This window comes from Schistocerca cancellata, chromosome 6 (genome assembly GCF_023864275.1).
Source record: "Schistocerca cancellata isolate TAMUIC-IGC-003103 chromosome 6, iqSchCanc2.1, whole genome shotgun sequence".
NCBI classification, from domain to species: Eukaryota; Metazoa; Arthropoda; class Insecta; order Orthoptera; family Acrididae; genus Schistocerca; species Schistocerca cancellata.
Window position 1 is genome coordinate 568,753,852 of NC_064631.1, and position 72,089 is coordinate 568,825,940.

At 43.8% G+C, this 72,089-nt stretch overlaps 1 non-coding gene across 1 annotated transcript; it reads left to right on the plus strand.

The window, feature by feature from the left end:
* The first annotated feature begins 46,733 nt into the window (after positions 1 to 46,733).
* Trnat-ugu (transfer RNA threonine (anticodon UGU)) lies at positions 46,734 to 46,807 on the plus strand. Its single transcript has one exon. It is a non-coding gene; the product is annotated as a tRNA-Thr (tRNA).
* The last annotated feature ends 25,282 nt before the right edge of the window (positions 46,808 to 72,089 follow it).

A 72,089-nucleotide genomic window follows, 5' to 3' on the forward strand; every position in this document is an offset into this window, starting at 1 on the left:
TGCAAGAATATGCCAAGAGCGCTGTGATATAGAGGCGACGAAGGGAGCAGATGAAACAGACAGGCAGCGCCAGGATGTGACGCCTGGACGCTCCAGCGCGCCGAGAGTTCCCCCCCCCCCCCCCCCAACCATCCACGGCTCTCCCAACCACCATCCCATCCGCAGGCGCGCGGTTGGCACAGCCGTTGCAGATGAGGCAAAATAGCCTGTGATCCAGCGGCTATAAATACATAAAGTGGGCCCGACACTTCGCCTGAAGATGATGAATATTTATTCCTTTCATTGGTGGTCAGTTCCTATGGGACCCAACTGCTGAGGTCATCAGTCCCTAGGCTTTAACACTACTTAATCTAAGTGAGCCGTGGCTCGCTCATGTTATGCGTTTGATTAAGCCTTGGTTGCTATTCTGTGTTTAGTCTCCCGCGGTTATCGCGATTATGCTGTTATCCTCTCTCTCCGCGATGGCAGCAGCAGTGTGTATTGATATTCGCACCTTGTACTATCTTTGGCCTGGCGCTTTAGTTTCTGGCTGTGCTGTGTGCGGGCAGTTGGTCGGTTGGCGTGCGGCAGTGAGGAAATCTCCGCGGCGCGTAGTTTTAGCCGAGGCCGCTGGCTGCGTCCACGCGCGGTCGCAGTGTGTGGCGCTGTTCCCATTGCTACGAGGTCCGTGGCTCACCGATCCTGGACACGAAAGTTCAGTTTTGACTTAATCTACCAGCAAGTCACGACTGTTCACATTGTGTCGTTTGGATTTCGTTGTCGGCTGTTGGGACATTCCCACTAGCAACAACGTGTGTTTTCAAGTTGGCAAATTTTAGCCACTCTACGGTGGAGTTTAACTGTACTTGGTAATTTTGAATTGAAGTGCACCAGCGAAATCTTCTGCTTAGTGACCGTTAACGTTCCGGTTATCAGCCCTGACCCTTGACATACATTCAGGCAGTGTATTTCCTCACCGTGTTGTAGCTGTCCAGCACCCGGTGTGAAGTTTGACAGCTCAATGTATTATTGGTTGTGGGCACCAATACTTTCAACGTTGTTTCATTGAACTCCCCGCTGTGTGCTGGTCGGGTGGAGTGGAAGTTATATTGGATCCGTTGACTGTCTGTTGGTTGGATTGTCGTCGGATCGAGAATGGTTGGGCCGACTGCCTGTCTCACCTAAGCGACCGTTAGTGTTTGAATTCCAGGCCGACCTTCGGAAACTTCTGAGCGCCTTTGCGTGTACTGCCTTTTCTTATTTGTCCTTGTTGTTTGTATTTGTATGGCTTTTAGACGATTTTTAAATTAAGGTTGTTTTGCCCTGAAGGCCTAAGATTGTTTGGGCCTTCAGCCTAATTTAAAGAACTGTTTTAAGTGAGGCCTTTGGCCTTTTCAAAAATTTAAGTTTGTTGAGTCTTAAGTGACGGGGCTTCAGCCGATTTTGAGGTAGAGTTGTTTTGCTCTTAAGGTGTCAGATTGTTTGGGCCTTAAGCCTAATTAAAGAGCTGATTTAAGATAAGGTCTTCTGCCTTTTAAATTTCTGATTTTGGTTCGAGTTTTAAGTTATTGGCTTTCAGCCAATTTTTAATTAAAGTGTTCTTGCCCTTAAGGCTTGAGATTGTAGGGCGTATTCATCCGGTTATTGAGTTCTAAAAATTAATGCTGTGTGTTTTTTTTTTAATTTCTTCTCTCTTGTAATGATTGATCAAATAAATAAAGTTGTATGTTCGAATGTAACTGACAGTCGCTTATTTTCACCCCTTTCCACAATTTAAACTACCTGTCCTGTCCTGCGGGTTTAGCAGGGCGTCTCACTAAGTTAAACTAACTTACACACCCATGACCGAGGGAGGACGCGAATCTGCGACGGGACGGGGGGGGGGGGGGGGTGGAAACGACGTCTTTGGATCGGCTGATAATACGAGAAAACTTCATCATCACTGATCTCCACCTTCAAGTTGGAACACATTTCCGGTCATAAGTCCATATGACCCTTTTGGCTTCTTATCCCCACAAGAATCGTTCCCTGCAGCTTGCCTTCATTTTGTAAAATCACTTTGTGTAAGAGCGTTCCAGAATTCTTATTACAGGCGATACGCACACGGCGGAGACAATGAGCTCTCACCTGTGTGCTCTGCAGGAACTGCCCCACGTGGCGACTCTGCTGTTTATTGCACGAGGTGCACCTGCTATGGATGCATTCATAAATACTGTTGATAAACCCTGGTGTGCGTCCCTAAAGCACCACAGCCAACCCTCCTACTTTCTCGCAGCTAGTTTCGAGTCGGACGAAAATCGTATGTGTTGGTCCTAGGCGATCCGGAAAAGTTATTGATAAATGCGTTGTGCATCGCTACCATTACCTACCATGCCGCGAAGCAGGAGATTTGAAAGTAATTCGATCTTCAAACTTATTTTATATCCAAAGGGTATAGTTGTGGACACGAGATCCATATCGACGCTTGATCTACTAAGTCTCCTCTACAACCTATCGAAGCGTGTAGTAGAAGCTGTGAAACAACTGGTATAACTCACCACCCACTGCAATCGATGGTTGATTCCGATCACCTTGACTGTAGTGACTTGTCGCCAACGACCGTCCACATTGTACCATTTGGCGGCTTGTATGGCGCAACTTCCCAGTACCCCCGGGTGTTGTAACAATAGCTGAACAGAGTCAATCTTAATTGCCCCGCAGCTGTTGGCCGACCGCGGGTCCCGAGAGAGCGGCGCACAAACACCGCAGAGCAAGCTGCTGCCGTTAATTTCTCACAGCCCTGCGCAACACGGACTCCACTAGTTTCACCACAGTACGGGACAGCGCCACATTCGTTGTCACGGACTCTTCCCAACCTTATCGCCGATCGTACATCTGGGTTTCCACTAATTAACGTCCATTCACGCGCCCAGTCCATATCTACAAGTGGCATCCCAATCATATAAACAAATTCAACATCGCAGCACGTCCAATACGGCCTATATAAAAACAATATTGGCTCCAGACCTTATATGCTGGAGATTTATTTTATTTTGTTCATTTATTTGCTATAATTAGCACACTGTCTATATAACAGTTTGTGGGCAGTATTACTACTAACACAATTACTACTGTGACAGTGTATTAACAATTGGAATTTCTTTTTAGTTCTTTGTTAATATAAATACAGGTTACAAAATAAAATAGAAAGAGTGGAAAACATAAATAAATGATGATTAAAGAGAATGCAAATAGTATGAAAATGTGTGAGGCAAGTTAGTGAAAGAGAAACTTTGCCCCTGAAATTGTAGCTGTTTCAGTGACGAGAGTTCGGGAAAACTTCGAGCCTATCGTCACTGAAAAAAATGAAATGATCGTATGGCATTGTTGGTCGGGAGGCCCCATGCGGGGAAGTTCGGCCCCCGTATTGCAAGTCCTTTTTAGTTGACGCCACTTCGGTGACTTGCGGGTCAATGATGATGAAATGACGATGAAGAACACACAACACCCAGTCATCACGAGGCAGAGAAAATCCCTGACCCCGCGCGCAGGAAGCGAGAACGCTACCACGGGCTGTGGACATCGTTGCTGAAACATCTTTACAAGTATATAGATAGTTTTACAACTGATATCTTTTGTTTTACATGATAGTTTTGCTTCATTAATTGCCTTGTGAGTTAGTCCTAATCTAATGTTAACTACACAGTTTTTATACTATTTTATTCGTTAGGTTCTGTTATATCAAAAAAATGGTTCAAATGGCTCTGAGCACTATGCGACTTAACATCTGAGGTCATCAGTCCCCTAGAACTTAGAACTACTTAAACCTAACTAACCTAAGGACATCACACACATCCATGCCCGAGGCAGGATTCGAACCTGCGACCGTAGCAGTCTCGCGGTTCCGGACTGAAGCGTCTAGAACCGCACGGCCACCGCGGCCGGCTTCTGTTATATCACATTGGTCTTTTGACCTTGTATGAATAATTACATTAATATTTGAATGTCACGTTCACTTTCTGTACCTGTTGTCTCATCCGATTCAGTGTCAGTCTCTGTGTCTGCTTCGTGCCACGTGTTCTGTTGCCGTGCTTGTGTTGCGTTTTGTAGTGTTCTTAAATGTGATCTATTTTGTCTGTAAGCTTCATAAAAGGTTTGAGATACGTCATCTGCTAGTCGGTTCAGTGCGTGCCAGTTGTTCTGATCTCTTATTGTGTTTCCTAGGTCTTTTAATTCTACATTCGTCTTAGGTGTGTTGATGTATTGTAGTGGAGAACTACATGTTCAGCGATGCCGTGTTCACCACAGTCACAAGTGTCAAAAAGTGGCTATGAGGACTATGGGACTTAACATCTGAGGTCAACAGTCCCCTAGACTTAGAACTACTTAAACCTAACTAACCTAAGGACATCACACACATCCATGCCCGAGGCAGGATTCGAACCTGCGACTGTAGCAGCAGCGCGGTTCCGAACTGAAACGCCTAGAAAGGCTCGGCTACAGCGGCCGGCTTCACAAGTGTCAGTTTTTTTAGACCTACATGAGGGAGATGGGCAGCGCACGGACCATGTCCCATCAGGAAATGGTTAATTCCTCATGTGGGGTCGATGTACACTCCTGGAAATTGAAATAAGAACACCGTGAATTCATTGTCCCAGGAAGGGGAAACTTTATTGACACATTCCTGGGGTCAGATACATCACATGATCACACTGACAGAACCACAGGCACATAGACACAGGCAACAGAGCATGCACAATGTCGGCACTAGTACAGTGTATATCCACCTTTCGCAGCAATGCAGGCTGCTATTCTCCCATGGAGACGATCGTAGAGATGCTGGATGTAGTCCTGTGGAACGGCTTGCCATGCCATTTCCACCTGGCGCCTCAGTTGGACCAGCGTTCGTGCTGGACGTGCAGACCGCGTGAGACGACGCTTCATCCCATCACGGGATACATGCGGACGTGCATTGTCCTGTTGGAACAGCAAGTTCCCTTGCCGGTCTAGGAATGGTAGAACGATGGGTTCGATGACGGTTTGGATGTACCGTGCACTATTCAGTGTCCCCTCGACGATCACCAGTGGTGTACGGCCAGTGTAGGAGATCGCTCCCCGCACCATGATGCCGGGTGTTGGCCCTGTGTGCCTCGGTCGTATGCAGTCCTGATTGTGGCGCTCACCTGCACGGCGCCAAACACGCATACGACCATCATTGGCACCAAGGCAGAAGCGACTCTCATCGCTGAAGACGACACGTCTCCATTCGTCCCTCCATTCACGCCTGTCGCGACACCACTGGAGTCGGGCTGCACGATGTTGGGGCGTGAGCGGAAGACGGCCTAACGGTGTGCGGGACCGTAGCCCAGCTTCATGGAGACGGTTGCGAATGGTCCTCGCCGATACCCCAGGAGCAACAGTGTCCCTAATTTGCTGGGAAGTGGCGGTGCGGTCCCCTACGGCACTGCGTAGGATCCTACGATCTTGGCCTGCAACCGTGCGTCGCTGCGGTCCGGTCCCAGGTCGACGGGCACGTGCACCTTCCGCCGACCACTGGCGACAACATCGATGTACTGTGGAGACCTCACGCCCCACGTGTTGAGCAATTCGGCGGTACGTCCACCCGGCCTCCCGCATGCCCACTATACGCCCTCGCTCCGTCAACTGCACATACGGTTCACGTCCACGCTGTCGCGGCATGCTACCAGTGTTAAAGACTGCGATGGAGCTCCGTATGCCACGGCGAACTGGCTGACACTGACGGCGGCGGTGCACAAATGCTGCGCAGCTAGCGCCATTCGACGGCCAACACCGCGGTTCCTGGTGTGTCCGCTGTGCCGTGCGTGTGATCATTGCTTGTACAGCCCTCTCGCAGTGTCCGGAGCAAGTATGGTGGGTCTGACACACCGGTGTCAATGTGTTCTTTTTTCCATTTCCAGGAGTGTATTTCAGTCTTACACGTTCTCGTATACTAGTGGAAAATAGAGTAGACACGTCGTCCCTTGTCTGTCAAGTCCCATTCCTGCTGCCGTGTCTCATTCCGCCATATGTTAAGCTGTCATCGGTCTATTATGATGTGTCCAGTTACGTCTTGTGTTTTGTCTGGCCCACCTTTCTTTAACCAGTCCCTCGCTGCTCGGGGACGAATAGTGATACCAGTGGGGCACACACTCATTACTACACACAGTGCCTTTGTGGACGTTGTTCTAAAAGCTCCGGATATTCGGATACTGGAGGTGCTTGAAGTGGGTATGAAACTCTTTGATGGTGACCCACAGAATCTGCAGGATCATCAACACACACAGTAAAAAGAAATATGGACGCTACACAATACTCTTCTAAACTGTGGTACACGTAAACGGCCCAAATGGTGTCCAGTCAACAGAGGTAAACCATGTAATTGGGAAGGAAGTGCGCTCGCAGTTGGCGAAATATGTTACAGTACAATGCGGTTAATATCCAGAGTGACGTATTATGTATGTACACAACGTGATACAGATACTGACCGCCAAGGCCGCTCTTGAAGAATTGTTAAATTGCGATCTAAACAGAGAACAATTTTTTTTTGTCAAGTGAAGATTTGAATTCAAAGGAAAAACAACGATTGGACGGAACGCATTTGTTGTCATTAAAACATGCACGTGATACCAAGTGTGAGCTATATTTATTGATATCGGTATTTTCTGTTATCTACGGCGAACAATTCACAGCACAGATGCTTTCCGCGAGCTCCGACAGTGTTATTAATGTTTGTATTATTTTTAGATAGTGAGGCTAGAACCAGGAGGACATGATTTACTTCCTTAAAAATTGTACTTTCATGAGCTTGTGACTGGCGTTAACAAAAGCAGCAATACTACTACTACTGTTACTACTACTTCTACTACCACTACTACTAATAATAATGTGAATATAGGGAACAACGGCGCATAGGCGATTTGAGGAAACACTCAAATTTCCGTTGAGGTTTAGAATGATACGAAAATAAAATAGTTGCAGTGAGTAATAACTAACAAATAACGTAGCACACCTAATTCCGTTAAAATACTGTAAATGTACTTTCCTTTCAAAAACGAATGGTCAGATTCGCTGCTGGTAAAAGCTTCTTTTCAAATTAAGCTGTCTGTTAGCTGAATATAATGATATTTAAAAATTTCAAGATATCGTTGAAACTAAATGCCGAAGCTGTGGAACTATACATGTTCAGTACAACGAGAAGGAACAGGAATGCAAACAATAGATAAGAGGAAAGACAGGAGCTGAGGATGTGTTAGTGACTGATAAAAAGAAAGCTGCCATCGATCCTAAGAATGTTTTGAACCTGAATGTGAAATGAAGACGGTGTGGCCGAACCGTTCCAGGCGCTTCAGTCTGGAACCGCGCGACCGGTACGGTCGCAGGTTCGAATGCTGCCTCGGGCATGGATGTGTGTGATGTCCTTAGGTTAGTTAGGTTTAATCAGTTCTAAGTTCTAGGCGACTGATGACCTCAGAAGTTAAGTCGCATAATGCTCAGAGCCATTTGAACTTAGAACTGACATCTGATAACATTTTCACGCAATTTGGGTGCATAGATCCTGAGGAATCAGTACCCAGAACAACCACCTCTTGTCGTAATAAAGGCCTTGATACGCCTGGGCAGTGAGTCAAGTAGAGCTTGGATGGCGTGTGCAGGTACAGCTCCCCTGCAGCTTCAACACGATACCACAGTTCGTCAAGAGTATTGACTGGCGTATTGTGACGAGCCAGTTGCTCGGCCATCATTGACCAGACGTTTTCAGTTTGTGAGAGATCTGGAGAATGTGCTGGCCAGAGCAGCAGTCGAACATTTTCTGTATCCAGAAATGCCCGTACAGGACCCACAACATGCGGTCGTGCATTATCCTGCTGAAATGTAGGTTTTCGCAGGGATCGAATGAAGGGTAGAGCCACGGGTCGTAACACATCTGAATTGTAACGACCACTGTTCAAAGTGCCGTCAATGCGAACAAGAGGTGACAGAGACGTGTAACCAATGGCACCCCATACCATCACGCCGGGTGATACGCCAATATGGCGATGACGAATACACGCTTCCAATGTGCGTTCACCTCGATGTCGCCAAACACGGATGCGACCATCACGATTCTGTAAACAGAACCTGGATTCCTCCGACAAAATGACGTTTTGCCATTCGTGCACCCAGGTTCTTCGTTGAGTACACCATCGCAGGCGCTCCTGTCTGTGATGCAGCGTCAAGGGTAACCGCAGCCATGGTCTCCGAGCTGATAGTCCATGCTGCTGCAAACATCGTCGAACTGTTCGTGCAGATGGTTGTTGTCTTGCAAACGTCCCCATCTGTTGACTCATGGATCGAGATGTGGCTGCACGATCCGTTACAGTCATGCGGATAAGATGCCTGTCATCTCGACTGTTAGTGATACGAGGCCATTGGGATCCAGCATGGCGTTCCGTATTACCCTTCTAAAACCACCGACTCCATATTCTGCTAACAGTCATTGGATCTCGACCAACGCGAGCAGCAATGTCGAAACCAGAATCGCGATAGGCCACTCTCCGACCTTTATCAAAGTCGGAAGCGTGATGGTACGCATTTCACCTCCTTACACGAGCCATCACAACAACGTTTCACCAGGCAACGCCGGTCAACTGAAAAGCTAATCATTTGCATATCACAGCATCTTCTTCCTGTCAAATTTCGCGTCTGTAGCACGTCATATTCGTGGTGTAGCAATTTTAATGGCCAGCAGTGTATGAATGATTATTGAATATTCTGTCACGCAATTAATTCCAGTTCGTCCTTTAAAATATATTACAGATCCTCACTGTCCAAATTATTGTTTTTATCCCTCAGATTGGTAATACGCGGCCAGACGGTAGCACCAAGCTAAAGTTTGCAGAGGCAAGAGCTGTAGACTCGTATGCTGTTTCAACTAAACATGCCGTGTTCCTCAAAGTATGCCACGAGAACACGTAGTAACTGATATTTACTTCCAGAACAAAATTCACCTGAAATCACCAAAATAACTATACCTTTTCATTGAGGTGACCACCTTTTCCCGGGCGTAGCGCAGCAACTTGACATGGCATGGACGCAACGAGTAGTTGGAAGTCCCCTTCAGAAATATTGAGCCTTGCTGCCTCTATAGCCGTCCATAATGCAAAAGTATTGCTGATAAATGATTTTGTGCACGAACTGACTTCTCTGTTATGTCCCATATATATTCGATGGGATTCATGTCGGGCGATAAAGCTGACCATATTCGCCCGAAACGTCCAGAATATTCTTCAAACCAATCTCAAACAGTCGTGGCCCCGCGACATAGTGCATCGTTGTTTGGGAACATGAACTTCTTGATAAGTTGCAAATGGCCTCCAAAGAGCCGAACGTAACTATTACAGCCAATGACAGTTTCATTTGGACCAGAGGACCCTGTCAATACCATGTAGACACAAATCACACCATTATGCAGCCACCACTAGCTTACAAAGTGCCTTATTGGCAACTTGGATCCATGGTTTCGTGTGATCTGCAGCACACTCGAACCCTACCATAAGCTCTTACCAACTGATGTCGGGACTCATCTGACCAGATCACGTTTCCCCAGTCCTCTGGGATCCAACCGACATGGGCACGAACCCAGTAAAGCCGCTGGAGGCGATGTCGTGCTATTAGCAAAGGCACTCGCTTCGTTCGTCTGCTGCCACAGCCCAGTAACGTCAAATTTTGTCGCACCGTCCTAACAGATACGTCCGTCCTACGTCCCTCATTGATTTCTCCGACTATTCCACGCAGTGTTGCTTGTCTGTCAGCACTAAAAGCTCTATGCAAACGCAGCTGGCCTCGGTCGTTAAGTGAAGGCCGTCGGTCACTGCGTTGTCCGTGGTGAGAGGTAACGCCTGAAATCTAGTATTCTGGGAATATTCTCGATACTTCGGTTAGGGGAATATTGAATTCCCTAACGACTTCCGAAATGGAATGTCCCATGCGTCTAGCTCCAACTACCATTCCGCGTTCCAAGTTTGTTAATTCCCGTCGTGCGGTCACAATCATGTCATAAACCTCTTCACATGAAACACCTGAGTACAAATGACAACTCCGCCAAAGCACTTCCCTTTCATACACTGTATATGCGGTGCGCCATCTGTATATGTGCATATCGCTTTCCTACGACTTTTGTTAGTTCAGTGTATATCGGAACAATCGCATGAGGAATTGTGCCTGTAGTATTCTGATAAGAAATAGTAAGATAGTGGCTATCTCAGTACTGATCTGCATCACTGTGTAAGAATACGAGGGGCGTTTGAAAAGTCCGTGCAAAAGTAAAAACTACTTACGTGTTTGGGGTAAACCTTTTTTATTTTTCGACATAGTCTTCTTTTAGACTTACACACTTTGTCCCTTCCGAATAATAGGAATTGTCCAAGTTTGCAAAATAGCTGTTAGTTGCTGCAGTCACCTCCTCATTTGAATGAAATATTTGTCCCACCAGGCATTTCTTCAAATTGGGGAACAAATAGTAGTCCGAGGGAGCCAAGTCTGGAGAATAGGGGGGATGTGAAACGAGTTTGAATCCTATTTCCATTAATTTTGCGGCCACATCTGCTGAAGTGTGTGCTGGTGCATTGTCGTGATGGAAAAGGACTTTTTTAGGGTCCAATCGCCGGCGTTTTTCTTGCTTCCAGATAGTCGATGAGGATTATCCCTTGTGAATGCCAAAAGACAGTCGCCATAACCTTTCCAGCCAGGAATGGTCTTCGCCTTTTTTTGGTGCAGGTTCTCCCTAGGTAATAACCCATTGTTTAGATTGCTGTTTGGTCTCAGGAGTATAGTAATGTATCCATGTTTCATCCACAATGACGAAATGACCGTTACAGTACTGCAGATTCTTCCTGATCAGGTGCAAACCATCCTTGCAGCACTTCACACGATTCCGTTTTTGGTCAAGCGTGAGCAATCGCGGAACCCAGCTTGCGGATAGCTTTCTCATGTCCAAACGTTTATGCAAAATATTATGTTCCCGTTCATTCGAGATGCCCACAGCACTAGCAATCTCACTCTCCTTAACTCTTCTCTCATCTATCACCATATCATGGTGACCAGAACGTTCAGCATCACTTGTGCCCATATGGCCACTCCGAAAATTTTGAAACCACTTATAAACTGTTCTAATCGAAGGTGCAGGGTCACCGTCATGTTTATCAAGCTTCTCTTCAGTCTCCTGAGGCCTTTTGCCTTTCACAAAGTAATGTTTAATCACGACACGAAATTCTTTTTCGTCCATTTTTTGACAATCACTCGAATTCCTTGATTCACACGAATGCCAAACACAAAGAAATAGACCAATACGGCTGAAACTTGGTGTGCGTTCTTTCCAGAGATGCTACTAACTAAACATGACCTCGATACGCGCCGGTGGTGCCATCTCTCGGACTTTGCACGGACTTTTCAAACGCTCCTCGTAAAACACGAAGAAGTACACGGCACCCTGGCTGAAGCAGAACAGCCCCGTGACTGCTTAAAATGGCTGGTCACTCGTCGGCAGCTGTAAACTAGGCTATTCGCGAATTACAGTGCACGAAAATGTGGGCCAGTGCTCGCGTCATACGCAAACAGCGCTAATTCTGACAAATACATGCACGCGATTAAACTCAAACGCCGCTGTCGTCACGCACATAATCATTTGTCGACGTCGCAATTAAGTACGTTTTAACAAATCGCGCCGCAGAGGTAACACCCAAATTACGGCTCTGAATATGGTGCCAACTACCGCATAAATTAACGACAGCGTTTTCTACGAGTTATAAATGCATAACATCTGCAGTTTAACCACTCATACAATTCCCACGACTTCACACGCTTGTCTCTGTGGGTACTGACATAGAAACAGAATCGTGGGATTCTGGATTTAACGCCGCGGATTGAGAAGCAGCAACAAAGACGTAACAAATTAAATTTACCGTAAGCGAAATTGCATAATATTTGTAATTCTGTAATTCGTTTCCACTCGATTCTTGCTCATTTGATGCTAGTCGGTCGTACAGATGATGGTACAAGTTATTTCTACGATGGATTTCTCCGAGAGTCGTCAAGCCAACCATAAACCGTTACACTGTTGTAAACACTTTGTGATACTTAATGGACTGTAAGTGTATGCACTATCTTCTCCAAGATAAAGTTACGTCCCACAGAATTTGTTTTAGCGCTATTTTTAGGAATACCTCTAATGTATCTGCTGCCCTCAAGAAGATACTAAAATACAGCATGGATGGCAATTACGTGTAAACACGAGCAAATATTGATATTCACCTGTACAAGGAGAATATATTTCTTAACATGTTGTGTATTAGTTGCAACAACAAATACTGCACAAGTGAAGTTAACATGAAAAAAGCTTTACTCAGTGCATGTGCCAGTTTGGCTACAACCTTTGACTTAGACCCATTAGTGCTCGCTGCTTCGCTCGCGTGGATTTTAAGGTGTACTCAGATTTCGTTTCTTGCTTTCTTTAACCGAATTTTTATGTTGTTCACAAATCGCATCTTCTAAATTTTCACGGTAATTAAGGCCATAGAAGTACGTCTTTTCCGAATGCACGTCTGACCAAAAAGCTATTCTGGTAGCTGTAGTCAGAATTATTTGTTAATCCGGCTTTTTCAGTTCTTGTGATGAGCTTTCCATAACAACTTTTATCCTCTAACAGATATTTGTGCAGAAGTCAAATACAAGTTTACATAGGTTTAGCTGTATTTATGTTTTAATATAACGAAATACTTTCTTAAAAAACTTCGTCGCGTATCATACTCCCCTAGGGGCTGAATTTCCAAAAACTCTGAGATACGTACTTTTTTTAAATTTCCAACGGAGAAGTCAAATACGAGTTTTCATAGACGTAGTTTTAAAAATGCTTTAGTAGTACTTTAATAATGATTTATTTTCAAAATAAACTTTCGCCCACTGTTTTACCCCCTTAGTGGTTGAATTTTAAAAAAATGGCGAAGCAAAATTTTTTTCTTTCTGACTGAGAAGTCAAATGCCAATTTTCGTAGTTCTAGTTTCAAAATTGCCTTAAGCGTCATATTTTCAAAAAACTTCCTTCCCTTAGTTCAACTCCTTGACGATGGAGTTTCGAACAGTCACTTACGAAACGACGCTTACCGAAAAACGCCCTCTCCAAAATTGCAAGTTTGTATCCTTAGCGGTTTGGGCTGGGCGATGGTGAGTCAACCCATCAGAGGCTGAACTTCCAAACACACTGAACCACGTAATTTTTTACTTCTAATTGAGACGCAGAATTCAAATTTTCGTAGATTTAGCTTTACAAACACTTTCATACTGAAATATTTCCTCTTAGGGATTGAATTTCGAAAACTGCTGAAGCAAGTATTTTTTTTTAATTTGTGAAAGAGAAAACAAGTACCAATATTCATAGTTCTAGCTTCAAAACTGCCTTCAAAGCGATTCGCCTGATGTGACTTACACAACATCAGAACCGGGCACCAGGACGAGGACACAGCACTAGAAAGCATGGTCAGATGTGGTGCGTCCAATATAAACAGCAGATCGTTACTATTCTCAAGGCACAGTCGTCATCAACTCAAATTTAGGATCTCTGTATTTCACCAGGTATGCTGTGACAAGGGTTGTATTGTTTGGAGGTCATCATGTGTCCAAAAAAATTTTTGTTTACTACACACACATGTTGTATTTTAAATTTATCAGTTAGGTGAAGGGCGATTCATAAAAAATAGTAGGCAAAGTTGGTAGTTTTCTAAATTTCATTCATTAATTACATTAGAGCGTAGGAACGCAACTTCTTGAACGTCATTATCCTAATAAGCGCTTTTTCTTTAGTACATACTGCTAAGTGAAATTTGTCAGCTATGATGATGATTCATAAAAATAGTAGCAGGATTTGATGGTTTTCTCGACTACGTTCATTAAATACATCAGAACTTTGAGAGTGTAACAGCAAAAAATGCTAGCCGAAGCAGTGGCACGTAAAGCGCCCTCCGCCACACACCGTTGGGTGGCTTGCGGAGTATAAATGTAGATGTAGATGTAGCTATCTACGATGGAGCGAGGGAACACACGTAATTATCAGCTACAGCTTACACATTATTAAATCAACCCTCAGAGAGAAGTGGAACACAGAACGGCAAGAGAGTTCCAAATACAAAGGAGAAGATTCAGATTCTGCCAAGTGAACCCGGTGCTGATTCCTAGCTTCTGGGACGAGAAAAGTCGATACTCTGGAATATTTAGTGATGTGTTATAACAAATGTGGGCAAAAAACGCCGGAAATCGGCCAGCTGGAGCGTGAGGAGAGAATAAACACATCTAAAGGACCACACATACGGTCTAACAACACTGGATATCGTAACTAACTCCAAACGATAATTTAACATCACGAAATCTGTGCTATAAAAGTTGTTTCTAATCTGAAAAACAAGAGAAAAACATGACAAAATGTAACATAGTAACATATTGTAACTACTACATAATATATTTATTACATGTAGGCTATAAAAGAAAACATGTATTACAGGACACTGAAGCTGCATCACAACTAAAAGAAGCGAAACGCCTATGGCAACTGCATTTCATTTAGTTGCACAGACGGAACATACCTCTGTGAATTTTGAGCCAACTACGAAAGTACGGAAAACGAAAAAATGACGATTCATGGACACTCTAAGGCGTGTAACAATCAAACATGGTATCGTACTGGTCTTGTCGCATTCCTATTGTGCGAATGTGGTGAAGAACAGGATGGCAGTCACATTTTTTTTCGCTGCACGAACAGATAAAACGCCACAAGCCATCTCTGGTCACCATCGTCTTCTATTTGCTGGCATATATCACCGTACTCTTCTGCTCGAAAGACTTGAGAATAAATCGTCTTTTATATACCATTTTACTGGAAGAGCAGGTTATCTTCAAAATATCATTTTCTGTATTTTTATGTTTATGATGATGCGTTGAACTTTACATTTGTGATGATGGGTTATGAGCTATATGAGTCCTACGCATGTGAGACAAAGAAAAACAGAAGGAAAGAAAAACCCTTTGGAAGACAATTTCTTCAGTGTCAGTGGCGAGTGTAAATACATAGCATGGCATCCGTAACATGGACATACCCATTATTCTGTTTTTGATTACAGGTATCGAAAAAATGTTGTTGGAGGTGACAGTACCCAAGTACACATAGGAGTCTCTTTAATTTTTTATTATCTGCGGGGATATAAAAGGCAGCTACAGACAGCCACACTATGCCCTCTCCCAGTCGCCGTCTTCAGACATGTCGACAGTGCCGAAACCAATTCTCGTTCTGAAAGTTAGCCCAAAACGCCTTCTGCCACTCACTGTCATTATCTTCCGCCACGCGCGAACTGTCGGTTTATTCATTTATTTTTCAATTTGTTCATGCGATACAAAAACTGCCTCGAAACCTACTGCATTTATTGTTTTTCGTTTTACGTATTACTGTTTCTGTGTAATTTTAATCCCAGGCAACACACCAACTGCCACGAATCTCTGATAAAACTACACAAAATAGTTGTTCACAATGAAACCGCGACTTAAAGTTGTAATGGTTGCTGTGCTTCGTCCAGTGTCGTTATTCCCCTACACGGCGCAGATGTTCCTGGCTGCTTCCGCTGCTGTCACCCCTCTGCTGAACCCAAACAGAAGAACACGTCGTAAATGTTCCGGTTTCTCCACTTGGCATTCCTCTTTCTAGCGTCCAACAGCTCCACTAACTACCTCCAAATGACAAAATGTCAATACGTAAACTCAAATAACAACAGTGAACTACAAATGAAAAGTAACAGTCGATAGATAAATCCGTAGCTACCGGAATACCGAAATGGAAATGAAACCCTACGAACTTAAGCATCAACCTAATGCAAGAAGAATTCGGAGCATTTCCAGTGGTCTTCTTAATGAACAAGGCAAACGAAGTAAATCGCAGGTAAGTGGCGAATACGGCAAAAGGAGACGGTGTAGCGGAATACCGCGCGGAGTTAGATTACAGTGCGCGACCCAGTTCGCACTTGAGTGTGCAATTAGGGGCGGTATTTATGTACGGTGGCCGCTGCGCGTGCACCGGCCTGGCCACGTGTCTGACGATGCGCCGATTAGGCGAGCGGAATTCTCGCCCCAGGGCGGCAGCAGCAGCAGCCAGCTAGCAGCCGGGCGTGCGCGCTCTGATACCTGAGCACGCCGAGCCGAGCGCAACTTGGCCCGAGTTCGGCGCGGCCTATCTGGACACTTATTAAGCCCGCGTAACACGAACGAACGGCCGCGCGCCACAGATATCGGATGCCGCAGGCGAGTGGGAGGGCGTAGTCCCGCGCCGGTACCCGACAGGCTGCCCGATTAGGGGAGAGTAACCGAGGGCGTGGATTCACTACGGGCTAGTGCTAACCGTATGACGCGGCCGTGCAAGCGCTCCGTACATTAGGGAGGGTAGCCTTCGGTCCCTTGATTGCGCTTTGTGAATAGTGGTACCCGTTAATGGAGATGTGAGATCGTACACAGCCGCGTGGAAGGAAGCCCTTGGACGGTAATTCAGGTCACGGTTTAGACAAAAATGCTCTGGAGAATAAACTCTTGGTGCACTGTCAATAGGCGGATATTTAATTGCTATTTATCTGCATGCGACAGCATGCGTACCTAATATGTTCCAAAACGCTGCGCACAAACACGGGATTTTCGGGTGTCCATACCTCGGGTTTTATAGGTTCGAAATGGTTCAAATGGCTCTGAGCACCATGGTCATCAGTCCCCTATAACTTAGGACTACTTAAACCTAACTAACCTAAGGACATCACACAACACCCAGTCATCACGAGGCAGAGAAAATCCCTGACCCCGCCGGTTTTATCGGTGATAGAAAGGTAGTGTCAAGTGTTATGGATAGCCCTTTTGCTAGGTATCATTTGTGTACCCAAAAGAAGGATCGTCTTAGTGTGTCTATCGTACAATACAGTAAGCAAATGGATTTTTGAACTTGGTGTGATCTACGATGTGCTTGAGACTTGATGGGATATATAGAGGCACCATTAGTTCATGGCTGTTCCTCGGAAAACCTCACAAAAGGATTTTTTTACTATATTTTTTCCGTCACCCGTGGGTCAAAACCCAGCCGAGGATTCCAAGACGGATAGGGAAACCAAATAGCTGAAATTTTATACGATACATTCTAAAGATCCTGATCTCGAAAAACTCTGAATATTTTCTTGATATCTTTATCCGTTTCCAAGATACCCTACTTCTGCATGTGAAATCCGGTATCAGGCGAAATCTAATTAATGAATAACCGCAGAAAATCACTCAAAATTTAGCTTCACCAGGCATTCATCTGCAAAAGCCATCTTACCTGTTTTCAAAAATATTCAGCTGTTATCTAGAAACGCACCAAAAACTTTTTTTTTTGGGTACCAAAATAAAGCCGCAGATTCCGAGACTGCTATACACAGAAAATGGCTGTAGTTTTTACGATGTATTCCTAAGATCCCGATCTCTATCAACCTTAAAAATTTTCGTCATATCATGATCTGTTTCCGAGATACAGAAGTTCGAAGTTAATCCACACATTCACCTAAAGCACGAACTTAAAATCCGATGAGAGGCGAAAATGTCACTAATAAAGTGACGGAGCACTGAGAAATATGCCGAAAAGCGTCTCCGTTATCGTCTGGGGAACCCACGTTGTAATATTGAAGCACATGTAAAATTTTTTTGCACGTAAAATCCGGTTTGAGGTGTAAAATTAGTTTTGGGATATTTCAGTTTCACAGAAGTAAGCTATCTAAATTTCACTGACCAATACATTTCTATTCATATGAGTTACATGCCCTGCTGCAGCAGGGCACGGAAGAGAACCAGTGGAAAGTATTCCTGTTGGAGCACAAAAAACATGAATGTGTTCCTGTTTATTTAAAATACTCTGACTGGAAAGTGGGGTATCAGCTGCCTCGTTCTACCTTCCTCAGCACCTTTAAAAAGTTTCCCAAAAATTTTGGCATGCCAGCATATTCTCGCTTTTTTGTGTGAGAGACTGTGGCAGTGGCGAAGAGACTGAAAAGTAATAAATAATGGGCCATAGTAGATAGTGGTTATGTTTTAGAAACAGCGAAAGAGACAATGGTAGTGTGAGAGAGACAGGGACACAGTGGCAGTGGAATATAGTTGATAGTGACAGACAGTGCTAGGAAAAGAGTGAAGGAGACGGTGCCAGTGGGAGACGAATAAAGAGAAGGAGAATGTGGAGGAGGGTGAAAGCCAACGATACCTCACTTTTCGGTCAGAGTCTTTTAAATAAACAGGAACATATTCATATTTATGCGCTCCGACAGGAGCATTTTTCCGCTGTTCAGATGTAATACCTACTATGTCTTAAAATTGCTCCTGTGCTGGCATTAGACTCTCTAACATCGTCTCTACTGACCTTGCTAGTGACGCAATTTTGAAGTTCATTCTTTCTGTCTAACTCTCTTATTATGCACCGGGATCGGAAGACATCAGATTTCAGGCTGTTAGGACAGATGACAAGGTCTCGTGCACGGTTCATATTCGCGACCTCAAACAGAAGCTAACTGCAGGAACCTGTACAAGTAGAATATTGTTCACCGTCAGCACCAGTGAATCAGATTTGTTTCATTAGCATACTTTCATTCCTTGTCGCTGAACGGTTTCTTTTTGCGGTCACCGATTTTAAGTAGAAACAATATATATTTTTTACTCACAAAAGTGAACCATCCAGACCATACAAGACGTTCATCTACAAGGACTGGGTTACATGTATTCTACAAGCTGTACATTCTTACAGAGGCACATCAATTGCCTTATGAAGTTCTTGGTTGATAACACGAAGTAGTTTATGATTATCAGCGTCATCCATTCAGCGAACAAAAAACGGAGAAAAAATCTTAAATATGAACATTTAATTTTCTGAGCACATCCGTAAATATTTGTCAGCAAATTATACAGCACTCTGTCACAAAATTTTGCAATTTTGCGTAATTACTTAACTTGGAATGTGCACCAGCACTTATGCTGTCGAGTGAACGAAGTAAAGAATATTATATATAGCTTATTTGGCTTTATAGTCAATTAAATTTTATGTTTAGTGAAATACATAATCATAGAACATTTTAAACGCAGACGACTGCCAAGAGATCAAAACATAAACACGTGGTTGGGGTATGAACTACGTTTCTGCGCTACCTACTTGAAATGGCGCTCGATGGTGGCACACACGTTTTCACATTCTTTAAACAACATGTCTGCTCCAATGCAGTCTCAGCGCAGTGCTTTTATAAACTGGCCTATGCTAGACCGCAGAGTGCCTTACTATTACATATATTTTTATATATATATTTCTTAAGATTTTAAGTAATATTATAATATGCTGTAAACCTCTGGGGCATTTTTGCTCGCTATACACATTTGAAAATCACGTCGTTTGTAGGATAATGATTAGTAGATCCTGATGTCAAAATCGTGAGAAATTAATTTATAATAATATAATCTGAAAATCATAAATATGAATGATGATGCCAAACTGCACAAGAAAAGTAGGGTACTAATTAGCTGTACTATTTATAGCTCAAAAGAGACAAAATAAAACCACAGTAAAATAACCAACTACAATTTTTCATACATATTAATGAAATAATTAAAAATTCTCAGTTGTTTCATTGTGACCTTAAAGTGTGATTGTATTCACGGCTATATTTCACTGTCTTGCTCAAAACTGGACGATATGTATACTTAAAAATGGTGGTTTAAAATATTGAAAATCACAGTAAGACCGAATTGTAGTTATAGTATGTGCGACAACTCACTTAAGTATGCTGCACACTTAGAAGAATATTATTTCAATCGGTTTTTTACGATTCAATATCTTAGAGATAATATTACAAAATCTGGTACTTTTCTAGAAATAGAGATGTTAATATAATTACAAATCTCCAGCAACATTGTAAGTACTGTTTTGTATCATATCAATCAGAGACCTAGAGGGGTTATGGGGCGTTATCTGACACTTTTAAGTCTATAAACAATCAAATGCTCAGTCAATCAACCCAGTTAAAACGGCCTGTGGCGTCACTTAGAAGTAGATATACAGACTTGCATCTTCCCAGGACATTAAGGGATTTGAGATTACAAAACTGAATACAAATATGTACTTCGCATGGTAATTAAGTTGCCTTGTGGCAAGCACTATTTTAATTTATAATACTTTCAACATAAAAGAGATAGTAATTTGTATATTAAGTTAGCTGGAATGTAAACAAATGTGGTGGGAACAATATTTGAGTCAGTTATTCCTTCCACTACTCGGTCTACCATTTTAGCAAAATGAAATAAATGTTATTTTAACTAACTTTCGAATGGCTGTGAAAAGATGAGTAAATGTCTTACCTTAAAGCAGTTGCTGTGTTGATTCCAAAACTGATCTTCAATTTTGTGAGACATCCATATTTCCAAATTCACAGAGAATTTGATATTGGGATTGATATTTCATTAATATTAATTCATTTGAGATCCAACTAAATGTTTAAAATATTATCTTTTGTCCTCTAACATTAGTGTATGAACTACAGTTTTGAAACATCTTTTAACTGAATTTTGTTATTGTGTAAAAGGTTCCTTTTCAATACGTGGTACAATATTGTAATTAGCCGAAAGAGTAGGTTTCCCCATGAAGCACTGGGTACTGAATTTATATGGTTTCAAGATTTGAAATATAGATTCTACAAGCTGTACATTCTTACAGAGGTACATCAATTGCCTTATGAAGTTCTTGGTTGATAACACGAAGTAGTTTATGATTATCAGCGTCATCCATTCAGCGTACAAAAGACGGAGAAAAAATCTTAAATATGAACCTTTAATTTTCTGAGCACATCCGTAAATATTTGTCAGCAATATGTTAATACAATTTCAGAAGGATTGTATAATATACACGGAATCAGCAAGCAATGAGCAGTATTGAGTTGTTGTTAAATACATGTCTTGTGTGTAATAAAGGTGTTGTATCGACTATGCTTCAGTAAACGATAGCCGATTATTTAAATTATATATCAACTGTTTATATTGCATTAATTATACACGAAAATGTTCTGCTTAAGTTTAACGCTTTTTGGGATTATAGGCCTTAAAAATTTCAATACAGCTCTGATCAAAGAGCATTCCATCAGGAGCAGAGTTAACAGACAAATTATGTATCGATTGTATTCAAACTGACATAGCTCGTGAACACCTATGCACTTATATCGAATACTGTATTAATTTGTAAATAAAAGTAGTTTTTAATTTTTCACACGCGTTTCATCCATGAAGATTAAGTCAGTATGAGCCAATCAGACGAATAATGTCTCTAATCTTTCAGTCTATGAATATGTCTGTTTCATAGTAAAATATCGGGTATATTCTGACATTATATTTGTTTAGTTTACTTATACATTTGCAGACAAAGTTGTTGATTCGTCTGTGTTGGTATTGTTCCTGGTCGTCTACAATCGTTACCACACTGAAAATTGTAAGATCTCGTACACGCATCGTGAAAATTCAGCTGACACTTGAATGGTATGTCTTGTGTTAATGTATGAGTGTTCTACAGCTAGTAATTTATGGTAATGTGGTTGTATGAAAATCTACACCGAGGTGACAAAAGTCGTAGAATACCTTCTAATATCGTGTCGGACCACATATTGCCAGGCATAGTGCAGCAGTCTGATGTGACATGGACTCAATACGCCGTTGGACGTCCCCTGCAGGAGTACTGAACCATGCTGCACCTATGCGGCTTTTCGCGGATGATGCTGTAGTATACAGAGAAGTTGCAGCATTAGAAAATTGCAGCGAAATGCAGGAAGATCTGCAGCGGATGGGCACTTGGTGCAGGGAGTGGCAACTGACCCTTAACACAGACAAATGTAATGTATTGCGAATACATAGAAAGAAGGATCCTTTATTGTGTGATTATATGATAGCGGAACTAACACTCGTAGCAGTTACTTCTGTAAAATATCTGGGAGTATGCGTGTGGAACGATATGAAGTGGAATGATCATATAAAATTAACTGTTGGTAAGGCGGGTGTGGTGGCTTACAAAACACTCGTTCGAACTGTACTTGAGTATTGCTCATCAGTGTGGGATCCGTACCAGGTCGTGTTGACAGAGGAGATAGAGAAGATCCAAAGAAGCACGGCGCGTTTCGTCATAGGGTTATTTCGTAAGCGAGATAGCGCTACGGAGATATTTAGCAAACTCAAGTGGCAGACTCTGCAAGAGAGGCGCTCTGCATCGCGGTGTAGCTTGCTGTCCAGGTTTCGAGAGGGTGCGTTTCTGGATGAGGTATCGAATATATTGCTTCCCCCTACTTATACCTCCCGAGTGGATCACGAATGTAAAAGTAGAGAGATTCGAGCGCACACTGAGGCTTTCTGGCAGTCGTTCTTCCCGCGAAACATACGCGACTGGAACAGGAGAGGGAGGTAATGACAGTAGCACGTAAAGTGCCCTCCGCCACACACCGTTGGGTGGCTTACGGAGTATAAATGTAGATGTAGATGTAGATAGATATAGCCGTCCATAACTGCGAAAGTGTTGCCGGTGCAGGATTGGCTGGCTCTGAGCACTATGGGACTTAACATCTATGGTTATAAGTCCCCTAGAACTTAGAACTACTTAAACCTAACTAATCTAAGGACAGCACACAACACCCAGCCATCACAAGGCAGAGAAAATCCCTGACCCCGCCGGGAATCGAACCCGGGAACCCGGGCGTGGGAAGCGAGAACGCTACCGCACGACGACGAGATGCGGGCGGTGCAGGATTCTGTGCACGAACGGACCTCTCGATCATGGCCCATAAATGTTTGATGGGATTCATGTCGCGGGATCTGGGTACCCAAACCATTCGCTCGAATAGTCTAGAATGTTATTCGAACCAATTGTGAAAAACTGTAGCCTGATGATATGGTGCATTGCCATCCAAAAAAAATTCCATCGTTCTTTGGGAACATGACGTCCGTGAATAGCTGCAAATGGTCTCCAAGTAGCCGAACATCCAGAGGGTCATTTCATGTAAACACAGCCCACACCATTATCGAGCCACCATCAGCTTGGACAGTGCCTCGATGACAAGTTGGGCCCATGGCCCCGCGCGGGATTATCCGAGCGGTCTCAAGTGCTGCAGTCATGGACTGTGCGGCTGGTCCCGGCGGAGGTTCGAGTCCTCCCTCGGGCATGGATGTGTGTGTTTGCCCTTCGGATAATTTAGGTTAAGTAGTGTGTAAGCTTAGGGACTGATGACCTTAGCAGTTAAGTCCCATAAGATTTCGCACACATTTTGAACATTTATCCATGGCTTTGTGGGGTCTACACCACACTCGAGTCCTACCATCAGTTCTTACCAACTGAAATTGGGACTCGTCCGACCAAGCCACGGTGCTCCAGTAGTCAACCAGTATGGTCACGAACCAGAGAAAGGCGCTACTGGCGATGTCGTGCTGTTAACAAAGGCAATCGCGTCGGTCGTCTGTTGCCATGTACCATTAACGCCAAATTTCGCCGCACTCTCCTAATGGATAAGTTCGTCGTACGTCCCCAACTGATTTCCACGATTACTTGATGCAGTGTTGCTTGCATGTTAGCACTGACAACTCTACGCGAACGCCACCGCTCTAGGTTGTTAAGTGAAAGCCATCGGCCACTGCGTTGTCCATGGCTAGAGTTAATGCCTGAAATTTGGTGTTCTCGGTACAGTCTCGACACTGTGTATCTCGGAATATTGAACTGCCTAACGATTTCCGAAGTGAAACATCCCATGCGTCTAGTTCCAACTACCATTCCGCGTTCAAAGTCTGTTAATTCTCGCTGGGCGGCCTTAATGAAGTCGTAAGCCTTTTCACATGAATCAGCTGAATTCAAATGACAGCTCGACCAATGCACTGGCCTTTTATACCTTGTGTACACGATATTACCGCCATCTGTATAAGTGCATACCGCTGTTCCACGGTGTTTGTCACCCCACTGCGAGTCTGTGCCAGTACCAAATTATCTATTCCGACAAGTGAGTGCCTGGTTTCTGGCCACTGTGCAGCTCTCCCGCCACATCCCCCCCCCCCCCCAACCTCATGCACAATAAGCGGGTGCGCCGGCCGCGGTGTCTGTGCGGTTCTAGGCGCTGCAGTCCGGAACCGCGGGACTGCTACGGTCGCAGGTTCGAATCCTGCCTCGGGCATGGATGTGTGTGATGTCCTTAGGTTAGTTCGGTTTAAGTAGTTCTAAGTTCTAGGTGACTGATGACCTCAGATGTTAAGTCCCATAGTGCTCAGAGCCATTTGAACCATTTTTGAAATAAGCGGGTGAGGCACTCGTACTCACCGATGGCAGAAGTCGGTAACCTTCGGACCGATAGTATTTTTTCTGCAGTCACTATCAACATTTGATATCAACCAATGTTGTAGTACACTGCACCGAGTAGCCGTCTCGGAGGTACGAACACTGAACAGGAAAATGCAGGGGACGAGTTCATTCTCGATTAATTGAAATAATCACACCTTCTTTCCTTTTGTACATCACTTCTACTTTCGGAGAAGCTTTCGGATTCCGAAAAGTTCTTCAATGGGTCAAGAAAAAATGCGTGCACTATACTAAAAACTGCTCGAGCACTACTATGCGACAAAGATGGTAGCATACAAACATTTAACATTTTCCGAGAGTTATCTACACGATTTTGTCAAAGGACTGAAGCCAAATAGCTATTCTTGCCGCTTCTGAATACCACCGTGTCCAGCCACTGGGTACAGAAAGAACCTCATCTGATGGTGCTGATAATGAAATGTACGTACTACACATGCTAAGCTTGTGACAGCAGGGTCAGACGATGGCTCTACGAGTATGAAATAAAAGTGCTGTGGAAGCACTGGAGCAGAGTTCCCTTTAATATGCAATACACGCACAATGGCTGCCGGCTAACACCTAACAGAAGCCGCCTTTGTGCCACGCAACGGATTTAGCACAAGGACCCGTAATCTCCTTCACTGATTGATTAACAGGGTTTGATACCGATATGACAACGCGCAGGGAACCGGTGTAATCCAATCTTGTTGCAGTTTGCTCCTGTGTCTCTCCCCCCTTCCCCCTCCCCTCTCGACTTAACACCCTCCTCCGCCCCTCACCAATGAGTCAATAATGCCAACATCACCACTTCTATTAGTAGCGTCTGCTTGCAGCTAATGGAACAGCGGTGTATCTCTTAAGTTTGACACAGTGGGATTCAAACGTAAGCGTTTATCAGATGCTAAGGATGCCTTCATAAAATGACGTAAGTAATAGACTCAAGGACGAGGACACTGCCACTAAACTTCATATCATTCTCGTGAGTATGAACTACGATGGTGTGAGTATGTCTGTCGATTCGCTGTCTAATATCTTTTATAAGGACTGAGATAATACGTCGTGTGTAGAAAAAAACTCTATAGAAAAGAATCTAAGTAGGCCATTCACAGCTCTTTTTACAGCCCACGAAAGAAACAGGTGATGGTACAAAACCATGCCGAAGCAGACATGGGAAAATAACACGCTTTGCATGAAAGCGGGATAACCTGTATTCCGATTTTAAAAATAGCATTTCTCGTTATTTGTAGATCATTATTATTGTAAAATATCAAGTTATGGAGGGATAACTCTAAATGTACGGTTTTTTTAAATTTTTTGTGTAAGAAGTGCGTAAATTCATACAAACAGTTTGAAACAAAGCCCAAAAAGCAAAGAGAGAAATAAAATAAAAGAGTATCGTTTCGGACAATGAAATAAGGAAAACTGAGTAATCGGTTTTAGAATTTAGTTTTATGGTTTAACAGTATCACTCCAAGAAACAATGTTAAGGTGTGTGATTCAAGTTTCTTACTTTCGTTACTACTTGCAACGGTGGGACAAAAATATGGAAACACCGTGAAAAATGCGTGTTTGAGCATAAACACGGATGCCAGCCGAACCTGCAGTTCGTGGTGTAGTATCTGACCATGAAAGGCACTAGTGCATTGTCCTCACTACGTCGCAGGTGTCAGTCTTGTGCAGAACAGTGTTTGGTGTAATTGTGAATCCATTAAGTCGGAGCCAAGTGAATTGGAACATGGAAAAATTGTAGGTTCTCGTATAGTGGGTGTTTCCTTAACTATGGTAGCTGAAGTGTTTGGTTTTTCAAGAGGCACCGTATCGAAATTTTATATCGCGTAAGGGAAACCGAAAAATCATCATCCGCTAAGTTACATCAGAATTCGAACGAAAGTGTCTGTTGAGCGAATCGTGGCAGACGGAGGGCCTCGGGAACTCACGTGAAACTAATTTTCACGTGAGCTTCCGAGGCCCTCTTCACGGCGTCCATGGAGACGAGTCGCACGCCAGGGGTTAAGTCAAGTCTTGGTGTTGACTTAGTACTTAAGTATCGCATTTTTAAAATGTGGCTACGCCTATTCAGGCTGCTTTAGTTTTATTTCTAGACGATGCCCTCTTAGACAAATTATAGATTCAGGTATATCTTCTGAAGAAGGCTCAATTATTTGGGCTGAAACCTAGGTAAAGGTTGGTTTCATTACCGCAATCGAGGCTGATAGTTCCTTATATATTGGATTATTACGATTGCTGAGTGGGCTGCAATGCTGAAAGTACAAAAATTAAGAACAATTATTTCTTTATAGATGCGAAACACACACTGTAGATAATATTTGTAACGCGCATAAATCGTTTTCAACAGTCGAACATTTGATAAGCTTGACTGACTTGTACAGTGTTTGCTTTCCGCCCCTGGGTAGGTGAGGTTCAGTCACTTCAAGTTGGTATAGTGCAGACTAATCATTTTACATTGGAATTGGACAGTTTTCTCGGTTGAGAACGTTTTTCACGTCTATACAGCTTAAAATATGAGTAAATTACTTTGGCTGTCATTATCTTAATGCTGTCTTCAATGCCTTACGTAGATTTTCCCATCACTCTACATATCCGGGAAAACGAAAGCAGATGTTAACATCCTGTCGATACTGTGGTTATTATAAAAAACAAGTTCAAATGTGTGTGAAATCTTATGGGACTTAACTGCTAAGGTCATCAGTCCCTAAGCTTACACACTACGTAACCTAAATTATCCTAAGAACAAACACACACACTCATGCAAGAGGGAGTACTCGAACCTCCGCCGGGACAAGCCGGATTATTACACAAGGAGTACTAACTTAGTATAGATATGAGAAGAATTTAGGATATTTTTAAGAAAAATGTATTTATACAGCACCAAAAGAAGTGAATAGTCTGCTACCATGTAATAGAAAGGTAATATTAAAATCAGACCAGGTTGAGGGCACATTTACTACTACGAGAAATGGCAGTTACGCAGAATAACGTTCTATAATTTGTTGCAAGGTACAGAACTGCGCCTCGCCATTATTCATACAGGTAATAGAGAGATTAAAAAATTTACATCCTACTTAGGTAACTAGAAGTTATAATCTACGACGAACGACTAGGCGAACCCTGCTGCAGGCGCTCTATGACCGTAAACCGACTCCGTGAAACATGGAAGAGGAAACCCTGTAATAACTTCTTCGATATTCATAAAAGCCGCGGCAGAAGACGGAAAAGGTCTGCGATTCCTCAATGGCTAGATTTTTGTAATATTTTGCTATTCACAAAGAATTTATAGAAGGAAAAGCCTGACGGTACGTTGCGGTAGTGCATTTCACGCAGACTTGCAAGAGCGGGGAACTTCCAGGGAATGATGATATAGAAACATATTTTACGTGGTGCATACGAAAAATTGCACCTTAAAATTAACCAGCTAGGTTTTGAATTTATTACAATTATCTTCGATAAGATATTAATCCTCTGTGGTAAACAAACTTCCAAAGAAAGAGAGACTACTGCATAAGAGGTGCAAAACAAAGCTTACGGTTACAGATAGAAGGATGTTTCAAGCTGCCCATATGCCTGTAAAGATGCATGACGCATTCAACGGCTACCGTAAGAGAATCTTATAAAAAGGCAGCTGACAAAGTCCAAAGAAATTTCGGTCATATGTAAGGGCTGGTGATGGCACCAAAGTTAGCGTCAAGCAAAAATACTGAATTCAGTTTCCAGATGTTCCTTCATAAAGGAAAATCCAGAGGTATTGCCCCAGTATAGTCGCACCACTTCAAAGATGAGTGATATTAATATTAATATTGGTGACTTTCATAAACAGCTGAAATCGAGGAGGAGGAGGAGGAGATTAGTGTTTAACGTCCCGTCGACGACGAGGTCATTAGAGACGGAGCGCAAGCTCGGGTGAGGGAAGGATGGGGAAGGAAATCGGCCGTGCCCTTTCAAAGGAACCATCCCGGCATTTGCCTGAAGCGATTTAGGGAAATCACGGAAAACCTAAATCAGGATGGCCGGAGACGGGATTGAACCGTCGTCCTCCCGAATGCGAGTCCAGTGTGCTAACCACTGCGCCACCTCGCTCGGTAGCTGAAATCGATGAAGCTGAACAAGGCTCCAAGGAAACCCTATCAGATTCTATATAGAATTTGAGCCTTAGTTTGCCCCCCTTTTTAATCAGCTCACAACCGTCTGCAACAAGCCTAGCGCCGGCCGGTGTGGCCGAACGATTCTAGGCGCTTCAGTCTGGAACCGCGCGACCGCTACGGTCGCAGGTTCGAATCCTGCCTCGGGCAAGGATGTGTGTGATGTCCTTAGGTCAGTTAGGTTTAAGTAGTTCTAAGTTCTAGGGGACTGGTGACCTCAGATGTTAAGTCCCACAGTGCTGAGAGCCATGTGAACCAAGAAGCCTAGCAGAAGTGATCCACAGAACTATCGTCCAAATCCTTGACGTTCATCTAAAGTGGAGTTTTAGACGACACTGTGAGCTATCTGAGATATCTGGGGCAGGAGGATCTCCTGCACACCAAACAGCACGGATTCCGGAAACATCGGTCATGCGAAACCCAAGTCGCACTTTCCTAACACGGTGATATGCATAAAGTTATGGAACGAGGCTTTCAGACAGACGCAGTATTTCCTGAATTCTGATAGGTATTTGACTGAGTATAACAACTACGCTTGCTATCGATAGTACTATCGTACGCATCAAACGACTTTTGTGAAGTGAAAGAAGGTTTCTTGGTAGCGAGAATGCAGCTCGTCATCTTGGATGGAAAGTCATCAACAGACGTAGAATTAACTTACAGTATGCCTCAGGGTAATCCGCTGTTCATATTTCACACTGATCAGCCAGAACCTTATGACCATCTACCTACATTATGACCACCTACCTAACAGCACGTATGCCCACCTTTGGCACGGATAACAGCGGCGACGCCTCGTGGCATGGAAGCAGTGAGGCCTTGGTAGGTTGCTGGAGGAAACTGGCACCAAATCTGCACAAACAAGTCGTCTAATGCCCGTAAATTTCCAAGAGGGGGAAGATGAGCTCTGACGTCACGTTCAATCACATTCCAGATGTGTTGGATCGGGTTCATACATGGCGAGTCGGCGGGCAAGCAAGTCAACTGGAACTCGCCACTGTGTTCCTCGAACCACTCCATCAAATTCCTGGCTCTCCTTGTGATATGGCGCATTCTGTTGTGAAAAATGTCACTGCCGTAGAGAAACATGACCGTCATGAAGGGGTGTACGTGGTTTGCAACCAGTGTACGATACTCCGTGGTCGTCATGGTGCCTTGCACGAGCTCCACTGGGCCCATGTATGTGCACGGGAATGTTCCCCAAAGCATTATGAAGCAACCGCCAGTTTGTCTCCGTCCCGCAGCACAAGTGTGAAGGAGCTGTTCCACTGGACGTAAACGGATTCGTGCCCTCCCATCGACGCGATGAAGGAGGTATCGTCATCCATCACGCCATGTAACGCTCTACTACTGTGTCGACGTCCTGTGCCGATTGTCGTGTGTATTTCGGTCGTAGTTGCCGATGTCGATGTGTTAACATCGATGCATGCAAGGGTCGTCGGATGCGGAGGTCCATCGTTAAGAGTGTTCGGTGCGCTGTGTGTTCAGACACTTGCACTCTGCCCAGTGTTGAAGTCTGACGTCAGTTCCGCCATAGTTCGCCGTCTGTCCTGTTTTACCAGTCTGCCCAGCCTACAACGTTTGACATCTGTAATGAGGGTTGGCCGCCCAACCTCAAGACGTCTGGACACGGTTCCACCTTGATTTCGATACGTGTTGAAGACACTCACCACAGCACTCGTCGAAAACCCGACAAGTCGCGCAATTTCCGAATTGCTCGTGCCGAGCCTTCGGGCCATCACAATCTGCCCCCGGTCAAACTCAGATAGGTCGCACGCCTTCCCTATTCTAAACACGGACAGCACGCTCACTGATGCTACATGCACCGTGGGTGTGTCCGACTAGCTGTCACCCGTCGCCCCAGGTTAGGTCGCTATCACCTGGACGGTTTTATATCGATAACAGGTTGGTGGTCATAATGTTCTGGCCGATCAGTGTATATCAGTGACATGGTAGACAATGTTAATAACAGTTTCAGACTTTTTGCAGATGATGCAGTTCAATCTAAAGATGTGTTGCCTATAACATTCCGCACAAATGCCCAGTCAGATCTTGATAAGATTTTAAAGTCGTGCAGAGATTGGCAACTTGCTTTGATTGTACAGACGTGTAAAATGGTGCACTTGACAAAATGAAAAATCGGAGTACCCTAAGACTACAATATAAATGAGCCACAATTGGAACCAGTCAACTGATACAAATACCTGAGTGTGACAGTTTGTGGGGATATGAATAGAATGATCACGTAAACTCACTTATAAGTAAAGAGGGTTCAAATGGCTTCAAAATGGCTCTGAGCACTATGGGACTTAACAGCTATGGTCATCAGTCCCCTAGAACTTAGAACTACTTAAACCTAACTATCCTAAGGACAGCACACAACACCCAGCCATCACGAGGCAGAGAAAATCCCGCCGGGAATCGAACCCGGGAACCCGGGCGTGGGAAGCGAGAACGCTACCGCACGACCACGAGATGCGGGCAAGAGGGTTCATTTGTAAGATACTAAGGAACCGCAATCAGTCGACAGGGGAGATTGCTTACAAAACACCCGTGCAGCCCATCCTAAAACATTGAAGTATTTTGGACCCATACGAAATAGGACTACCAGTGGGTATTGAACGTGTGCAAAGAAGAACAGCACGTTTGTTTGATCCATGGGAGAGCGTCACGGAGGTGCTAAAAGTACTGAATTGGGAGGCGCCTGAGTTTCAAGAGCCAACTTTAAACGAGGAATGTAGTAATTGTCTGTGTCCATCTATATATACCTGCCGTAGAGATCGCGAAGATTGGCTCTGAGCACTATGGGACTTAACATCCCCTAGAACTTAGAACTACTTAAACCTAACTAACCTAAGGACAACACACACATCCATGCCCGAGGCAGGATTCGAACCTGCGACCGCAGCGGTCGCGCGGTTCCAGACTGAAGCGCCTGGAACCGCTCGGCCACTCCGGCCTGCGATCGCGAAGACAAGATTAAACTAATGACAGCGTGTTCATACGAGGACCACTTCGAAAGTCCTACACTCTGCGCAAATGCGACGGTTACGGTGTCGTGATGAAGCTGAAATTCACGTCAGTAGTGGGCGAGACTTAAGGCGTGACGGTCGTACATGAGTTCGCTGGATCGCATAGCTGAGTCGTGAGTAATTCAGTTTTAAAACGCAAGCTGAAACCGAGTCAGATCGGATTGAACATAGTGACCAGCGTTCCTACGTCAAAATCGAATCCCTACGTAGACTGAAAGCAACGGAAATTTACAATGCTTTGAGAAGGGTGTGTGGAAATGGTGTAGAGGATCGTAGCACCGTTTCGCGGTGGTCTGCTCGTTCCCGTCAAGGTCCCAACAAGTGGAGTGCCAGTAACTGCAACAGACTACACCGTTCAGGTTATTGTTGATGTCATCTTGAGAGAAGATCGACGGAAAACATGTGAGGATACTGCATATGACGTCAAAATGCCTGTCTCTATAGTTTACTGAACACTAACTGAAAAGTTAAATATGAGAAAAATTGCTGCCAGATAGGTTCCGCATGATCTGAATGAAGAGCAGAAAGCAAGTCGCAAAAGGATCGCAGAAGAATTGCTTCAACGTTATCGAACAGAAGGAGAATAGTTTCTGGACTGTTGCACTTGATGAAACCTGGATACGAGATTTCGAGCTAGAACTCAAATCTCGGTCATCACAATCGAAAAGTTCTGACTGTACAAGCCCGAAAAAATTCAGCCGCCAACAATCAGAGGTGAAACTGATGACGATATTCCCGCATGACATGAATGATGTCGTAGCCACAAATAAGATCCCCGCAGGGGACGTCTGTAACAGACGCGTACTACAAGTTGTTTCTGCAAAATATTTTGCGCCCGACATTTCGCCTAAGAAGGCCTGACATGCTTGCAGCTGGTGTCCTCATTTTGCACGATACTAGAAGAAGATATATTTTCCTACCAGTTGAGGATACGCTCGACAATATCGATGGAAAATACTTCCCTGCCAACCATACAATCCTGATAAAAAGCCCACCAGTCTATGATTTCTTTCCCAAATCGTAGTAACTCCTCCGTGGAAAACGTTTAGATACAATTCACGAAGCTTCCAGTGAGGCTACCAGAATAACCAGGCAGTACAAGAATGAAGGTGATCTATCCCTAATATACACTCCTGGAAATTGAAATAAGAACACCGTGAATTCATTGTCCCAGGAAGGGGAAACTTTATTGACACATTCCTAGGGTCAGATACATCACATGATCACACTAACAGAACCACAGGCACATAGACACAGGCAACAGAGCATGCACAATGTCGGCACTAGTACAGTGTATATCCACCTTTCGCAGCAATGCAGGCTGCTATTCTCCCATGGAGACGATCGTAGAGATGCTGGATGTAGTCCTGTGGAACGGCTTGCCATGCCATTTCCACCTGGCGCCTCAGTTGGACCAGCGTTCGTGCTGGACGTGCAGACCGCGTGAGACGACGCTTCATCCAGTCCCAAACATGCTCAATGGGGGACAGATCAGGAGATCTTGCTGGCCAGGGTAGTTGACTTACACCTTCTAGAGCACGTTGGGTGGCACGAGATACATGCGGACGTGCATTGTCCTGTTGGAACAGCAAGTTCCCTTGCCGGTCTAGGAATGGTAGAACGATAGGTTCGATGACGGTTTGGATGTACCGTGCAGTATTCAGTGTCCCCTCGACGATCACCAGTGGTGTACGGCCAGTGTAGGAGATCGCTCCCCACACCATGATGCCGGGTGTTGGCCCTGTGTGCCTCGGTCGTATGCAGTCCTGATTGTGGCGCTCACCTGCACGGCGCCAAACACGCATACGACCATCATTGGCACCAAGGCAGAAGCGACTCTCATCGCTGAAGACGACACGTCTCCATTCGTCCCTCCATTCACGCCTGTCGCGACACCACTGGAGGCGGGCTGCACGATGTTGGGGCGTGAGCGGAAGACGGCCTAACGGTGTGCGGGACCGTAGCCCAGCTTCATGGAGACGGTTGCGAATGGTCCTCGCCGATACCCCAGGAGCAACAGTGTCCCTAATTTGCTGGGAAGTGGCGGTGCGGTCCCCTACGGCACTGCGTAGGATCCTACGGTCTTGGCGTGCATCCGTGCGTCACTGCGGTCCGGTCCCAGGTCGACGGGCACGTGCACCTTCCGCCAACCACTGGCGACAACATCGATGTACTGTGGAGACCTCACGCCCCACGTGTTGAGCAATTGGACGGTACGTCCACCCGGCCTCCCGCATGCCCACTATACGCCCTCGCTCAAAGTCCGTCAACTGCACATACGGTTCACGTCCACGCTGTCGCGGCATGCTACCAGTGTTAAAGACTGCGATGGAGCTCCGTATGCCACGGCAAACTGGCTGACACTGACGGCGGCGGTGCACAAATGCTGCGCAGCTAGCGCCATTCGACGGCCAACACCGCGGTTCCTGGTGTGTCCGCTGTGCCGTGCGTGTGATCATTGCTTGTACAGCCCTCTCGCAGTGTCCGGAGCAAGTATGGTGGGTCTGACACACCGGTGTCAATGTGTTCTTTTTTCCATTTCCAGGAGTGTAGAAGTTGCCAAAATTTTGGAAAGCTGCCAGAAGCAAGAATGGAGATTATACTGAAGTACTATCTCACCTTACAGTGTGCAGAACTTTAGAAATGACCCTCGCAGATGTCCAACCATTTATTCTTCCTGCCCTCCATAAAAAAATGAGTTGGGAACGAGCATCGTTAAAATTAACGCGCGGTTCACAGTGTTTTTCAGAATACGTATGTAGATATAAACAAGGATAGAGAATGAAATATGCCGCTTGTTTCGCAAAGGAACCGTCCCTGTATTCGCTTTATGAAATACACGGAGGGCATACTACGTCGCTGCCTACTACCTCCAAATAACAGAAAGGGACTGCATTGTCGTCCATTCCGTTACGGTAGTCTGTGCAGCATTATCGTGGCAACGACATTCTCTGCTTTCGTGTCAATTGCTTTACGCTTTCCTCGAAGGTTTGCCATTCTTGTAATGTTTTACCGTTCACAGGGGTTACGATAGCATGCCATTCGATTGTGACGAAATCAGCAGCTAAGAATTACAGAATGTAGGAGACTGCTCATATGGTTGTTCAAAACTGCATCAATTACGGAGTAAAGCTACTCTAAAATACCATCGAGTCGTAGCACAGCATGTCAGAGGACACCTGCCCTGAATTTACGAGTTGCTTCGATTAAATTAATAACATGAAAGCCGCCGCACAGGCGGATAATGCCTCAGTTACACAATATGTGGGAGGTGTGTTTTGTTACCACGTATGCGGCATTAGAGCTATTATTTTTGGGATTTAACAAATCTGTGTAATGTAGGCGCACGGGCTCTGCAGCTGCGTTACCGGGCGCAACAATTCAGGTAGTCTGTTGCGCTGCATTATCGCTAATACGCAAATGTTTACTGTATCAATTACTGGCTGTCGGGTATTGTTTTAAGAAGGCCAGATTACGATTTTCACATGGAATAGCTGCCATATAAATGTGATGTGTCTGTACGAAAGTTAAACGTACAAGTGGCGGTGGCTACTGTACTAAAAAAGAGATTGTCGTCGTCGAGAGAGTTCAGGAAAAAATTAGTAGCTTCTGTAGCAACTACCAAGGTTCTCTAGCATCTTGCGCGATTCCGAATAAGCTCACGATATGTTCACAGTGACACCAACATACACACACAAAAAAAGCAAGCGATGCACCACAAAGGAATTATCCGAATGGGGCGGAAATCGTTAGGTGTGATATACATGTAGAAACAAATGATTAGAAATTCGAAAGAATGGATGACTTGTTCAAGATCTCGTCCTTATACAAGCAGTTATTCATCTTGGCATTAACTGACATAGTTGCTGGGTGACCTGCTGAGGGATATGGTGCTAAATTTTGTCCGATTGGCGCGTTACATCGTCAAAATTCCGATCTGGTTGGAGTGCCTTGCTCATAATGCACCAAAGGTTCTCAGTCGAGGAGAGACCCGCCGCGCAGGATTAATAACTTGATCAAACTGTTTCATCTATATGTCTTGATTAAAAATTTTATTGGGTTAACAAAACTTAAGCTATAGTTGCGTAAACTGCACCCACTCCATTTGCTTATTGTTTCATTTTTAAAGTCTGTCTGTTTAGTGCACACTATTATTCTCTTGGAATCGTTTTGCAGATACCGGTTATGGTAAAGATTGATCACAGAAAGACGAGCCCGTCTAAAATGACTGAAGCGGTTGATGCAGTTTTGAAAAGAAGATGGACTGGAGGGAAGCCACTTTAATCTTCCAAAAACGGCGATTATGAGGACAAAGTATGATGTAGCTGAGACAGCAGCAAAAACAAGAAGCGGCTGGCCTACAACTTCATGTAAAGATCTTCAACGAGAGCTGGTTTAGTACTATCTTGGTATTAAAGCTTCTTTTGTTGGGCATACTCGTAACTTCTTCCGAAGAATGACTATACAATTGGCAGAGAGAAATTACACTGAGCACCCTTTCGAAGACGAAATTGTTGGTAAAGAGTGGGTTAATCTTTTTCTTAAACGTCACAGAATTAAACTCTCAGGAAGAAAGCCTACACGAATATTCTACAGCGTGCCTCTTGGGTTCATCAACGAAAACACAGAGGACTTTCATAATCTTCTGGAAGATGTTTATGAGAAAGGTAAATTCACTGCTAACAGAATTTACAATGTTGATGATGTGGTGCATTGTAGGAAGTCTGAATTACTTCAGGAGGAGGCCGAGCAGATTATTAATAATTTATTTGAGAACGGCAGTTACTTATCTTTGGAAATAATTATTGTCCTCACAGATGACATGTATTTCATACTGTCGATGACACTTGTAACATTTAGCATACGTTCACTGCAGAGTGATAGTTTTACATCGGAGATCAATTGTCTACAGCTTGACATAAAGTTCTGAAAAACTGTTCGTTTAGCACGCATCCGGATTTGTGTTAAGACTACAACGTCGTCATAGGCGTTGATTACAAGTGGTCGCTGATTGCATAGAGACTGGGCTGAGCGGCACAGTGCTCAGACATAAATAACGTTCCGGCTACGGCAGCATAAGGAAACACGTGGGAGCGCGTCTACGCCGACGTCTACACCCCGTTGACGCGCCGGGCAGCGACTGTCTCTACTTGTAGTGCCACCGTAGAGTACTAACTTTTGCATGAGATCTTGTTCTGCGGATGACGCACAGATGAGAGTTGCATTACTGTGGTACAACTGAATTAATAAAAATCATTGACGTTAAGGGTTAAAAACAGATAGCCGCCTTAATATGAGGACAACGTGGGGCTCTTATAACGATTGTTGGTCGTATGAATGCTAGTGGCTCATTCATGTCCCATTCAGTAATTTTTCTGGCGAAAAACAGGAGTCCACAGTTGAAAAATGGGCTCCAGCAGAAACAACCATTGCAGCTCACGCTTTAGGGTGGATGCAAATCAACTTCTTCACATTTCACCGAGTCTGCCATTCCAACAAAGGAAAAATCTGTGATGTCACTCTTGGATGGTGACTTCAGCTACATGTCGAATATTGATCCGATCGAGCTGACAAAAACAAATCATGTTACCATTGTGTCGCTGCTACTCACTCCTCACAAAACTTCAATATTTGGATAAAACTTTCATAGGTTCTCTCAAAGTTTACTACAGCCATGAAATCAGACAGACGTTAAAGGACGTTGATAATGCTGTCAGGGCATTCGATGAAACGGATCTCTTTTGAGCAAAGCCTTTATTAGATAGCAAACAGCTCCAATAGCAGTGAATGTATTTAAAGTAAAAGGCATATACCTCTTGAACAAGAAGCTCGTCTCAGACGCAGAATAGAGGGAATATTCAATTTCTATGAAGCTGTGTTAAAGAAAAATATTTGGATGTGGACTAAGCACAAGTTATCGCTGATTTCGATCAGAATAAGTCAACATCTTCGGCTGGTCTGGGTGCTTCTCTGACATCTGCTGTACTTGAGGATCAAACTTCCACATCTTCTAAGAGTAGTTCATTTGACATCACTACTATTCCACATACGAAAAAGAGATAAAAAGAGGCAAAAGGCCTTCAGATCTACAATCACATCTGCGATTTATAAAGACGAATTGTAGAAGATAAAGAAGCCAAGGAAGCTGAACACAACAGTACGGAAGAGTAACAGTGGTCGGCAAGGTGGATCAACAGCAGTGCCTCCAATCAAAGGGAACGTGCTCATGAGAAAGAGTAAACGTTTTGAGAAAAATTTCAAAGAACCACGCAGTGACTGTTTTGAGAAAAATGTCAAAGGATCCCTCAGTGAAGGTAGAACCAGGGTATCCTCCGGAACATCTGAGTTGGTGCTTCGCTCGGGAGTTCTCTTATCCGAAGACGACGATGCCTCATGTATGTTTTGTGTCAGGTTTTTTCGGAGCTGTCTAAACCGGAACTTTGTGTAATGTGCTTCATGTCCTCGCTGTGGGCCCATGTGGATTCTCCCGGGCAGAAAAGGACGTACACATCTGCCACTAAACAATTCAATGCTGATACACATTCTGTGTATTTTTTAAATACATTCTGTAAATTTTTTTAAACCAAAACGTGTAACTCCTACATTATAATTATTCTTTGAAACTATATTACGTATTATCAGATGTAATATCTTTTCCTAATCATGTTTTGTGTTGTTTTGATTGCTTCTAGGCGCTTCAGTCTGGAGCCGCGCGGCCGCTACGGTCGCAGGTTCGAATCCTGCCTCGGGCATGGATGTGTGTGTGTGTGTGTGTGATGTCCTTAGGTTAGTTATGTTGAAGCAGTTCTAAGTTCTAGGGGATTGATGACCTGAGATGCTAAGTCCCATAGTGCTCAGAGCCATTTTTTGTTGTTTTGATTATTTTTACAAGTGGTCGGATGTTGACAGCTATTTGTGTATTTTTATAATAACTATCACTTATATTTACTAAAAGTATAATTTACATGGTGCATAAAATTACAAGGTAAATATTACATGATTCTGTTGCGCAATTTCTTACTATTTACTATTAAAAAAAATAAAAAAGACGTTGGTGGCTGTTTTTGGGCATTTTCCTCCATATTCTACTCGACATCTGAGAGTATTTTGCCTGTCTGATATATGTTGTACACCAGGTGCAATAGTTTTGTCATGGTCGATGCCTGCAAGGATCTCAACGATTATGAGGGAATGTTGTCTGCTCCAGGTGCCTTGTTTCGCCTTAGGTCTTTCAGCAGTCTGTCAAATTCTTCTCACAGCATCACACGACCCATATCATTTTAATTTACTTCCTCTTCCTTTCCAATACTGCCTTTAACTGCATTTCTCTTGTACAGTCCTTCGACACTGAAGAGTCAAAGAAACTGGTACACCTGCCTAATATCATGTAGAGCCCCCGTGAACACGCAGAAGTGCCGTTACACGACGTGGCATGGACTCGACTAATGTCTGAAGTAGTGCTGGAGGGAAATGACACCACGAATGCTGCAGCGCTGTCCATAAATCCGTAAGAATACGACTGGGTTGAGATCTCTTCTAAACAGCACGTTGCAAGCCATCCCAGATATGCTCAAAATGTTCATATCTGGGGAGTTTGGTGGCCAGCGGAAGTGTTTATACTCAGAAGAGTGTTCCTAGAGCGACTCTATAGCAATTCTGGACGTTTGGCGTGTCACATTGTTCTGGTGGAATTGCCTAAATCCTTCGGAGTGCTCAATGGGACTGAATAGATGAAGGCGATCAGATAGGATGCTTACGTAAGTGTCACCTGTCAGAGTCGTATTCAGACATACCAGACGTGCACTCCAAATGCACACGCTCCACACCATTACAGAGCCTCCACCAGCTTGAACAGTCCCCTGCTCACATGAAGGGCCCATGGATTCATGAGGTTCTCTTCATACCGGTAAACGTCCATCCGCTCGATACAGTTTGCAACGATACTCGTCCGACCGGGCAACATGTTGCCAGTCATCAACAGTCCAATGTCGGTGTTAAGCGGGCGCAGGCGAGGCGTAAAGCTTTGTGTCGTGCAGTCATCAGGGATACACGAGTGAGCCTTCGGCTCCGAAAGCCCATACCGATGATGTTTCATTGAATGGTCCGCACGCTGACACTTGTTGGTGGCCCAGTATTGAAATCTGCAGCAATTTTCGGAAGGGTTGCACTTCTGTCACCACTTCATCGCTACCTCGGAGATGCTGTGTCCCATCATTAAAACACCATATTCAGACTCACTTAAATCTTGATAACCTGCCATTGTAACAAAAGTAATCGATCTAACAACTTTGCCAGAACTTTGTTGTCTTATATAGGCGTTGCCGACCGCACCGCCTTATCCTGCCTGGCCGGCCAGAGTGGCCGAGCGGTTCTAGGCGCTACAGTCTGGAACCGAGCGACTGCTACAGTCGCAGGTTCGAATCCTGCCTCGGGCATGGATGTATGTGATGTCCTTAGGTTAGTTAGGTTTAAGTAGTTCTAAGTTCTAGGGGACTGATGACCTCAGAAGTTGAGTCTCATAGTGCTCAGAGCCATTTGAACCATTTTTTAATCCTGCCTATTTACATTACTCTGTATTTGAATACGCATGCCTATACCAGTTTCCTTGCAGCTTCAGTGTATATATTGTTTCCCCTTTTCATCCTCCTTTCTTTAGTGATGGCTTGCCATCTGACTTCTTAATATTGAGGTGGTTCGTAGTCACTTTTATAGAGTCTTGCTATCGGCGCACGACGTACCGCTTGCCGCGAGGTGGCGAGCATGCAGCGCCAAAGCTTGAAGGAGGAAAACGCGGATCGATGGACACAGTGGTGAACGGCAAGTGAAGCTGGTGGCTTACCACCGAGCAGGTTGCACTGCTTCGTCGAAGCAGAGTTTAGGACAGCCAGGAGGTGGTGTGGTACTGAAGTATACTCTAAAACTTGTAGTAGGCAGCAGTGGAAGGCGAGCTGTGTTGCGTCGCGTTATTAAGCCGTCGTGTACGGGCTTACGCGGTGACAGCGCTCGTCGTGAACGAAGTTCCTCGTTGCAGCGGGTCCAGCTGGGCGTTGTAGCCGTACTGGGCGGCGGCAGTTTTGTGGGATATGATCCATGCTAAGCGCCTTCATTTGCTGTCACACTGGGAAGGCGTTGTGCGCTGATGGGAAAGTTATTCTATGTGGCTGAACAGAACTGAACTTTGGATCGGCATGATACGGGTGAGCATCTGCAAATATGTAACACTTTGTGCATTCCGTATGCCTTAAGTGTTTAATGTATTTTTCTCTGTTCGTAACAGTACTGAACTTTATGTGCATATGTGAATATGGTATGCCAATACTCTGGTTGCTTTTCAAAAGCAGGAGTTCAATTTTCACATGTCTGTCAAAGTTCCTTTTAAAGCTTTTGTGTGGTTTCCATTTTACTGAGTTATGTTAAATGGGCCTAATTCATCGAAACACACTCTCCTTTAGCAAGCTTAAATTTGCAGTCATTGGCCCATTAGCTTATCACTGTTTGTTATTGGACAGCTATTGCTAGAGTGTGTAGCCTTTTTCAATTGAAGTAACTGCTCGGTAATTTATCAGCGCCAGTAGCTCACGTCACGTATATTTTACTTGAAGTTGGGTTTCAAGGTTTTCTTCTTTATGAAAATATTTTATTAATTGTAGTTACTGCCATTGTGTTGCACAGTCCCAAGATCTGGGCGAGTTGTGGGCTTGTGATATCATTATGTTTGTTGTTACATGTAAACTTGTTTCTTGTTTTATAAGTTTCCTGAGACAACGTGTGAGCAGAGTGTAGATGATACAGCAGGCGGCCGCTGTTGGCATAATGAGAGACCTGCATGTTTCTAACAGTCTTCGTAATTAGCGGTGTTTTTGGATACGTCTATTTATTTGATGTAAGAGATTGTAATAAAATGTTGTCTGTTTAAAAATGTAGCCTCTGTATAACGTTCCTATGCACTGCCGAGTTTGAACGAAATTTTGTTCTTTCTCTTTTTTTGCATGACTGGAATGTATTTAATTTGTTTGAAATTTAATCTTAAATTAATATATAAGCAGTAGAGTCTCAAGGAAGTGTCATATTTACATGTTTTATTTTGTTGATGAAAGTGCGGAACAGTGCAAGATTCATTCTGTTGACAAACTGTATGAAATGCAATGATCGCCTCCTCCCACTCCTCTACAAAAAGTACATAGCGCGAAATGGTAGGTCCTTCAGTAAAATGTTCCAGGAACGTATTAATTTAAAAAAATTCAAATCTGCATTAACTTCGCCCGTACGTAAAGATGGACATAGTACCACAAGTCGCACTGAAAATCTTGTAATCCTCAATAGAAAAGAAAAATGTCAGATTTTGAATCTATTGGATGAAGCGGAAGTTTTCAGATGCAAAAAAGACGGTGTACAAAACACGTTCGGTAGTTAGTTTGACTCAAAACATCATGATATTTTGACAAACTTTGATTGCTTGTATGGTTCGAATACTGCCAGGGTGTGACACAGCGCTCTTAGTCACGTCTGCATCGTGACATAGCGCTCACATGATACTTGTAATTTACGTGGGCAGTCAGTGTTTTCATTGCGGCTGGTAAAGCAGGCGCTATTTTCGCAAGCTGCACCTTCTGTGTCTGGTTTGAGATAGATACGCGGCCGCGAGATAGGTACGAAAAAGGCGTCACCAAAACAACGTTGTGAGTCACATCTTCGAAATCTGATTTGCATTCAGCACTATTTCTTTTCTAACACATACTTGCATATACAATGAATGGTCCGAAAAACTGATCGATCTACCAGGCAAAATTATTTGAGGATATTAGACGGACCATCTTCTCAATTCTTCTTTGTTCGTCCAATTGTTTTAAATATTGGCTATATTTTCAGAATGGCAGTACCTTAACTGAGAACATTGGGTTCATCTGTAATATATTAATGTGATAATTTTTGTGAGTGTGAGTCTTCAAATAATCTTTATATAATTTCACAAATTTGCAGTCCGGTTTATAATTATATTTCAGTTCTTAAATACGTAAGTTGCACCTGGAGATGCGGCTCTAAGCCGTGAAACCAGTGTTGCGGTCAATTAAAACCAAGTTTTACCAGATATCGGCGCTGTTTTGATTGATGATTCACACTGTTTCTTTCCTTTCCTCCAAGATCTCACTAATTTTCCTACTCACTGCATCTAGCTTTTCCGTAATCATGCACGCTTCTACAGGATTGGTATTCATACTCAAACCTTTCCTGCTTTGCCGTTTGCCACTTACTGTCAATCTCGCTCATTGACGGCTGTATTACCTATTGTTTGTTTCATTCGAGCTCTGCACGTTCAGTGGAAGTCAGCCATTGATATACAAAAGCAAATAATTAATGAACACTCTAAGAAAAAAAAAAAAAAAGAAACGACACGCCACGAAAAGGAATTATCCGAATGGGACTAAAATCGGTAGATGTGATGTACATGTACAGATTGTTGTGGGTTGGCAGGAGAACCAACACCGTGTTAGTAGAGGAAGCCGAAAGGCACGCGTTTTAGCTCACGCAGGCTGCCGTGAGGTCTGGAACAGGACAAGGAAATTAGAATTTAGAAAAACGGACGTAGCTGGTGGAATAATTCAAATGGTTCAAATGGCTTTGAGCACTATGGGACTTAACATCTATGATCATCAGTCCCCTAGAACTTAGAACTACTTAAACCTAACTAACCTAAGAACAACACACAACACCCAGCCATCACGAGGCAGAGAAAATCCCTGACCCCGCCGGGAATCGAACCCGGGAACCCGGGCGTGGGAAGCGAGAACGCTACCGCACGACCACGAGATGCAGGCGCTGGTGGAATACTTAACTTTAATCCATAACTGGTGAACGTCGCTCCTGACTGTACATTATTCACAATATCAATAGTAACTGAACATGGCGCCTTGCTAGGTCGTAGCAAATGACGTAGCTGAAGGCTATGCTAACTATCGCCTCGGAAAATGAGAGCGTATTTTGTCAGTGAACCATCGCTAGCAAAGTCGGTTGTACAACTGGGGCGAGTGCTAGGAAGTCTCTCTAGACCTGCCGTGTGGCGGCGCTCGGTCTGCAATCACTGATAGGGGCGACACGCGGGTCCGACGTATACTAACGGACCGCGGCCGATTTAAAGGCTACCACCTAGAAATTGTGGTGTCTGGCGGTGACACCACACAGATAAACAAATGATGTCACAAAAATTGGATGATTTATTCAAGAGAAAGGGCTTTACAAATTGAGTAAGCCGATAATGTGTCATGTGTGTGAAATCTTATGGGACTTAACTGCTAAGGTCATCAGTCCCTAAGCATAGACACTACTTAACCTAAATTATTCTAAGGACAAACACACACACACCCATGCCCGAGGGAGGACTCGAACCTCCGCCGGGACCAGCCGCACAGTCCATGACTGCCGCGCCGATAATGCCTTGGGTTATCTCTGGTCCTTACGCAAGCAGCTATTCGTCTTGGCATTGATTGATGCAGTTGTTGAATATCCTTGTCAGGGATATCGTGCGAAATTCTGTCCAATTAGCGCTTTAGATCGACGAAATTCTGAGTTGGTTATCGGGTCCTCCTCATAATGCTCAAAATGTTCTCAACTGTGGAGAGATCCGACGACCTTGCTGGCCAACGTACTGTTTGGTATGCGCGAAGACAAGCAGTAGAAGCTGTTATCTCGCGCGGAAGGGGGGGGGGGCATTATCATGCTGAAATGTAAGCCAAGGATGGCTTGCATTGAAGGGCAACAAAACACGCCATAGGATATCGTCGACGCACCGCTGTGCTGTAAGGATGCTGCGGATCGTAACCAAAGGGATCCTGCTATGAAATGACATGTCGGGACGTGTGGCGAGCAACAGTCAGTTTGGTATCCCACTGCTGTCTGGGGGGTCTCCAGACATTCCTTCGCTGCTCCTCGATGTCCAATTCGAAGCGATGTTCATCACTGAAGACAATTCTACTGAAGTCAATGAGACACCAGGCCGAAGACGTTTCTGGAGATGTCCCGGACGGTGTGGTATACCAACCCGAGTGTTGCCCGCCATATGGCCTGAGAACCAGGAGTGATGATGGTCTTGGGTGCTATTCCTTTTCATAGCTGGGCCTCTAGGTTGTCATCCGCGGCACCCTTGGAATATAGCAGCACGTCGACGATATTCCACGACCAGTTTTGTTGCCCCTCATGGAAAGACGTCCTGCGCTTACATTTCAGCAAGATTGTGCTCGCCCAATTATCTACATAAATGATCTTTTGGATAGGGTGGATAGCAATGTGCGCCTGTTTGCTGACGATGCTGTGGTGTACGGGAAGGTGTCGTCGTTGAGTGACTGTAGGAGGGTACAAGATGATTTGGACAGGATTTGTGATTGGTGTAAAGAATGGCAGCTAACTCTAAATATAGATAAATGTAAATTAATGCAGATGAATAGGAAAAAGAATCCCGTAATGTTTGAATACTCCATTAGTTGTGTAGCGCTTGGCACAGTCACGTCGATTAAATATTTGGGCGTAACATTGCAGAGCGATATGAAGTGGGACAAGCATGTAATGGCAGTTGTGGGGAAGGCGGATAGTCGTCTTCGGTTCTTTGGTAGAATTTTGGGAAGATGTGGTTCATCTGTAAAGGAGACCGCTTATAAAGCACTGGTACGACCTATTCTTGAGTACTGCTCGAGCGTTTGGGATTCCTATCAGGTCGGATTCAGGGAGGACATGGAAGCAATTCAGAGGCGGGCTACTAGATTTGTTACTGGTAGGTTTGATCATCACGCGAGTGTTGCGGAAATGCTTCAGGAACTCGGGTGGGAGTCTCTGGAGGAAAGGAAGCGTTCTTTTCGTGAATCGCCACTGAGAAAATTTAGAGAACCAGCATTTGAGGCTGACTGCAGTACAATTTTACTGCCGCCAACTTACATTTCGCGGAAAGGCCACAAAGACAAGATAAGAGAGATTAGGACTCGTACAGAGGCATATAGGCAGTCATTTTTCCCTCGTTCTGTTTGGGTGTGGAACAGGGAGAGAAGATGCTAGTTGTGGTAAGAGGTACCCTCCGCCACGCACCGTATGGTGGATTGCGGAGTGTGTATGTAGATGTAGAGTTTCTACTGCTTCTCTTCGGGCTTGCCAAACCCCACCTTCGCAACCAAGGTCGCCCGATCTCTCTACCGTTGAGAACGTGTGGAGAATTATGGCCAGGGCCACCCAGTCAGCTAAGGAATTTGACGATTTAATGCGCCAGTTCGATGCAATTTGGCACAATATCCCTCAGGATGACACCCAACAACTCTATCAATCAATGCCAAGCCGAGCAACTGTTTGCATAAGGGCTACAGGTAGTCAAACACATTATTAACTCCCTCAATTTGTGAACCTCTTTATCTTGAATAAATCGACAGTTTTTCTGAGATTTTAATCATTTCTTTTCCTGTACATATTGGTCAAATCTATGTATATATGAAGATGGTATCTGTTCTGTCAGACATGTCCGAAAGAACAGATACCATAAGGCTCACTGGCCATTTGACCATCTTCTTCTGTGCGGATGCACAAACAGTGCCCGTACTCTTACGGGAATCGGCAGTAAAGCCGCGAGTAATGAGTATAATGGGCAGGGACACTTTGAATATATAGTGCGGGACAATAAATTGTGAATTTGGGTCTCACGGGAGGCGTGCCAGAGATACGTCACTGCAGTCGAACTACCCTCTGTGTCCTCTGTGGCTCAGAGTGATAGAGCGTCTGCCATGTAAGCAGGAGATCCCGGGTTCGAGTCCCGGTCGGGGCACACATTTTCAACTGTCCCCGTTGACTTGTGTCAACGCCTGTATGCGGCCAGGGGTATTCATTTCATGTAATTTCATTCTAGCAAGCTGCATGGTCACCGATGGTATCTGCTCTTTCGGACATGTCTGAAAGAACAGATACCATCTTCATATATATACAGTTAAGGCTCACCGGCCATTTGACCATCTTCTTCTGTGCGGATGCACAAACAGTGCCCGAACTCGTACGGGAATCGGCAGTAAAGCCGCGAGTAATGAGTATAATGGGCAGGGACGCTATGAATATATAGTGCGGGACAACAAACTGAGAATATGGGTTTCACGGGAGGCGTGCCAGAGATACGTCACTGCAGTCGGACTACCCTCTGTGTCCTCGGTGGCTCAGATGGATAGAGCGTCTGCCATGTAAGCAGGAGATCCCGGGTTCGAGTCCCGGTCGGGGCACACATTTTCAACTGCGCCCATTGACTTATATCAACGCCTGTATGCAGCCAGGGGTATTCATTTCGTTGTAATTGGTCAAATCTATCGATTTTCATTCCATTCGGATAATTCCTTCGTGGTGCGTCTTTTTTCTTCTTATCTTAAGAGCATATATATATAAAATGGAAACCATATCACACTTTGGGCTTCATTTTCTCAAATCGCGGTGCCTCAAGTGTGGTACCAGTTGTAATGGTACTTGAGTTACGTAACCATTACGGCACCTCACCTCAACCTCTCGATACCAGCAATATTCTACTGTGTTTCTGTAAAATAGTTAACATATTTCTGTGACAACATTCAGATTTGATTTCATTAATGTAGAGGTACTTCGATAAATCCATATATCTATATTGCAATGATATTATTCTTATGTGTATTCTTTCTTTTGTCACTATGATCATTGACGTAGTTGTAACTTTGATTTTTGGGCGCGTAAGCGATTATTAGAGAGTCAAGCTTTGGTCGTCATGTTAAAAAGAAGCAAATTGTAGTCAGCTTATGAAATGTGAACTTTAACAGTGAAGAAGATATTTTCAATTATGTTTTATATTGTGAAGTGATGTTTCGGAACGAGTTACGTGATATTGCAACAAAAGTAATAAAAAAGAAGTGTAACTTAAATTCGGAGTGCTGATTACTTTTTTTACGTCACCATTGTCCTAACTTGCAAAAGTTTAATCTTCAAGAATGGTTTATGAAATACATCTATAAAACTTTTGAATATCGCAGAATAACACCTAGGCCTCTTTGCACCTGAGCTTGGAATCATCACTACCCAGATTTTCGATGATTGAGCCATGAGTTCACAACGAGACCAGCGTGGGAAACACGAAAAGATGAGTGCCTAGTTTATCCATTATTTCAAGAAATGACTTTATTAACTGCCCGCGTCTCGTGGTCGTGCGGTAGCGTTCTTGCTTCCCACGCCCGGGTTCCCGGGTTCGATTCCCGGCGGGGTCAGGGATTTTCTCTGCCTCGTGATGGCTGGGTGTTGTGTGCTGTAGTTAGGTTTAAGTAGTTCTAAGTTCTAGGGGACTGATGACCATAGATGTTAAGTCCCATAGTGCTCAGAGCCACTTTATTAACTGTGCTCTAATGATACCTGCCACATAATATAACTTTGTTGTTGCCCGAAAATGCAATATCTAGCAGCGAAAGCAACACTACAATCATAGTTAATTTTTGACCTTCGTTAAGGTGGGGTTGTTAGACAGTCTTCCTGAATAAGCGCCCCAGGAAATTTTAATTATGGCGCGCCCTGGCGCTACAGAGTGAAAAATTCATTCTAAATCATTCCGATCGCAGACTCTAGCAACCCACGAGACTCTGTGGAGCACAGTGGACAGAGCGGGACGAGACTGCGGCGGTGAGACGCAGAGCCGCCGCCCCCTCATAAAGACAGCCAGGCTCGGCCGGCTGCCTGGCTGTGCGCCAGACACCTCTGTCTCAGATGTGAGGAGTGGAGGAGTCGGGACAGCCGCCGCTTCCGGCAGTTAATACGAGACGTGCGGGGTTTACGCCGCAGCCACCTAATCAAGCTCTCGGGAGTTAAGTACCGCGTTAAACACCTCCTCTGACGGTGTAGAGGACACCGCCAGCGCGAGTCTCCCTCACTACTCTGACGTGCTGTGTGACTTCTTGTACTGGATGGATATAATTAAAGTGCAACTGCTCACTGGCGCCCTGTGGGGACTGCAATTATCGTATGACAACTAAACGTGGTAGATATGCAGCTAAATTAATCCGGAACCGATTTACGCTGGAAAGAAAATTGGTTTCAGTTTTGGCCACGAGGAGCTAATTTGGCGCTGTACAGCACCTCGTCTCTGGTGCTCATACTGAAAAAATTGTAGAAGCAGCGGTTAGTAATAAAATCAACATTATGCCTTCGTCATCCATTACACGTGAAACCATTTCTATACGTCTTTCTTGCACACACAGTGTCAGATTTGCACCAGGGGGCCAAAACTGGAATTAATTTTTTCCAGCGTAAATGTGTTTCCCATTAACGCATTAGAATATCTACCAAGATTCGCTGCCATACGATAATTACATCCCACACTGGAACTTTGGGGCTACCTGCACTTCAAATTATAACCTCACGATACCACACAAATCATGGTGTTGATAACGTTTCTTATTCCATGACGGACAAAGTGAATTACAGACATCGTCAGAATAACTTAAAAAATCTGCTGAAGTAGGTGTCAAACAACTCAGTGTGCGCAAATTACCATACTTCGCCAAAGGGACGCGTAACACTACCATCAGCCTTCATAACTTCGCCGTGTTGCTGCGTCTTGGACTACATGACGTTTTGATTGTAGAAACATCACGGTATATAATAAATCCCCTAGGATCTTTTTCATCACCTTGAGACTTTTCGCGACAATCCTAAAACGCACTTAACTAGTCATCCGCAATAGACACGCACCCTTCCGCAGCTTTAAAACTCTCTTCTTCAAACCTAGATGCCCTTATGCCAAATGATAATAAAATATGTTCTTCTGCGTAATTCGTCGGCCATCACACTTTACAATATTCCATCTGTTTATCTGTCCTACGAAGTGTTTCTTTAATTTTCCTAATGTGGCATCTACCTTTCCCGCCTATCGTAGCTGCTTGTACAGCATTCATTTGTCCTCTAGTCATTCTTACTTTTGTGTATACCTGACATTGTTAGTCTGGGGACGATCTGCAATATGTGATAACTGAAGAAAATTGCACAAGCCAAGGGCGCTAAAAAATGCAATGAAATGCTTTTTTAGCGATCTTGCTCGAGAAGGTTTCTTCAGTTATCATTCCTGCTTTCGCCATTTTGCACTTTCCGTCAGTCTTATTTTTAGATATTTGTAACTCCTTTTGCGTACTCTAGTAAACCATTACACATTCAGAGGATGTCAGTCATTGGTATAAATAATCAATGGACACTGTAAAAAGTAAACTTATTTGTGCATTTATAAATTATGTCCCAGCGATAGCTGCACACAAGTAGCGAAATCGACGCCGCAGAAAAAAACAACGTCACAAACAATGAACGTTGAGCTCTACTTGCATATTGTTCCAAATTCTGCGTCTGCACCAGAGTGACGAGTTATTGATTTTTTTCTAGCAGCAAATTAATGTGGTCCCCACACAATCATCAACTGTTCATATTTCATAAAACCACTATAAACACGTCTGCAGAGAGACAGGGTAAGTGTACTTTATGGTTTTACGTCATGAGGACAGTTGTTAACCTCACTCCTCACTGTCAAGAGTCGAAGTTAATGTTAAGATAACAAACAGACTTTGGGACAAGATCTTTACCTCACTGTGCGTTAAAATTGCTTTCAACATTCGTTTCTTTATCATTTTGCACTGACAACCGTTAATTTACACAGTATATTCAAACTGCAAACTCAACGGCTTTCTGTTTAATGAGTCGATTTCCGACAGAGTCTGTTGTTAAACTAAATATCCATTGACAACTGCCGACACAGTTTAACCAGGGCAACGTTTGGGAAAAATGACGTGTCGATAAGGAAGGAATTAAAATATTAAATATTTAATTTCGAAATAATACTCGAAATCCGGGTGAAATTTTTGGCAGTCCCTCACAGAATGCAGAAAAACTTAATCATATCTGTACTATCATGAATTACATTTCAGTTACCTAGTACAATGGCATTATCTCACTTTTTCAGTCTTCCTTGTCACGTCAGATAGCAGTTTATCAGTAACTGAGAATAGCAATAACTACACTGCGTCAGCATACATTATCTGAGAACAAAACGTGAGTTCTTTTATCTCGAACTAAAAATTACCGCACAAAACAAGTAATCTCTAGAATAACTGATCTAAATAAAACGAATTTTAGATTTTATGATGATAAACTGGCAGTTCTTATCAAACTGACGAAACTTATAATTCTAATGGGAAGCAAACATGGAAGTTCGAGGTTTAACGGAGAACAAAGTCGGTGAGGGAACAGATTCGAAAGGAAATAGGTCGTGTTCGTTTCAAGGGATCCATTTCCGCATTTGCTGTAAGCGATTCTTTGAAATCAAGCAAACGCTGTATTTGGATGGCTGGACGAAGATTTGAACCACGATCCTCCCATATGCTAGTCCACTGTTTTAACCCCTGCTGTGCCTTCCTCAATAAGTACAAAGTAGTCGAGGTTATTCTAGATAATGAACAGTTCTAGACAATAAGTAAACATAATCATTTTTGTCCTTAACAGAGCTTCGACACTGGATAAAAAGTTCTATCCCAACCAACATTCACCTGCATTAAAATTCCTATCATACCATGATACAACCACACCGTCCATGAATTCTTAGTAATGCACAAGAACAAAGATGCCAACTATGTTGTAATTATTATCACTTCTGCCTGTATGAATGACAATCTCAGGCACGAAACGTCAAAAATAATATTCACTGAACGGAAGTAATTGGCTAGGGAATGGTTATCCTTATTTACGCTGGTAAAAGGCAGTCATGTAGTGATGTTTAGTCACTGAAAGGTTATGAGGAAATCAGCCTCAGAATCCTACGACGCCGCCAAAGCAAATTTATGCCATGTTGCAGAGATATCGTAAGAGATCTAACATACCTATACGTAAAAAAGGGTTCATTGTCCACATAACATTGCTAGGCCATTCTGCATCCACTCATATAAAACAGCTATGACGGATATAGCTTAGTGTTCTTCGTCATTTGCAATACGCAAAATTCTCTGATGTCTGTTCTTCTAGTAACGCACTGTCTCTCCGAATTTAACGAATTCTAAATTGACGTACGATAATTAAGAACTCACGAAACATTCGCTGTAAGTAAAATATTTTTTCATCGCAGACTGAAGTGTGTTAGAACAGCGCGGGTTGCCAAAAACTAATATCTCGATTCAGCTCGTAATTTTAACATTACTATTTAAATCTTCTGTAAGCATACAATTAATTGATAATGAAAATTAGCAATCGATACTTAAAGGCTGAAACATAAGTCAAAGAAACAATTGAAAATATTACGAACTTCCCTTCTAAACTCAGTTCAACATACTGTATATAATTTATCTGTCGGATGTTTCAGATATACGTGAATTACAACCTAAGCTGAATGATGGAGCGCTGCGAACCAATTAACATTTGATACTTGAGCAACAGATAAACCTGATTCCCGATTCATATGGATAATGTCAGATTTAAAATGCACAAAAAATGCTACAAAAGAGGAGTAAAAGGTCCATTGGTCTCGTGAGTTATTCATAAAGTGAAGTGCACAAGAGGCTGAACTTAGTTCGAGCAATAATAAATAAACGACTATATTCAAAGAAGGCATTTTGCTCACTGGTGCACGCTAATTTCTACTCCAGTCTCTCTATCAAGCGACAGCTTTTGTGAAGAGTCCTTTATTCCAATGAAATGCGGAAGCCGGTATGACCCCGCGTAAAATCTATTACTCATAACAGCAGAACGTATACCTGACGCAATTAACGAAGCTGAGCCTCAAATCAAACGCATTATCTCTACAGAACAGCGATTAAAATTAATTGGGTTCACATGCCAAACAGCGAAACCTCTGTTGCTACAGCCAATTGGAAATGCTGTGTGTGGTATTTGGCAAGTAATGCCATTTGCAGCTCAGATGCAGAGGAATAACGATTTACATGACGTGAATGTTGCAGTGCGTTGCAAAGATTTACTTTATTAGTGGATCTGGATGCAGCGGTGTAGTTTCATAGAAGCGGCAATAAAGGCAGCCAATAACGAAGTCACGTTTGCAATTTGCGGGTTGTGAGTCAATTAGTTGTATTTTTTAGATTCCAGAAGTGTTTAGTAGTCCATCTGAATGTGAAACGTATGTTTCAGTTTAGTTTCTCCGATACACAAAGAGTAGTAGCGCAACTAGATTTGAAGTTCCGCAACAGATCCTAGAGATACGCAAGTGATGAATATGAAGTAATAGTGTCTAGGATCGTAAATGGCAAAAAGTAAAACAGTGCTGATTTAATTCAGTAAAGAAATTTTGAATGTAGTATAATACTCTTTTGTATGTACTATCATACAACCTAATATTCATTTGTCTTTTAGTTCCAGTTATGAAAGTCATGTACAGGGTGAACAGTATTTAAACCGACAAACTCTTGGAGGTTGTAGGGGACATCAAAACAAATATTTTTCCCTAATGTCATTTTTTCCTATGAGGAGTATTTAAACCGGTACAAGAAGATTTCTGTGGCGGCAAATTAATTGAACCAACGAACATTTTTCCATTCTTTGATGACCAAGAGACAACACATTAACACAACCCAATTTCAATTACAGTAAATTTTCAAAAATGCCTCCATTGACACGTAAACAAAGGTTACACCGTCGGATCATGTTCTGTTTCACACGGGCAAAAACTCCAGGAGTATCCTGAATTGTTCCTGCTGCTGCTACTATCCGGGCGACCAGATCCTCTTCTGATGCAACAGGAGTTGCGTAATCAACGTTGTGCATCTCTCCCTTCACAAAAAAATCCAGAGGGGACATATCTGGGGATCGAGCAGGCCATGGTACAGGACTACCTCTGCCAATCCACGTTTCTGGGAACCGTCGGTCCAGGAATCGACGCACACGACGACTGAAATGTGCCGGCGCCCCATCATGTTGGAACCACATGCGTTGTCTTGTAGGGTTCAAATGACTCTGAGCACTATTTGACTTAACTTCTTAGGCCATCAGTCCCCTAGAACTTATAACTACTTAAACCTAACTAACCTAAGGACATCACACACATCCATTCCAGAGGCAGGATTCGAATCTGCGACCGTAGCGGTCGCGCGGTTCCAGACTGTAGCGCCTAGAACCGCTCGGCCACTCCTGCCGGCTGTGTTGTAGGGAGCGGGACGTCTTCCAGCAATTCTGGCAATGCTCTGGCGAGAAAATTATAATAGTGCCTGCCATTTAATGGACTAGGTAGCAGATGCGGCCCAATTAAACAGTCCCCAACAACACCGACCCACACGTTAACGAAGAATCGCACTTGATGAGCGCCAGTAACTGTGGCATGTGGGTTATCCTCACTCCAAACATGCGAATTGTGCATGTTGAAGACTCTATCACGCTCGAATGTTGCTTCATCGGTAAACAACACAGAGAATGGAAATGTAGGATGCATTTCACACTGTTCCAGGTACCACTGCGAAAACTGTGCTCTGGGTGGATAATCAGCTGGTTCCAGGTTGTGGACACGCTGTAAGTGAAATGGACGTAACAAATGTTCTCGAAGGACTGTTCTTACATTCATCCGATTCGTCTCCATGTTACGTGCAATTGCACGAGTGCTGATTGAAGCCACATGCTGCAAGACAGCTTCCTCAAATTGCAGCGTTCTTACCGTGCGACGGCGTCCCTATCCAGGTAATCTGCTAAATGACCCGATCTGAGGCAGGCGCCGGCCGGAGTGGCCGAGCGGTTAAAGGTGCTACAGTCTGGAACCGCACGACCGCTACGGTCGCAGGTTCGAATCCTGCCTCGGGCATGGATGTGTGTGATGTCCTTAGGTTAGTTAGGTTTAAGTAGTTCTAAGTTCTAGGGGACTTATGACCACAGCAGTTGAGTCCCATAGTGATCAGAGCCATTTGAACCATTTTTTTGAGGCAGGCGTTGGTACACAGCAGCAAAGGTCGTATGATGCGGGATACGGCGATTAGGATATTGTTGTTGATAAACCCGCTATGCAGCTCGTCCATTGTGGTGCGCTGCGTAGTACGCAGCAACCATGTCTGTGTACTCACTCCAGGTGTATCGCTCCATTAGTAAACAGAGACAATGCACTACTACACTGGTGTACGGCAGTTGCCTACAACTGAAGAGCATAATACGCCCTCTAACAACTGAATATCGTAATACGGTCTCTAAAAACTGAAGAGCGTAATACGGCCTCCACCGGTTTAAATAATCCTCATAGGAAAAAATGACATTAGGGAAAACTATTTGTTTTGATGTCCCCTACAACCTTCCAGAGTTTGTCGGCTTAACCCTTTAATGCATACTGTAGCTGATAAGCTACAGACCTCATTTCTTCGATTTATTCCATATGGAGAAACATTTTCGATCAAATTCGTTATGTAGCTAAGTGTATACACTCCGCTGCAGTTTCTAGTAGTTCTTCATAGCGATCATAGATGGCAGGACGAGCTGAAGTAGTTCGACAGTGAGCTGTGTGGACATACTGCCAAGTGTGTGTTTTGGCGGAAAGTTGAGGTGTGTTTTTGGTGTTTGTGCACTGATTTCTGGGTTTGAAAATTACTTTTTCATTTTGAAAACGTAAGTAGATATGGTGTAAACAGTTAATTCGAGTGTCTTTGCGATAGATTTGAAATGAGGCCTGTTTTTGTGTATGTAGCTTATTAGCTACATTTTTCATTTACTGCATTTCAGGCGCTGAAGTAAAAATGTCTCGAAAGAGTCAAGAAGAAATGCTTATGGAATGGTTAGAGATTCCACTAAGCAGTGATGACGATCTTGAGTGTTTCTCTGACGATTCCATTCAAGATGAGACATATGTTGCTCCAGAATCTGTTGATTGTGATAGTGACAGTAGTGACGAAGAAAGTCAAGTACCAGTAATTAGGACTGAAGATGTTTCTGGAACAAGACAATCTGATGTTATAATGAAGGAATCGACGTCACAGTTGTCTGATAATGCTCTGAAACTGCCATGCAGCAGCAAAAATGTTACCAAAAACAGCAGGAGTGTGGTTTGGAAAGATAAACAGTTGATTATTCCCGAACTGCAGTCAAAATTTCATGGCAATACTTCGTTACCAGAAGAAGTAATAAACTTAAATACTCCATACCAATTCTTCAAACATATATTTCCATCTAAATTGTTTGATCTAATTGTCGAAGAGTCTCATAGATACAGTGTGCAGTGTAATCCTGATAGACCAATAGATTTATCCTGTGATGACATAAAAAAATTTATAGGCATCTGTCTCGTAATGTCAATAGTTCATGTACCTAATACGAGGGATTACTGGGGAGAAGTTACTGGTACTCATCTGATCAAGACAACAATGACAGTGAATCAGTATGAGCAAATACGTAAGTTTCTTCACTTCAATGACAACAGTGCAATGATACCCAGGGGTGAAAAAGGTCATGATAGACTCTTCAAGATAAGACCCATAATAGAACTGATGAGATCTCGGTTTCAAACAATACCTGTTGAGGAGTGTGTTTCTGTTGATGAACAGATATGTTCAACAAAGGCTTGAAGTTATTTGAAACAATACATGCCAAACAAGCCTCATAAATATGGATACAAATTATTTGTTATTAGTGGCATATCTGGTTATGCCTACGATTTTGAGATTTTCACTGGAGATGAAAATGAACCAGAAAAAAGAGTGACTGGGGAGGAAGACTTGGGAACAAGTGCAAATGTTGTAGTTCGACTCAGTAGGATACTACCAAGAAATATGAACCACAAACTGTACTGTGACAATTATTACACAAGTCTGCCACTGCTTGTATGGTTACATAAACAAGGAATTTACTCACTTGGGACAGTCAGAAGAAACAGAGTGCCAGACTGCAAGCTCCCTTCAGAAGCTGAGCTGAAGAAAATGGCACGAGGTGCATCAGTAGAGCGCGTCGCAACAGTGGATGGTGTCGACATATCAAAAGTAGTGTGGAAAGATAACAAGAGTGTGATGTTGCTTTCTACACTTGCTGGACAGCAGCCTATTCATGAAGCAGGGAGGTATGACAAAAAAACAAAGTCAAGAATAACAATACCTTGTCCACAAATAATTAAGCTCTACAATAAACATATGGGAGGTGTTGACCTTCTTGACAGCATAATGGGTCGACATAAAATTCTTGTGAAAAGTCGAAAATGGTATATAAGATTGTTTTACCATCTCCTGGACATGGGAGTAGTCAATTCCTGGCTGTTGCATAGGAGAGTAGCAGAAACCAAAGGGATTAGGAGAACTATGAAACTCTCCGAATTTCGAATGGAAATTGCTCACTGTTTGTGTCGCTCAGGTCAAACTTCAGCAAAACGTGGAAGGCCAAGTAATGAACTCGAAAACCAAATACAAGCTAAGAAGACAAAGGGGCCCACAGCACATGTACCTCCACAAGATGTAAGGCTGGATCAAGTAGGTCACCTGCCTCCGTACTTGCAAGTGAGACAGAGGTGCAAAATGCCAGGATGCAAGGGATTTTCCTGGGTTCAGTGTAATAAGTGTGCAGTTGCATTGTGTTTGCACAAACAAAAGAACTGTTTTCAAACTTTTCATGTAAAGTGATTATCACATGCTTGGGTACAAACCTGTTGGAACTAGATACCTTATTGTTCATATATAAAAGTGTATAAAATATACAATAAATGCTCAATATTTACAACATTAATGTCCTATTTATTATTTTAAGATTTTTCCCTTCCTATACAAAGTATTTAATCATAATCAACAATTAAATTACGAGAGATTTGGTCAAAATTGAGGGAGCAAAATAAGCACATTTATTGTGGCTCGTAAGGTGTTAACTCAAAATGTAGCTGATCAGCTACAAAGCGATTTTCAACAATAGTGCTTTGTTAATTTAATTTAAAAAATTTTTCAATATTTTTTTCGAAATGTAGGCACTATAAACTAAACATGGTAATTTTTACAGCTTGAAATAAAAAATCATGCATTTAAGGGTTAAATACTTGTCACCCTGTATATCTCAGTTCGATTAGTTTCAGCTCAGGTAGCACACGGCAACTCCTCTCCTGACGTCTTCCCTTGGTTTGTCTGTACCTTTAAGTTTCCATTAGCAGCAAATATTGTATGACAGAGATTGCTACATCCCTCCACACCCCTGACCACGTCCCGCTGCCTAACTGATTATGCGTGGTCTGATACGGCCACTATGGTGTGACAAATGATTATGGCTCTGAAGAACACAATTAGACTTTAATATTCTGTTGTTGCACGATACATACACTGTTACGCATAACGTTTAATTATTAGTCTTCTCAGCGTCTACAAATACTGTAAAAAGGAAGAAGGACTGAAGATTAGGAGCTGTCGCGTCGTTGGAGACGAGGTCCAAGGAATGGCTGCACAAGCTATGGTTGGACAAGGACAGCAATCTGTGGTTTCTTTTCTAAAGCAAAACCTCACATTCGCCCAAAGGGCTATTTACGAAAAGCATGGAGAATTTAAATTTGAAAAGCCGAACGGATATTCCACTGTCACTAATCCTGTTTTAGTGACCTGCACTTTAAAATACCACGCCAACTCTATTGTTATTGAAGCTGCAATTGCACGCACTCTAGTACAATACAACACTGCCTTTCTTCTCTTCCTCGCAACATAAAATGGTTCGTAGCACAAGAGTAGGTTTTTTAACAAGTTATTTATATCTGTTTTTTGCATTTTCAGGTAAATTTGATTACAGTCGTTACTAATTTAGCACCATGACCATTCTAGAGGTCTAGATAAAATATGTTTGTGCTATGAAAACTCAGCCGAATAATAACACATACAGTGAGCTACTGAAGACCGTTACGTATTATTTAACACTATTATACAGTTTTTTGAACATTGCATTTCAGTCATTGTTCCTTCACACAGTAAAAATCAAATGTATGCATTATACACTACTGGCTATTAAAATTGCTACATAAAGAAGGAATGCAGATAATAAACGGGTACTCATTGGACAAATACATTATACTAGAACAGACATGTGATTACATTTTCACGCAATTTGGGTGCATAGATCCTGAGAAACCTGTACCCAGAACAACCACCCCTGGCCGTAATAACGGCCTTGATACGCCTGGGCATTGAGTCAAACAGAGCTTGGATGGCGTGTACAGGTACAGCTGCCCATGCAGCTTCAACACGATACCACAGTTCATCAAGAGTAGTGACTGGCGTATTGTGACGAGCCAGTTGCTCGGCCACCATTGACCACACGTTTTCAATTGGTGAGAGATCTGGAGAATGTGCTGGCCAGGGCAGCAGTCGAACATTTTCTGTATCCAGGAAGGCCCGTACATGAGCTGCAACATGCTTTCGTGCATTATCCTGCTGAAATGTAGGGTTTCGCAAGGGTAGAGCCACGGGTCGTAACACATCTTAAGTGTAACGTCCACTGTTCAAAGTGCCGTCAATGCCAACAAGAGGTAACCGAGACGTGTAACCAATCGCACCCCATACCATCACGCCGGGTGATACTCCAGTATGGCGATGACGAATACACGCTTCCAATGTGCGTTCACGGTGATGTCGCCAAACACGGATGCGACCATCATGATGCTGTAAACAGAAGCTGGATTCATCCGGAAAAATGACGTTTTGCCATTCATGCACCCAGGTTCGTCGTTGAGTACACCATCGCAGGCGCTCCTGTCTGTGATGCAGCGTCAAGGGTAATCGCAGCCATAGTCTCCGAGCTGATAGTCCATGCTGCTGCAAACGTCATCGAACTGTTCGTGCACATGGTTCTTGTCTCGAAAACGTCCCCATCTGTTGACTCAGGGATCGAGACGTGGCTGCACGATCCGTTACAGCCATGCGAATAAGATGCCTGTCATCTCGACTGCTAGTGATGCGAGGCCGTTGGGATAAAGCACGGCGTTCCGTATTACCCTCCTGAACCCACCGATTCCATATTTTGTTAACAGTCATTGGATCTCGACCAACACGAGCAGCAATGTCGCGATACGATAAACTGAATTCGCGATAGGCTACAATCCGCCCTTTATCAAAGTCGGAAACGTAATGGTACGCATTTCTCCTCCTTACACGAGGCATCACAACAACGTTTCACCAGGCAACGTCGGTCAACTGAAAAGCTAATCATTTGCATATCACAGCATCTTCTTCCTGTCGGTTAAGTTTCGCGTCTGTAGCACGTAATCTTCGTGATGTAGCAATTTTAATGGCCAGTAGTGTATCTTGTTGAAGTTGGTTGCAGTTTAGTGCTGTATGTCTACACGTTACTTACCCTGTGGTGATTCAACATGATGAAGCCAAACTCACATTATTTAGACACGGGCATTGATAAGTGAGATGTGAAATGAATAGAAAAGTTCCTAAAAATCGGTCCCTTGTTGCGGCGCTTCGGCAGTACTTGTACTTCGTTATTACAGAAAGATTGGTAGTGAAGAGTACAACGATAGACTTGGTATATTGGGTGGTTTTGACGTCTATACCTGATGATACCTTTTTGACTTAGGTCTTGAAGCTGCAGGTAATTAATGAGACGTTGCCTGCCGTTTGAGCAGGTCTCGCTCAGGATTTCGCATTCTGTCTCTGATGTGGCGGCGGCTGCAGGCTAAGTGCGTTATGACATGTGTCGCGCGCAGTTAGCTGCCTCATTTCCATTTACAAGCCCGCACGCCGGGATACGGTGCTTGCGGCGAGCAGTGGCTGTTAATACAATCTGCGTGACGGCGCAGTCTGGATCCTACAAAGGGGTTGCTGCGTGGCGGTCGTAGAATCGCTAATACGAAGATGGCGTAGGTGCTGATCACGGAATTTTATAAATGTGTGCGTCAGATACCGCACTGCTTGAAGCATACACTGAGGTGGGATAGCGATAATTGCTTACGCACACGTGGAGATGGATGTAGTGTCGGGTACACAAGGCATGAAATGGCAGTGCATTGGCGGAGCTGTCATTGTTACTCAGGTGATTCACGTGAAAAGCTTTTCGATGTAATTATGGCTGCATCGACGCGAATTAAGACTCTGAACACGGGTTGGTGGATTGAGCTGGACGCATTGGATATTCCTGTGGTGTCACCGCCAGACACCACACTTGCTAGGTGGTAGCTTTTAAATCGGCCGCGGTCCGCTAGTATACGACGGACCCGCGTGTCGCCACTGTCAGTGATGACAGACCGAGCGCCGCCACACGGCAGGTCTAGTGAGACGTACTGGCACTCGCCCCAGTTGTACAGCCGACTTTGCAAGGAACGGTTCACTGACAACTACGCTCTCATTTGCCGAGACGATAGTTAGCATAGCCTCCAGCTACATTTGCTACGACCTAGCAAGGCGCCGTATTCAATTGATATTCAGATTCTATTAATGTATCATCAAGAGCGATGTTCTACAAATGTGGATTAAAGTTAAGTATTCCAGAAGCTACGTACTTTTCTTTATAGCATTCATTACGTATCCTGTTTCAGACCTCACGCCAGCCTGCGTGAGTTTAAGCGCGTGCCTTTCGGCTTCCTCTCATTGTGTCTAGGCTGTCTTGTCTAGACACAACAATTCCATTTCGGAAATCGTTGGGGAATTCAGTATTCCGAGAACAACAGCGTCAAGAGTGTGCTAACAATACCACATTTCACGCATCGCTTCTCACCACAGACAACGCAGTAGCCGACGGCCTTCACGTAACGACCGAGAGCAGCCCCGTTTTCGTAGAGTTGTCAGTGCTAACAGACAAGCAACTCTGCGTGAAATTACCGCAGACATCAATGTGAGACGCACGATGAACGTGTCCGTTAGGACGGAGCGGTGAAATCTGGTGTTAATGGGCTGTGGCAGCAGAGGAGCGAGACTAGCTTCTCTGCTGACAGCACGACATCGCCTGCAGCGCCCCGCCTGGGCTCGTGACCATATCGCTTGGATCCTAGGTGACTGGATAACGGTGGCCTGACCACATAAGTCCTGATTTCGGTTGGTAAGAGCTGATGACAGTGTTAGAGTGCTGCGTAGCCGCCACGAAGCCGTAGAGCCAAGACGTCAACAAGGCCTATGCAAGGAATTGGCGGCTCCATAATGAAATGGGCTGTGTTTATATGGAATGAACTGGGTCCTCTGATCCAACAAAATCTGTAATTGACTGAAAATGGTTATGTACGGCTACTTGGAGACCATTTACAGATATTCATGGACTTCATGTTCCAAACAACGGTGGAATTATCACCGGGCCACAAATGTTCGCGATTGGTTTCAAGAACATTCTGGAAACTTCGAGCGAATGACCGCCCGACATGAATCCAATCGCACATTTATGGGGCAAAATCAGAAGTCAGTTCGTGCACAAAATCCTGCACTGGCAAGAATGCAGTGGGCGGCTATAGAGGCAACATGGCTTAATATTTCTGCAGGGAACTTCCAACGACTTGTTGGGTTAGTAACACATCGAGCTGTAGCACTACGCCGGGAAAAAGTAGGTCCGACACGATATTAGAAGGTATCCCACGACTTGTCACCCCGACGTATTTCTCGTCAAAAACTTTTTATACATATGACATGCCCTGGCAAGGAATTCTCCAGGGAACACTATCATAATAAAAGAACAGAGGAAAGTCAGCCACGATCACGGTGGGTGGAAACAGTCGCACAGAGTTCCATGAGCTTATCTCGAAAAGTTTTAAATCGAGAAGGATGGGCGATGTTTGTTCCATCAGATACCCGACAGTCATCGTGAACTGAAAGTGCGAGAGTGTGTGTCGAACACTTGCTAAGATTAAGAATGATCTTACTGCATTTGTATGGAGAGATGAAGATCTGAAACCTAGTAATTCCTGATGTAGCATCAACAGCTCATCAAAAAACCAAACCAATTTAATGTCATGTGCGTTACTAGACGAACGGCTTTTACAGTGATTGAGGGCAGTATTAGCCAAAAAATATTCCAGTTAGTGATATGGGTCAGATGCCCTGACGATGCCTTAAGTAGCTATTAGTGAAGAAACAGTCACACCTGTTCTCAAATGTAGAACCGAACACCAGGTTGTGAGTCAGTGAGAGGATATTGAGGAGATGTGGCTTCATCACAATGAAACAGAAAGTGGGTGGGTTAGAGTTTAGCATACCACAGACATTAATATCATTAGAAGATAGGAGAAAAGGCTTGCGTTTTTATGGACTACTCACAAGTCGGGTCAGAAAATCCGTTGTGGTCTTTTGAACGAACCTTCCCGGTATTCACCATCATGATGAAGGGAAAAACGTAAAACCAAATTCTTTGTGGCTAGACACAGAACTGAGGTGTATTCCTTCGGAAAACGAGTTTCGTGTGTCAATCTACATGTCATCTCTCTCGCTGAGAGAGCAGGAAGACCATGTAGCTCATGATACGCTATAGCTGGCCATAATTGATTATTACCAATATTCATCAAGGGAGTATGATGAAAGACCTTGCCACTATTAGAAAAAAAGATATTTCTTGGATAAGTGGTCTTGTAGGTTCCGGAAAGATAGGGGGCTGGATACACTATACCCTACAAAAAAGAATCGTTCAAAAGACGAAGTGTTGTTTTTAAAATTAGAGTGAGAATGGCAACATTAAGTTAACTCAGATACATAAATAAGCGAGTATGCAGTCGACTTCTCTCGTAAAATTTTTGTGAACGACATGTGAAGAGGGAACAATAGCGTTGTCACAGAATATAATTATGAGCTATTGGTGTGAAATGCGGTACAGAGAAGTGTGGTACAGATAAGGGGGCCTGCCGGGGTGGCCGAGCGGTTCTAGGCGCTATAGTCTGGTACCGCGCGACCGCTACGGTCGAAGGTTCGAATCCTGCCTCGGGCATGGATGTGTGTGGTGTCCTTAGGTTAGTTAGGTTTAAGTAGTTCTAAATTCTAGGGGACTGATGACCTTAGAAGTTAAGTCCCATAGTGCTCAGAGCCATTTGAACAGATATGGGCAAGAGAACCTCAGAACTGTGGACTGAGGTGATGATATGTGAACAAGCTATACAAGCATTCTTTCATCGATGTACACGTTCTATATGGCACAGTCAATTGAAAAATGGGTTCAGCCCTCAACTTCCTCAAACTTAGTACCGCACGTTCAATAAAAATTTTCTATGTCTATGACCACGTTCAGGGGGTACAATAAAAATTTAGCCCACTTTTCGGCTACTGATCAGACAGTCTTGATCAAAGTGACTCAGAGTGCCTGAGTCTTTAACCTAAATGCCGTTGTTCTTTTATTATACGCATGCTGCGTACAAATATTTACGTAGAAAGATATAAGAAATGGATCTCCGACTGTGAAAACTTCTGCCCATTAACTACCATACGGGGAGCACACGAAAGGAACAGAAATGATGTTCTGGTGGGAGAAGATTTTGTACTACCGTATTCTGCCTCCAGAAGCGTATAGAGCTACCATTCACGAGTCAGTAAGTCAAGCATTGTCACTGAAAAAGGTTCCGTTCGGTTTGCGCGCATTTTAAGTGACTCATTTTGTGTGCTTGCTGTTTTTGTCATGGCTGATTCTTGTGAACAGCGAGCGGCTATAATATATTGCTTCTTGTTCGTAAAAGATGGCAGTGTGCTTGAGGTGTTAAAAACGGCCTTCAAGAACGATGCAATAGGGAAAACTAAAGTGTGTGAGTGCTTTCAAAGAGGTGAAATGTCACTTCATGACAAACCTCGCCAGATCACCCTTCCACGGCCCTAGGGGATGAAAATGTTGAAAAAATCTGCGAACTTATCCAGGAAAATCGACGACGAACCACTGAAGAAGTTGTGGGATGAAAAGGATGGCTGGCAAATTCGTGTCACGACGGCTGACTGCTGTACAAAAACGACACCACGTGGAAGCTGCTGGGCTTTGAACATCCGCTCCGAAACGATCCAAACTTTTTCCAGAGTCATTACAGGTGACAAATCATTGTGCAACGGTTACGACCCTAAGTCGAAGCAACAATTAAGTTCGTTTCGTCCCAAAAAGCCCGTCAAGTGAAGCTAAACGTAAAAACACTGACTTTGTTCCACAGGGTAGACATCTAACCCTGTGTGCTCTGGAAAGACTGCGAAACAATTTGCGGCAGCAGAAGTTCACATTGTGAGTGCTGGCCGACTGGATTTTCCACATCGATAATGCCCCGTGTCACTCAGCTCTGTCTGTGCGCTAGTGTTTGTTCAAAAATGGCATGATGCCTATGCTCCGTCCTCCCTACCAACCTGACCCCGCCCGTTGTGACTTTCTCTTATTTCCCCGAATGAAAAGAGATCTGAAAGGCATATATTTTGCCGTCGTTGCTGAGGCGAGGGAAAAAACCACAAAGGCCCTGTCAAGCTTCACAGAAGAAGAATTTAAAAAGTGTTCCGAAGAATGGAATAAATGATGAGACAACGTATTAGAGCTAGTGGAGAGTACAGTGAAGGGAATTGAAGGCTGTTTGTTAAAAAGTTCAATAAACAAGATAAAAAACAAATTCTGTATTTTTTGGTTGCGCCGTCGTATGTGTGTCATAGCTCTCTGAGCATGTTGCCCCTCACACTCTTGTACGTATAGGTCTGTAACAAATAGATTTATTACTTATACGTCTGAGCGCTAAGATCCATAAACACCAAACAACCAGACTTCACAAGGTTTCTTCCTTTTCATTCAGTCTCATTTGAAATCCAATAGTACTAATGAAACAGAATGTTTTACGTGCGCCGTACTGACCGACGTCTGGCTAAAGACGTACGATCAAAGACATACTGGGATTTCCCGAAGTAAAACTGACCATTTCATGACGCTCAGGAAAGTCCTATTCTAAATTCGTTTATAAGATTATTCGTATTTGTCGTATGGCTGAATTTGCTATAGCCTTGCTTTTACGGAGAGGCTGTATAAAATGTATAGCTCTGTTGCAGTTTGCGAAATAGTAGATGTTCATGGCGTGTATGCCACTTCAGTTTTTCCTGCAGGGAATGGCTATGGATGCAAATTCCGTCGAAAATAAAGCTTAATACAGTACACACAGATATGCAGTTAGGTTGAGATTTGATGTAGGTGACATATTAGAGAGCCAACAATTTACTGTATTAGTTTTATGCACTGGAAAATAACGAACATACTTACTGACTAGCTACGACTTCCAACCGTTGTATTAATGTATTTCGCTACATATGTTACCTATTTTATAGCCGATCTTAGAAGACATTTCGCTTTTTTTTTTTTAACGATGTCTCAGGTTTATGAAATTTGACTCTTATATGTCTGATTGTCGGTAAGGTGATTTGATATTTCCAAAACCAAATTTCAGTTGTTCATATCCAATAAAATCGGAGTGGAACTGGAATGAAACCTCGAAAGACTCCCCTGATCCACGCATTCTGATTTTTGGCGGTGTCGTTACGTAGAAAATCTTGAATTTAATTTAGTACCGGGATTTTTTCTGCAGGAAATCGGCCTGTGGACTGACTGCCGCTTCATTCTTTGCCTTGAGCTTTATTGATTGCGAAGACACGACTGAAATCAGTTTTGAATTTTGGAGACATGTAGGCTTTAATTTGAGTATGGAGGACGGAAGAGGTAAGATCGTCCTGGAACAAGTGATGAGAAATCGAACGAGAGCTGATGGCTTTGCAACGTTCACAATATAAATCTGTTCGCAAAGTCTCCAGAAATCGGTAATCCTTAGGAGGACAGTACACAGGTTATATATCTCCACCCTTATCCGTAGCTTTCCGCGCCGATTCAACCATTTAACTGACATTTACGCATTCAATTTCCTGAAGAGCTACTTAAGCGCTTGAAGGATACCGAACATATCCTAAGGCAAGTGATATCAGATAGAAAAAACGTGGTTAATTTCCGCATTTAGAGCCCAGTATGACAGAAATTATGGCGACACGCTGGAGCTGTATATAATACGTTAATTATCTGAACATGAACCAACGCTCTCTTTTTTTAGCTAAATGATGTTCCACATCATTGACACCTTCAAGTTAGACATGTTACTGGGCAATTTATTTACTAGACGACGTATTGGTAGAGCTATCACAATTCCCTAGCCCTGACCCTTTGATTTTAGACCTTTTTGTCTGTTGCTTTATGCTCAGTGTTCATCAGATCACGCTGAAGATATCAATGTTCTGAAAGTTAAACTTAGTAGTGTAATTATTTGTACTGAGTGTGGTGTCACCGCCAGACACCACGCTTGCTAGGTGGTAGCCTTTAAATCGTCCGCGGTCCGTTAGTATACGTCGGACCCGCGTGTCGCCCCTATCAGTGATTGCTGACCGAGCGCCGCCACACGGCAGGTCTAGTCTAGAGAGACTCCCTAGCACTCGCCCCAGTTGTACAGCCGACTTTGCTAGCGATGGTTCACTGGCTACATACGCTCTCATTTGTCGAGACGACCGTTTAGCATAGCCTTCAGCTACGTCATTTGCTACGACCTAGCAAGGCGCCATATTCAGTTACTATAAGTACTATGTGAACAGATAACATTGTGACTCTTGTACCATCAAGAGCGACGTTCATCATTAATGGATTAAAGTTAAGTATCAAAGTAATTACGTCCGCTTTCTGAATTCTAATTCCTTGTCATGTTCCAGACCTCACGTCAGTATAGTCCTTCTCTCCTCACGCCAGCCAGCGTGAGCTAAGACGCGTGTATTTCGGCCTCCTCTCGTAACACGGTGTTGGCTCTTCTGTCAACACAACACTGAGAAAGACAAAGTGCACCACATTCAGACAAATGTAGAATACAGATTTAATGTTTGTCTTGTCACAATATCTGCACACACTGAAATGAACTAACGACGAAAGGGTCTTTTATTTTTTGTTTTGTTTTTACACTTGCTGCAGCAGATAAACAAAAGGTCATTCTTTTTCAGTAATTACACATCATATTACACGGACTGTCATTTTCAAGTATGGTCTGTATTTGAAACTCGTTACCGGACAGGCACGGCACTCCTGTACTCAACGACTGGTTCTTTTTGATGAGACGTCGCGGTGGAGCCTGTGTGCTCACCACTGGTTTCCGTGTCACAGTGCTGTCACTCACTCTTTCGGCCCTGGCAGCCAGGCGACATACTTTAAATTGCGCTTCCATCAGGCGGTACGGCCTGCAGACCGTCCCACCGAGCAATCAATCACCAGCTAGCGCGACGCAAAATACAGTAGGCAGCTATGTGATTACGAAAAAAACACGCGCGAGAGGAGAATGGGCAACGCGCGTGAGTAATTCTGTTATGTCGATGATCTCATGAGGCGAAAAAAAAAGCAAACGAACCTACAATTACTCATCACTAGCACGTGGGCTGAAGTATAATACACTGACGGCAAAAAAATCGCAACACCAAAAAATAATTAATGCAGAGTAACGACATTTGTCTAGGAAACATACACTACTGGCCATTAAAATTGCTACACCAAGAAGAAATGCAAATGATAAACGGGTATTCATTGGACAAATTTATTACACTACAACTGACGTGTGATTACATTTTTATCAATTTGGGTGCATAGATCCTGAGAAATCAGTACCTAGAACAACCACATCTGGCCGTAATAACGGCCTTCATACGCCTGGGCATTGAGTCAAACAGAGCTTGGATGGCGTGTACAGGTACAGCTGCCCATGCAGCTTCATGATCGAATGAAGGATAGAGCCACTGGTCGTAACACATCTGAAGTGTAACGTCCACCGTTCAAAGTGCCGTCAATGAGAACAAGAGATGACCCAGACGTGTAACCAATGGCACCCCATACCATCATGCCAGGTGATACGTCAGTATGGCGATGACGAATACACGCTTCCAATGTGCGTTCACCGTGATGTCACCAAACGCGGATGGGACCATCATGATGCTGTAAACAGAAGCTGGATTCATCCGAAAAAATGACGTTTTGCAATTCGTGCACTCAGGTTCGTCGTTGAGTACACCATCGCAGGCACTCCTGTCTGTGATGCAGTGTCAAGGGTAGCTGCAGCCATGGTCTCCGAGCTGATAGTCCATGCTGCTGCAAACGTCGTCGAACTATTCGTGCACATGGTTGTTGTCTCGCAAACGTCCACTTCTGTTGACTCAGGGATCGAGACGTGGCTGCACGATCCGTTACAGCCATGCGGATAAGATGCCTGTCATCTCGACTGCTAGTGATACGAGGCCGTTGAGATCCAGCACGGCATTCCGTATAACCCTTCTGAACCCACCGATTCCATATTCTGCTAACAGTCATTGGAACTCGACCAACGCGAGCAGCAATGTCGCGATACGATAAACCGCAATCGCGATAGGCTACAATCAGACCTTTATCAAAGCCGGAAACGTGATGGTACGCATTTCACCTCCTTACACGAGGCATCACAACAACGTTTCACCAGGCAACGACGGTCAACTGCTGTTTGTGTATGAGAAATCAGTTGGAAACTTTCCTCATGCCAGCACGTTGTAGGTGTCGCCACCGGCGCCAACGTTGTGTGAATGCTCTGAAAAGCTAATCATTTGCATATCACAGCATCTGCTTCTTGTTGGTTAAATTTCGCGTCTGTAACACGTCATCTTCGTGGTGTAGCAATTTTAATGGCCAGTGGTGTATGTAAGTGATTAACATTGCAGGAATACACGTTAATGTTAGCACGAGATAAGTCATTAAAAATTTGAAATGCAGGTACATTAATAACTGGTGTAGCTCCCAGAACGTGGAATTCAAGCACGCACATTGTGTTGCACAACTGCCGAATGCTAGTTTGTAGGATGGAATTCAATTCCTGTTGCACTTGGTCAGTCAATATAGGGGCGGTTAATGCTGTTTCTGGATGAAGCTGGAGTCGTGGTACGATGATGCCCCATATGTGCTCGACTGGAGACAGATCTTGTGATATAGCGGACAAGGCATATCGACATAATGTACAGCATGTTGGTTTACTATGGCGGTATGATTCTAGTGTTATCCTGGTGGAAAACACCCCCTAAAATGCTGTTGGTTAATCGCAACACAACAGATGGACACCAGATTGACGTACAGTCAGGGTGCATCGGTTAACCAAGAGAGTGCACCCCACACCATAACTCGAGGTGTAGGTCCGGTGTGTCTAACACGCAGACACGTAACTCGTAGACCATCTAAGCTCTGACTTGACAACACTGAAATCGCAGATGGCGATGGTTTGCGGTTAGTGGAATGTACGCTACAACTCTTCTGACTCGGAGGTGTCGTTGAAGCCACCGATTTGTACGAGTTCATTGCGTCATTATGGTGCTCTCCTGCTGAAACTCTTGCTGCACATACAGTATCATACGCCAGAGCCATATGCCGAACACGACGTCTTCCCTCTCGGCAGTGCCAGGTGGCCGTCCAGAGTATGGGGTGGGGTTGTTTTGGGGAGGAGACCAGACAGCGAGGTCATCGGTCTCATCGGATTAGGGAAGGATGGCGAAGGATGTCGGCCGTGCCCTTTCAAAGTAACCATCCCGGCATTTGCCTGGAGCGATTTAGGGAAATCACGGAAAACCTAAATCAGAATGGCCGGATGCGTGATTGAACCGTCGTCATCCCAGGCCGTTCAGAGTCCGGTCTTTTTGCAACCGTACGTTGTCGCGACCATCGCTGCAGGCAATGATGTACGATGGCTACATTCCTGCTAAGTTTTCCTCCAGTATCGCAGAAGGAACACCCAACTTCTCGTAGCCCTATTACACGACTTCGTTCAGACTCAGTGAACTGTTGATAATGGCATTTTCGTCGCCTTACATCTACACATCTACATCTACATCCATACTCCGCGAGCCACCTTACGGTGTGTGGCGGAGGGTACTTATTGTACCACTATCTGATCCCCCCTTCCCTGTTCCATTCACGAATTGTGCGTGGGAAGAACGACTGCTTGTAAGTCTCCGTATTTGCTCTAATTTCTCGGATCTTTTCGTTGTGATCATTACGCGAGATATATGTGGGCGGTAGTAATATGTTGCCCATCTCTTCCCGGAATGTGCTCTCTCGTAATTTCGATAATAAACCTCTCCGTATTGCGTAACGCCTTTCTTGAAGTGTCCGCCACTGGAGCTTGTTCAGCATCTCCGTAACGCTCTCGCGCTGACTAAATGTCCCCATGACGAATCGCGCTGCTTTTCGCTGGATCATGTCTATCTCTTCTATTAATCCAACCTGGTAAGGGTCCCATACTGATGAGCAATACTCAAGAATCGGACGAACAAGCGTTTTGTAAGCTACTTCTTTCGTCGATGAGTCACATTTTCTTAGAATTCTTCCTATGAATCTCAACCTGGCGCCTGCTTTTCCCACTATTTGTTTTATGTGATCATTCCACTTCAGATCGCTCCGGATAGTAACTCCTAAGTATTTTACGGTCGTTACCGCTTCCAATGATTTACCACCTATGGCATAATCGTACTGGAATGGATTTCTGCCCCTATGTATGCGCATTATATTACATTTATCTACGTTTAGGGAAAGCTGCCAGCTGTCGCACCATGCATTAATCCTCTGCAGGTCTTCCTGGAGTACGTACGAGTCTTCTGATGTTGCTACTTTCTTGTAGACAACCGTGTCATCTGCAAATAGCCTCACGGAGCTACCGATGTTGTCAACTAAGTCATTTATGTATATTGTAAACAATAAAGGTCCTATCACGCTTCCTTGCGGTACTCCCGAAATTACCTCTACATCTGCAGATTTTGAACCGTTAAGAATGACATGTTGAGTTCTTTCTTCTAGGAAATCCTGAATCCAATCACAAACCTGGTCCGATATTCCGTAAGCTCGTATTTTTTTCATTAAACGTAAGTGCGGAACCGTATCAAATGCCTTCCTGAAGTCCAGGAATACGGCATCAATCTGCTCGCCAGTGTCTACGGCACTGTGAATTTCTTGGGCAAATAGGGCGAGCTGAGTTTCACATGATCTCTGTTTGCGGAATCCATGTTGGTTATGATGAAGGAGATTTGTATTATCTAAGAACGTCATAATACGAGAACACAAAACATGTTCCATTATTCTACAACAGATTGACGTAAGCGAAATAGGCCTATAATTATTCGCATCTGATTTATGACCCTTCTTGAAAATGGGAACGACCTGCGCTTTCTTCCAGTCGCTAGGTACTTTACGTTCTTCCAGCGATCTACGATAAATTGCTGATAGAAAGGGGGCAAGTTCTTTAGCATAATCACTGTAGAATCTTAAGGGTATCTCGTCTGGTCCGGATGCTTTTCCGCTACTAAGTGATAGCAGTTGTTTTTCAATTCCGATATCGTTTATTTCAATATTTTCCATTTTGGCGTCCGTGCGACGGCTGAAGTCAGGGACCGTGTTACGATTTTCCGCAGTGAAACAGTTTCGGAACACTGAATTCAGTATTTCTGCCTTTCTTCGGTCGTCCTCTGTTTCGGTGCCATCGTGGTCAACGAGTGACTGAATAGGGGATTTAGATCCGCTTACCGATTTTACATATGACCAAAACTTTTTAGGGTTCTTGTTTAGATTGTTTGCCAATGTTTTATGTTCGAATTCGTTGAATGCTTCTCTCATTGC